The 72,089-nt window shown below is 40.8% G+C and overlaps 1 protein-coding gene across 8 annotated transcripts; it reads right to left on the minus strand.

The window, feature by feature from the left end:
* Positions 1 to 11,834: 11,834 nt before the first annotated feature.
* Positions 11,835 to 41,324, minus strand: GEMIN8 (gem nuclear organelle associated protein 8). 8 transcript variants are annotated; one of them, XM_057419630.1, is made up of 6 exons: positions 41,237 to 41,324; positions 40,376 to 40,427; positions 36,914 to 36,950; positions 33,744 to 34,170; positions 13,626 to 13,872; positions 11,835 to 12,061 (listed from the first exon to the last, which is right to left on the minus strand). In XM_057419630.1, exons 3-6 carry the CDS (start codon positions 36,914 to 36,916, stop codon positions 12,037 to 12,039), a joined length of 702 nt encoding a protein of 233 aa, XP_057275613.1. In that variant the 5' UTR covers positions 36,917 to 36,950; positions 40,376 to 40,427; positions 41,237 to 41,324; the 3' UTR covers positions 11,835 to 12,036. The 8 variants fall into 8 exon arrangements, with proteins under 8 accessions (XP_057275613.1, XP_057275619.1, XP_057275615.1 ...); XM_057419636.1 differs by having other exon boundaries at positions 33,744 to 34,166; positions 41,181 to 41,322; XM_057419632.1 differs by having other exon boundaries at positions 41,181 to 41,307.
* Positions 41,325 to 72,089: the final 30,765 nt, after the last annotated feature.

Below are 72,089 nucleotides of genomic sequence, written 5' to 3' on the forward strand. Positions count from 1 at the left end.
TGCTGCTTCCAAAACCCCTTCTCAGTGCTCACTGCAGAGAGCTGTTTGCAAAGTTCATCCAAGCAAAATTGTACAGATCATGGATGCTGTGTAGTCTGGGGTAAAGAGAGAAAGGAAAAGATAAAAAATGAGAAGTAATTTGATACAGTTTAGCTAGCATGCAGGTACTCCTTCTGAATTTAACATACAGGTGCAATAGATAGTGTAAGGAATAAATATTCTTCAAAATCAAAACTGTTTATTACCAAGTAGGTCATATTTCCAGGAACTGTTTCTCAATATGCAAATTCGAGCAGTGATTGCTTTAGAATAGATATAATTGTATATTCAACAGAATGCATATTTTTTCCCAATGAACCATAGTTGATTTTATCTGAAAATTAGTGATTACCATTTTGGTGTTAATTACGGAGTACTGAATACAACTCCAGTGTTCAAAGACAGACTCATCTCTGTTTCATATCCCCAAGTCACTTGTGGAATAACCAACATCACTTTGTGATTTTAAAGGTACAAAAAAGAAAAAACAAAAAAAAATCTAGAAGATATAATTGAAAATGAAGGATTAGTGTTTAGATCAGGACCTCTTACCTTACCTTACCTTACCTTACCCGAAGTACAGTATTTTGAACTTCTGTGTGTAGATACTCTGTAAGTGTCTGTGAGAGACTGGGCCTGGGTGAAGACCAAGAGAACGGTATTGGTTGTTTTTATTCTGGATATATATACTTGCTTCTGTGCCTTTCTCTCTCTGCGTGCCACACAGGTAACCTGTAGCTGGTAGAGGATCATGTAGGAGATAATACGAGGTCTGAAAGAGTGTGGATGGTCTCAGTAAGGCATTATTCAGAGCAGAAAGCTTGTGAGTGAAAGAGTAACAACTCTGAAATGGATGCCTGTTACACAATAAAAATACAAGTCAATACAACCTTTCCTTCTATGTGCAGCCCACCTCATTTCATCCTCCTAAATAGATCTGTGAAATGTGGATGAGAGATGCTGGCAACCCTCTCTCAAGTAAGGGAGAGAAAAGTCTTATGTCCTGCTATGTGAGTCACGATAAAATGATCCCTTTGAAGGCTTTCTTCCATGTGCCTAATTCTAAAACATTTATGCTCAAAAATGCACTTGAGTTTGGTCAGAGGTGATAGGCTCAGTCTAGCAGGCCTGGATATAAACATTCACTGAAGTGCTTTGCTAAGGTCCTGTTGTGGGGTAGGACTGTGGGGGCTGGAGAGGCAAACAGTGTCTTAGGAGGAGCTGACTCAAACGTATGGATTATCCAGCATTTTCGTTAGTACCAGCCAGGAGATCCTAATGTGGAATAATTTGCAAATGAAGAAACCAGACGCATACCCAGGAGCAAAACACATACCCAAGGAACATTAGCGTTTAACTTCAGAGCAACTTCTGTGGGAGTATATACGTACTCATTGCAATATCCTGAAAATAATTGCATACATATGTATGTTAGCCCCGCCCTCCAGCAATATCAATGGACTTAATCCGAGTTTTATGTTGAGTTGCAAATTAAGGGAATAGACTTTAAGAGTATTGAACACATGGCTGCCATCCAATAACTTCAGTATGGCACCCACCCAAGGAAGTGCTCCAAGGCAGGCTAATCAGGGCAGAATTCCTGGCAAAAGTGCATTTGGAGACAAGGCTTGCTCTTTTTCCAAAGTAGAAAACTCCTTTGATGGCAGCCACAGAGAGCATTTAAAAACGTTCTCAGGTGCACCCTCCCCCTTTTTAAAAAAAAAAAACAACTAAAAATCACATTCTAAAGGCTGCAAAGGAAAATTGCAGGACTCATTTTAACACTTTTCCTGATCCAGTTGGGCAGTGAAGGCTGAGTAACAGCCAGCTGATTTCATTTTACTTCTCATTTTTTCACTTCTGTCAATAGGCACCGGCCCGTAACTTATCTGTAATATAATAAAACTCCCACAGGCTCCAGCAGGGTTAAACTAAATTAGGGTTGAACTAAATTAGGTTAATTCAGCTCTGTAAACATGAATGATGCCTAGGACTTAAACTGTATCATAAAGCTGAGCTAAATTCTCTTGTAATGCTTTAGTTTTCTACTAATATACATTCCAAAATACTGGTTTGGGGTTTGTGTTGGTTTTTCTCCCCCTGCACACACTGTGTTTTATTGCTTCTGTACTGCTCTCCACACTTCGCACAGTACAGTTCTAGCAAATGGTTATACTCAAGAGCTGTGGTTTGTGGCAAAAATGTGATGTGTTGGAGAAAAGATGGGAATGACTCAGTAACTCAGTAGTGGTGTAACTTGCTGGCTTGGCATGCACAACAGTGCAGAAGAATAGTTCAAACAGGCTGTGGAGGATGTGTGTGCTGGGCTGTGGGAGCTATGGTGGCAGGTTCTTCACTGGTAGGTAATGGAAATGGGACTAAGGGGCGATGACATCCTTCATCAGCTCTGTGAGGTGTGGTTTTGGAAGGAAGATGTGGCTTCAGATGTGCTGATGTCATGGAAACACTTCACCTCCTTCTGACTTCACTGAAAGCCAAATGCATTAGACCTGCCAGAAATGCAACATTCGGGAACAAAAAAGCACAAGGCACTCTGGTCAGATGAGTGAGAGCCCTCCAGGAAAGCCCAACCAGGATGAATGCAACTGAGGAAATTGGCAAATAACTATGAGATGGCATTTGATATTGAATCATGGGTTCGGAAGATTAGTTTAACATCTCATTCCCTAGACTAACAAAAATGGTGTTCTTTCTTCTTTAAAAAAATCCAAACAGTTATTCTAAACATAAGCATTTTCCAACTATTTTCAGTCCAGATGCTGAATTTTTGCAAATCTCTTTTCTTTTCTTTTTTTTTTTTTAAGACTCTTTTTATCTGATTTTTGTTATCTTGGATATTATGTTCAGCAAGTAGAAAAATAACACAATCCCCAGAGAGGAATGTAATAAAACCTTTTATTAAAGCCATATTAAACATGGGCTACTGTCATAGGTGGATTTGGATTCTTACATTTTGTACTTTTTTTTTTTTTTTTTTAATAAAATTCAGGCCAAATTCAAGTGTTTCTCAGCTGCCAGATAGCCTAGAACATTAATTTTGGCCTCCAATAGTCTACGGAAATAACTTCTTTGAGTTTAAAAGATGAAAGGGCCACAGGCAAACCCAGCATCACATGGACCTGAAAGATAAAAATGACCTAGGACTGTTAAAGAAGCTATGGAACCTGCAGCTTGGGAAATTATTCCCAAAAGACAACAGCACTTCTAACACCCCCTGGGGTTTCCCTTTTGGAGCCCATCTTGAAAAGGATGCTGAAATGTGTGCCCGTGCCTTGAAATAGTGTGTTAGGGCTCATACATGTGAAAGCAGCAAGGGGATGATGCTGTGATGAGCTGAGCGCCCAGAGCCCTGGTGGCAGGTGATGGGCAGGAGGAACAGGAGACAGCACTTAGCAAGTGTTTTCAGAGCTGCTGCATGTCTGCAGGAGAAGAGATGCCAGAGCAAAGGCAGATGAACCCATCAGGCTGGTAATCAAGGCAACAAACCAAGCAGGAGGCAGGGAAAGGTACAGAGAGGGAGGCAAGGCACTGGAAGCAAGCCCACTGAAGGAATCAAGGAAAGTGATGAGCAAAACAGAAGACAATGGTTATATTTCAGAGAATAAAAAAAACAACAACCCAACCAAAACCCCCAAAAAGGTCTTGTTACAGCAATTTTGAAGGCACCAGGTGTTGCTCCACCTGCAGTGACATGTAGCCACATCTCTGTGGCAACTGGCTGCATGTTCTGGGCTTGTGTCCTTCCTTTCCTAAGACTTCCACAGGTTTTGGACCCTACTATTCTATTAAAAATCCCAGTGGTAAAGTTAGAAACCTGTAGCCATTAGTATAATGGGAGATCCCTAGAGAGAAAGCAAACACTGCTACATAGAGAATTTATTAGCAGCAGGAATAGAAGCCTGTATCAGCACTTTACTGGTGGATAAATCAGTGGGTTTGCTAATGATGTTTCTCTTGATTGAATTGGATTTGTAAGGGAGAAATGCAGCTGCAAACTGAATTGCTTTGTATGACAAGAGAATAATGAGTAGCCAATCCTGAAAACCCAGGGTTTCTGTGTATATGGGATAACTTAGCTTCCGTTCTTGTTATTATTTTATATGCAAATCAAATTATCAACGCCTTTATATAATTGCTTCCTGGATCAAATTTATTCTAGAGGTTTTTTGCCTGTTTGTGTGCAAGAAAAATTTCTTCCCCTCTTTTTAGCAACTAAATCCTAGTCCTGCTGGAGCCTGTGGGAGTTTTAATATATTATAGATATGAACCATTCAGAGGACATTGAAAGTGAACATAAAATACTGGAACTGCCTGTGGTTATGAGAGTGCTGTTATTTATTTGGAGATAGGGCCTATTACCTTGTGTTATTATCTGCACGTTACATGTACTGGGGTTTTGCATATTTGATATTTACTTAACATGCACATCAGGTTCTTCTAACAATAATGTTTTGGAGATGATCTGGCTAAGTGCCCTCATCAGCCTCTTGGTAGGTTGTTCTCTGGGGTTCCAGCCAGTAAACCTTTATGTGTTTTAAGCTCTAAATAGGCTACTGCTCCCCCTCCAAGGATTCACACTGAGCTGAAGCAGTGCCCACTGGAAAGTAGAAAACAAGATGCCAGCTGGCAAAGAGGGCTGAAAAGAGAGAAAAAGAGATAAAATCATTCTTAAATTGAGAAACTGCCTTAGCAACATCCTCATGTGCTGGGTGGGAAAAGATCATGGTTGCCTGATTGGTCTTTCAAATGGCCAAGCTCCTAAATCACAGCTATGCCTTGCTGTTGGAGAGATGGAGTTGACAGAGATGTACTGTTGAGACACACTATGAATTAAACAGATGGATTGTGAAGCCCAGGCTCTGTATCCAGTAATTGTTTCTCCCTCTAGGGGAAAGTCTTACAAAAGCTTCCCCTGGTGCTCAAAAGGATCATGGTGGTTTCACTGCACTGCAACTTTAGAAAGGCTTTGGTCAGTCGTTAAAACAAATAGGGATATTTACTCTGAGTGACTGGAGTCTACCCAAAGCAGGGAGAGACGAACTGGCAGTAACACCTTCCCACCACTTGCACAGCAGCGAGGAAGTTTTGTGGCTTAATTAGGAAAAGAGGAGAGAATGATCTCCCCTCAGCCACTGTCAGGTCAGGGACAACGCTGTGGGAAGTGTCTCAGCACTTTCTGCTTTCAGCACTTACGGTGCTAGAGGCACTGAACCTTTTTCTGGTCATCTAGATTAGTCCTGCTGGTTACTGAGTACATCCATGCAACATTTCGTGCCTTACATGTGGGAGGTGGACAAGAGTGTGGGGGCTGAGAGATGAGAGCAGAATCAGGCTGCAGAAGCATGTGTGTTTGGGGTGGAGGGAGGCAAGCTGGAGAGGAGCCTTTGTGAAAAAGATGAGGGAGCAAGAAGAGAGCACAGGTGGACTGAAAGTGACTGAGGCAAGAGAGACCCTGAAAACACCTCAGCTGGATCCTTGGAGATGCAAACTATGATGGACATTGCCAGGAAAATGCATCACAGCACATATCCATTTAATTCCAGGTAGCTTTGTGGGGATGGCAGCAGTGGGAAAGGCACTGTAGGCGGTTTTCGTACATTCAGAATGCATTCAGATGTTATTTCAAGCCCTGCAAAGTGAGGCTGCTAAGCCGTTCATCATTTTAAAGGTTGCTCAGCTAAGAAGTATAAAAAACCCCCTCACATTTTATTTCTGGAAACCAGGAAATTAAAAGAAAACTGAAAAATTGGAAAAACACAACTTTTTTTTAAACTTTTCCTACTAGATTATTAATATAATTTTTGCCACCCTACTAGAAAAAAGAATAAATCTGCATTGTACTTGAGATTCAGCTGTATGTTTTCTACCATTACTGTGGTTTTACATCATTTCACGCATCAAAAACCTGGCATGGAGGAAGTTAAACTAGCAAACCAAAATTGTTCAATTACTGATTTTAATACAGTATTTTAAAGTTTCAACAATATAAACTATTGTTATATTTCAGTAGGATGTGGTATCTTCTTGGACTGAAGTGAACAATTCTGTCATGCTGACAGGGACGATCGCACTTGCAGGCTATGCCTGGAATGAGAGCTTCCACAATGTAACACAAACCACTAGTGCAGTTAATTATAATCAATGTATTTACCACAAAAAAAGCTCTAGCCATAGCCATGCTGTAGAAACAGATTTCATTTTGCTAGACTTGAATAATGCAAGTAACACTATGAGACTGAAATAGCTATTGAAGGGAAGTGACTACAGTAAGACAGCTTTTTTTATCTCATTCCAAGCAAGATTTTACTGCTGTTGACAGGGAAAGTACAGGACAACTTTTTAGAGCAGGCCTGCGCAGTAAAGCACACTTATGAAGGGCAAGTAACTAATCCTAGAAGTTCTTTGTAGAAGCACTTTTGCACTCTGGAGATAAATGTTTATGCTCTGACACTGGAGCTGTAGATGACCTGAAGAGGGATCTCCGCAATGGAGCAAGCAAAGGAGGGAGCACTGAGCAGTTATACACCATTCATTTTCTCTATTTTCTTTGCTGGTAGAGAGCAGTTCTGGAGTAAGGGCTTTCTGTAGCACAATGCAGCTGTTCTTTCTGGCATGTCCCTGAAATTATCTAATCATCTGGCATTTCTGATATCACAGCCTGTTGCCATGGCACCCTGTCATGTCAAACACTCGGCATCGTGGCTTTCAGAGCAAGAGCAAGCGTCAAACGGGCAGTACAGTTTGCATGTTGAGTTCAATGGCTAACAAAAAAAAAAAAAAAAGGTAACATAATGAAGACCACAGGACTGGTATATAATGGTAAAAACAGCTACTGTGAGTGCTGCTCAGCCACAGGGCTTCTCAGAGGTGGTGCCAAGGAAGGACTCTCTGCATGCTCTGGAACACCCATGGTGGTGACACCAAAACAGGACCACAAAACAGCTACAGCACTGCTGTGACACAGCTCTCTGGCAGAGCAATACAAATGGAAACGTCATGTTATGTTCAGAAAGAATCAGTATAACAAATATTTCTTGCCTCTAGGAGAGTATGATCTGGCAATACTGGAAACCCTAAATTCATCAATGTATATATATAAGATCATTAAAAAGTCATGAATATTACTGTCTTCCCAAATGTAATAATATATAATGCCTATTAGTTTTTAATTGCTTTTGGTTTATAGTCCAGTTCAGATTTGTATTCTGTAGTCATGTAAGGATTATTTGGTTTGGAGCAGCTCATCAAACTTTTGTGTTTCAAATGCACTGCAGCATAAACTGGCTGAAGTTTTAGCTTCAACCTCATCACTTTGCATGAAAGGCGGACAATGGGATGGGAGCCTTTGGCTATTACCCAACCCTTTCATGGAATATGCTGCAGACCAGAAGTGTGCCTTTGATGAACTATTTCTTAAGTAAAAACATACTTCAAGCATGTACCTTTGTCACAACAGTAATTCCTTTCCTTCTGTCCAGGGAAAGGATATTACAGTACTGTAATTAATACAGAAAAGACCAAGATACATAATCTGTTCCTGCATTTTGATTTTTGGAGCCTTCTGACAATGGACAACTTAAAACTTGTGGGAGTCTTGATATTTTATTATGCTTTGCAAAAGAGAGGTGGGACATGCAGCCTTAACTAGCAGAAGTGGGGGTGACAGGAAATGGAATTTGTTTCAAAGCGGAGCCTAATTAGTTTCTGATGATCTGGTTGCCGGAGGTAGTAGAAACTAGACATGGTGACCCAAGAGCATTCCTATCCACTGCAAAGGATGGGAATAAGATTTAGCTATGTCAGAATCAAAATTAGTGAAATACAAGGCACAGACTTTTTCTTGCTGGATACTTGCACATGTCTAGACCAAAACGGCTAACTGAATCTTGGGCCTCTGACTCCTGCTATGGTTCCTACTGAGGCAAAGGGTATGAATCTGAATCGTGCAAGCATGCTCCTTGACACAGCATCTGCAAATCTGCAAACTCAAGGCACTTTAACATAGAAAGTAGCAATGAAAAATAAAAACCTTTAGAAGTCTTGGGTTAAACCCATCCATGGGTTTGCCCAAAATGACTGTTACCTTTTGTGTTCAGCAAGGAAAATAAACGTTTGCTTTTCTACATGTTTTGTATTAGAGAAGCTGGCTAACATGCCTGAAGAAAGAAATGTAAATGTGAATGTTTCAGACCAAAGCAGGAAAAATCCTCAAAGGCTCTGAGCACTAAAAAAAAAATGCACTTGTAAGTTCTCTTCTAGCAGCAGCAACATTGCCTTATGAATGCTTATGCCTGTGGAGTCTGCCTCCTCCAGACCTGCTCATCTGATTGCACAAGCGAGTGCTTCCTTTAATCCTTTTCACAAGTTACATTAAACAGCTTAGCAGTAGGGCTTTTCCAACTCAACTCCTTTTGACTTACAGCAATGGACTGGTCACACAGTTAAGAGCTGCTGACAGACCTTGATGGCAGGAAACTTTGGTGGAGTGAGCCACAGAGGTGATATCTGCACCTAGCAAAAAGGATGTGTGGGATAGCTGAAAGCTGAACTTCTGGACTGAGATCTTTCAATCTTCATCTTCAGCATAAGCATGTAGAAAGATTCAAAAGATCCCTATAAAGATACCAGCAGTCTAGTTAGCTTCCTATGCAATCAGAATGGCAATTGCAGCTGCCTAGGACAGTGTAAGAAAATTCCATGAATAAAGTAGTCTTCTGTAATGTAACTTAATTTTTAACAGCCCCTGATAGGCTTTTGCCTCACATCTTTATTGAATCCAGATTTTGGTATAAACTGATACTTTTATTAAAAACAAAGTCTGAAAATTAAGGAGGACCACTTTGAACTCTGTTTAGAAACGATCCCTCCCAATCCTTTCTACTTTTCTCATCCATTCCTCTCCACAAAGGTATTTCTTTGGGATGGCTGTAAAGAAGAGCCATGAGGATCGCAGTTTTATGCACTTTGGCTTTTCAAAAAGGCTTTGTAGGCAAAAGATCTCAATGTAGCTTAGGGAACCAGCAGTTGTATTGGCCTCATTAGGCTGAAAAGTATTTTCTTTTCAAAAACTATGTATGTTCTCACTTTGTTTTTCTTGCTTGCTTAGAAGAAAATGATTCATGATTAAAGGGGAAAAAACCTTCTGTGACTGTGTAATTAGTAAAATCCATGCACAGAGAATCCTGATTACACACTCAAAGTGCTCAAGATGAGCAAGGTCTTTCTCCACTTTTGGTCAAGCAAGATTTCCACGCTGCTCCTGCCCTGCCAAAATTCACACTTGAGGCTGCTGCCTGTGTGCTCACTTACTTCAAAGAACAGACCGAATCCAAGCAATTCTTTTGCTATAATAACTAGGTTGCCAAGAGAATACCCAGATAGCAATGTCACGGTCCAGCACTTACCCACCCAGAGCTCCACTGCACATGTCTCTGAGTACTAGTTCAGGAATTTCAGCTATGTAAGAATAGATGAAGGGATGGGAGGCCCTGAACACACTGGCCATAACCGACCTTCAGGAGCACCTGAGGCTCCCTCACCAGCTGCTATTCTACCCAGGAGAAAGCCCATAAGAAAGTCATTCCTTCAGCAGGATCACAGGAGACAACAGGGCAGGTTAGACAGGGTAGATGGTTGATGAAGCAGCACACAAACATAAACCCAGAATTTCGTCACAGCATGAATGTATTATTTATCAACTAGTATATTCCCCAGCAACTTACACTTTTAAGAAACCAGAAGGAAAAACAGGGCTCTGGATGTTTCCTTTTGACAGATTGTGTTTCACATTTTGGGCAATAATCTTGGCCCTTCTGTAATTCTTTCAGCCAAAATATTCAGACTAGCATACCAAAAATCATACTTAAAAATCCAAATTTAAGCAGCTGAATCACAAAGTGTCTTGCTTTTCTCAATTTCTATTCATGAAGGTGGACATTAGCTGGACTAATGCAACAAGAAATGAAGATGCCAGTATTTGAAATGTACTTCATATAATGAATGAGAAGCTTTTGCAAAGAGAAAAAGACGGAAGCGGACAAATCCCTATGGATTATCAATGTGTTTATCCTTCACAAAGTCTGTTAAGAAATTTAGGTTGCATTTTATTAAAGCTTCTTCTAAGCATGACATGTTTGCAGCTATCCATTATACAAGACTATCATCAGAAAGGATGAATACTTACCAGTAAGGCTCACCGAAAAGTTATACTCATCAAAAATTGTTTAATCTCTTCTCAGCTTGCCTGTATGCACAGGCGTACTAAAATGTCAGGGGCTTTGTGGGGAAGTAACTCTAAAAGGATGAGTGTTCTTGACAATGTCACCAAAGCAGAAGAGTAAGCAGATTTTCTTTTGGTAGGAAACACAAAGGTCGTTGCTTCATTTGTATGTTAAATTTACATTGTGCCAGTTCTGAAAGGTTTTTATTATTTTAAGAATGTTTTCAGTAGAAAAGATCTATAACCATTTTTCTCCAATCTTCAAAGCACCTTCAAGCAATCACAAACTCTTCTTCTAAAGATGAGTCTGATTTGTATATTTGCATGTACCGAATGAGGAAACCAGTTTCTGAAATTAAGACTAATTGTTTGTATGACAACTTGTACTTGCGACTTAAGGGTATAATTCCTTCTACTGGGGCTGGGAAAAGCTCATGAGAAACCTCCATCAGCAAGTGAAGAATTCCCTTTGGGCAGAACTGTAGAAGAAGATGGTGTAACTGAAAGCAAAGGTGCAATATTCTGGACAAGAATCAAGTCTGCAGCATCACAGTTGTGTTCTAGTCAAGAAGCTGACATAACATTGTATTTGGGGGAAAATAAAGCACACATGGTCCCATGATTGGGAACTGCAGCATAATACATATGTGCAAGAAAGGTGAATGTTACAGACATTCTGACTGAACAGGCATTTTTGAGTTGCAGTTGCATCGCTTCCATGATCATATGCTTTTATGTGAGATATTTCTTAGAATGTAAAATGACACAGGAGATAGGAGTAAAAGAACTGCAACACAAAACCCCCAAGTTCCATCAAACCACCAGCAAAACAGACACTTGGCCAACTACAGCAACAGCCCATCCCTTGAAATTCAGGAGCAGAACAGAGATTATCCACTAGCAACTCAAAATCTGCAGTGGTGTGTTCCTCCCTTGCAGGCCTCAGCACATAGTTCCTAAGGAACATTTAATCTAGTTCTTTCTACTTCTAATGTCATGAAGCATCGTAAACCCTCCTAGAAAGATTAAAAGAATCAAAGGCAAAGATATTTCTTGTATATTCTACGTGAAGTAGGAAAAGAATTCAATGTTTGTCTCATATGCGGTCTGTACAAATACTTTTGGAAACCAGAATTTCTGCTTCTGCTAGCTGAACCAGTTGGACAAAGAAACAACCACAGGAAGAACTAGGAATTGCGCTGAAAAGTAAGAATAGCCCAGTCTTACCCATCCTTTCTTTCTTTGGTTCTCAACTGCACAGGGAAGACACCATCATCACACTGGAAACATTTCAAACAGGAACAGAGAGATCTATGCATGTTAATCTGGGATGGGATTTTCCCCCAGAAGATGCAACAGCCCTCCCATTCATTCTGTACCACGTGTGTGTGGTATTGACTAGCATTCCTGTGAACGTCTTATCAACACTCTTCATGCTTCTCGGTATGTTAAAACTGTCCTTGCTCTATACAGCAGCTAAAAGAAAGCTTTAGCATCTGAGAACTGGAGTGCTGAAGTATGGAAGTTTCTTCATAAATAATAAAATTCAATTACAAGGTGTTACAAAGCAAATTTATTTGGTGACCAAATGGAACCCCATACAAAACACTGAATTTCTGACAAAACCCACCAAAAACAAGAGCAAAGACAAATGCAGGACTGTTCATAACCCTTTTCCCCCTCCTGTCTCACACAAGTTTTTCAGATTAATCACACCAGTAGTAAGTCTTGGAGACTGGGGCTTTTAATTTTAGTGTTCAATTTAACTCCATTATGTCACACCTAAAGTGAAGGAGGTAGAACTGAAACTAAAATGCTGCTTTGAAAAAACATAGTAACATAGTAAAAGCAAAGATACTCTAAACTACACCACAGACTTACTTTGGTGCAGCTGCCTGCTGCAGAGGGCACAGCAACTGCTGGTGTGTATTACAAACTACACATGCCATAGAGATACATCAGACATAGTGGGCATGAACTGAAGTTAGAAGTTGTGACCTGCCTCTATTGCCAGAAAGACACATGAATCTTTGTCACAAGTAGAACAGCATAAGGCTCCTTTGCCATGGCATAGAAATGCTGCTTCATACACACTATAGCCCTTCAACACAAAACAATACGTAGCAGCAGTACTTCACAGAATGTCCTTGGAAGCATCCAGGGTACTATTTTCTAAGGTAGTCACCAGCACTGAAGGGACAGTTCTGCCTTTCTTACATAGACCACTTATGTGCCTCCCTCCACCTGGTCAGCAATTAGTGGGGCAAGCACAACCGACCAAAAGTAGAGAGTGACAGAAGTGGAGCAAAACAGACTGTACAGATGGATAAGTACACACACAGAAGCACATCTAACTTGCCTATGTTTAAGCTTTGTGCATGTAATATGCAGGTGGGCATGGGAAAGCTGCACCTAAAATAAACATAGCCCTCAGGGCTACATGGCTTCCACACCTCCATAAACAGCATATAGATGTACCCTTATCTATCAAACTAATATGTCTCCTTTAAAGCTTTAATCCAATTACATACTTTTTATCTGAATGGCAAAATTCACTGTAGGCACTGGCCTCAAGAGCGCTTTGTCCTCTGAAATTTCTCTTCTGCTAAAGAGATCTCTGACAGACAGGACCACATCAGGCTTCACCCCTACTCTCCCCACCCCCTTTATTAAAACATTTTTTGATATAATATTTCTTTAGAGTTGAACTTCTGCCAGACAAGTATCAGTCTGGAACAAAAATTTCCTGCTTTTATTATAAACCTTTGAAAAAGAATTCAAATGGCTGGCCTACAGTAATTTAATATATTATATCTTGGCCAGTGGACTCCCGGTCCTCAAAAAAGCCCTCCAAGATCAGCAGACATAACACTTCAGGCTGCGCTGTGTTAAACAGGATCCAAATGCTACTATGTTAAGTGAGACTGAAAAATGGGATCACTCATTTCCTAAATGGGAAAAGCAGACAATTTGTATAGTCTTTTTTTCTTTACCTCACTGCTTTAAATTTTCATGGTTCACTGACTATAGACATTGTTATTTTTCTTGCAAGCACGGACAAGGCAGGCAGGTATCAAATGAGCGAAACTATGGCTTTGGACAGGTTTATGTTACTGTCCCTCCTATTGACAGCTTGACAATAGCTATTCACTACTTGACAACTGTATGTAGGTAGAATGGACTGTGATCGTCACCGACAGGCAAGAAAGACGCTGCCCTTGCTGGTTGCTGCCCCAAAGCCCAGCCAAACCCAAAACTTGCACTTGTTTCTCTCAGCAGCACAACCTGACAGAGGCAGCCATCCATACAGACCTGTGGCAGGTCAGAGCACAGACCAGGTACTCACAGTTTAAGGGGGATAATAGGCCAGTATTTGGGCTGCTTTTTGTCACAGCTTCTATCAAAGATAAGCTGCATGGCAGCCTCCATTGCCTGGATTTTTTCAGCTTCAGCACCATACAGCCTCTTCATTTCTGCCATTCGCCTTTCCCCAGGTCTTTCTGTGGGTGGCTGCACGGAACGCCCTGTCCTTTTGTGAAGGTCTTGATCAGCCTCCACGTACTGGTTCTCAGCTTCCAGCTGCTGTTGCCTCCCTGGACAAATAAACCACAAGAGATGTAAATTACTGGGATATCAACCAATCACTTTTTATTTAAACGTCTTAAAATGTTACATATTCAAATCCATGCTGGGTCTAAGGGCCGATATCCACACTTCTGAGGGTTCAGCCAACTCCTGCAACTTACAAAACAAACTGCATGTTATTTGTCCTGCTGTGCTCATTATGCATAATGACAAATTCCTACTAAATATTATGATAAAACCAGGCTGGAAGAACTGGGGAGAAAGGAAGAAGATCCTGGAACTTAATCCTAAAAATGTAAAAAACCTCTGAATTAGTAATAACGTAAAAATTGTCATTGCTTACTTCTTCCCCTCGTATACCTCTTAAAGAGAAAAAAACTAAAAACCCAAACCAATCCCCCCTCCAAAAATCCAAAAACCGAACAAGAGAGCTGTTTCCAAAGTAATGACTTAGCAGCTGAGATAGGGAAACAATGCGCAGGACAATGCAACTTCAGCTGAACCATAGCGAAGAGAAAATGTAATCAGTTACTACGCTATGAAAATGAACAGACTGCTCTGTCATGTAAGCGGCTGCCATTAAGTGCATCCAGTGAAACACAGCTGTAAGTGTTGTGTTTAGATAAACTATCCAATCTCATCCATTTCTCAAGACTTGCAGAGTTCACAACTGGCAGCATTACTGCTATTGCTTTGAAGACAAGCCAAAACAGCACACAAATCCCTGCATCAATTCTTTTAAAAAGGATTTCACAGTATGTTAGAGATTGGAAGGGACCTCGAAAGATCATCTAGTCCAATGATTTAAAACAGTTGAGAGTGGTGAAACATTGTCATCAAAAATCCTCTTTGGGAAGCCCAATCAGGAATCAAAGAACTTGATTTTGTGTGCCCAAAGTTACCTCTACTTCCTGGCTGGTGCTCTGATGGAACAAATAATGCTCTGTGAAGTTAAAACAGCAAAGTGCTATACAAGACTCCCCTCTTACGGGGACATTTCTACAAGATGAAGAAAATCACCTGGCAGTTGGACTCCTTTGGCTATCAGTAAAAAACGAGGGCTGTCAAAGCCTCATCACAGCAACAGTTCACTACTAATGACAGCACTTTTTTTTTTTTAACCTCCAAAGGGACAGAGTATCCACCACTCAGGATGCATTAGTCACATACAGGACATGCTTCTCAGCATTTGGTGCTATGTACCTCTTCCCTCCTTCCCCTAAGACAGAGATTTAGCTTCCACTAAACACAACATCTGCAAACCCTAACCTAAAGTTAAATATCCTGACATATCTGTGTCAAACATCTGCAGTTTATTTTTACAGTGGAAAGTACTGTACAGAGCAGCCAACTGTCTGTCAGTCTTCCTAAATGAATTACCCCTCATTCACAGAAAATAGGTATTTTAAACAGTATACTCAGAAACTTCAATTTTTGCATCTGTCTGACAGGGCCACAGAAAGCTTTTGTCCTGTCATTCCAAACACCATCCACAGTTTTGTGTTGGTAGCCAAAGGACAGACAGAAGGGCTTGAAAGGCTATTAGAATCCATTCCAGAGAGCTGCTTCACTTTTTGCTTTAAAGGCACACCCCTGAAGGGAGCTTCACTGCCAGAATTCATGAGGAAACATACATTAGAGTCTGTATGTGTTTTTGGAAGAGTCAGATTTATTTGGTGTCAGGCCATTTTAACCAGAAGGTCTAAATTAAAAGAACTAACATTGCCTAAGAAGGGCCAAGCACTATGTGGATAGGCTATGGCACCCAGGCTGTGACTACAGAGGCCCCTTGCATTCCATTGATGCAAACTTTCTGGAACACCAGACTGCCCACAACTAGGTAACATGCTTTTAAGCATGAACTTGATGCAACATACACTGAACAGTTAGAAAAAATCTGTGCTGGAAAATGACTCTCATTGTAGGTTGTGCAGCAAAATTGGCTGGGCAATGAATGGAACCCAGATTTGTTGGCTCTCCTGGGCCACAGAGATAATGCCTTGTATTTCTGTATTGCCCATGGAAATTTTTTATTCATTAGTTCCATAGCTGCATGCTAGAGACAACTGCTTCCTTGCTTGTCTGCCATAGAATGCTCTCTGACAGCTCATTGCACAACTAGTACTTAAGAAAAATTAATTTCTCTGGAGACAGATAATGAATTCTTTGGTTTGGAAATTAAATAGGTCTGTAGCAGAAGCTTTATGATGGATGAGTGGATTACAGTTTAGTGTGCGTCATCTCCAATTTGTAGCAGAGAGTAGTTCATGAACCCACAGATCTTAATGTTAGCAATCAAAATAATAATACCAATTTAAATTGCATTCTCAAAATTACCTACAAAAATCTGAAGCATAATGTTTACTTTACACTAATCAGATGTACTGCCTTTAACTTTCTAACCTGAATCTCACTATTCCATAGCTACTGCTTAAAAATTTCCAGAGTGACTCTATTGCAGAGTCTCAGACATGTAAATCAGGTCTAGAGTCCAGACAGAGGCTGAGGACAGAAATCTGCTACAGTGACCTACTATTTTTTGCACCAAAGGCTGAATTTGAGCATAGAACATGGCAGCTGCTGCTGGTAAATATAACTGTAACTGTGTGAAATATGCTGCTGTTTCAAATCAGTTATTGTTATGGTAGTATCTCTCCAGAAATCTCCACTGACCATGACAGCGCTACTTGCTGTCACAGTCAGTCAAGGGAAGAACAGCCATGGAACTAAATGGGTATGTAAACTACTGCTTTTCCAAGAGCAGTATTTCCACCCAAACACAAAGATAAGAAATAGATGACAGCAGAGAAAGTTTTGTCCTGTTGAGGTGCATGCTAAACCTTCTTTGGTGGGGCAGGGGTCGGGAAATTGAACTGCTCTTCTTTCCAGCAGCCTGCTTCTTTCTGTTACCTCAAGATTTACTTTGAAAACATACAAAGCAATAAATCTGCAGCTAAATGGGTAACTACCTCTTCATCAAGATTACAAGAAGCCTCTGACAATGTAAAAAAAAACACCAAACAAAAAAAAAAATTCTCTATAGCCCTAAACCTATAGAGTTAACTAGAATTTCTCTGAAGCAAGCACCAAACAGCCATCCATGAATTAGATAACAAGGTTTATGAAAACCCTAATTCTGAGCCTGCAGCATTACGTCCCCAGCTCATTCTCAAGTCATAGTTTCACACTCCAGATTTATAAGTCATTGTGCTGCCAAGTTATAAATGTGAAACAAATAATTTTTACACAGTTCTAAGTAGTTCCTCCTTCCACTTCACACAGTGAAGAATGTGCTTTCTTTTACAGCATGCAGCTTCAATCACTGGCAAGCTTCCCCCATCATGGAACACTATCTTGCAAATGTTCACAAGGCAGGCAGGCAGCTGCAGTGGTTGCTGGTCCCTGTGCAAAAGAAATGTATTGCGGACATTTTCCTAATTGGTCAGGTCTATTTCTTTCCAAAGATACTTTTCATCTCTTCAAGATCTTTTCAGAATTAACTTACTCCCACCAAGTCCCGTTCTGCTGGGAAGTCATCACTACCTGGCCAAAACTAGTTGAGATATCTTTTTCCAAAAACAGTAAAGCCTTTATTTCTTCATATTTAAGGAATACGTAACTCATACTGCATCCTGAACATCACCAATGATTCCAGGCCTTTTGAAAAAAATTTTGGGGTGGTTGTTTCTTCCCTTCCCCCCCCCCCCCCCCCCCCTTTTATGGACGACTTAATCTAGGATATCCTAGCTGAAAAGTAAACAAATATAGACAATTACCTTCATCCTCAGGGAGTGCCAAAAGCAGGATAAGCAGTAACTAGTATATTAGCTATTCACTGCATTTATATGTGCACAAATGCTCTCTTACACACTTTCAGAAAAACCATGACCTAAGCTCTTTAAGACATAAGCTGTTTTCCCCATAGGCCCTTAGAAAATCAGACCAGTTATTTCTCTTATTTTATAAAAAGGAAAATGTTACAAACTTTCGGTAAGTTTGACTCATTTTGCTCTTCCCTCTTTGTAATATCCTTTGAGAAGCTTAAGCAGTAACAAAAAAGATCTCCTCTCTGGAATTCATTCCTTTTGTCATTAAAATAAAAAGAAAACAAAACCACCAAAACAAGAAAAAAACCCAACCCTAAACCTAAAACCCAAATAAATTCCCTTATTTGGAGAGAAGTCTTCATGGAGAGACTTTTCAACATTAAAAGGAGATGAAACTTGGGAGGGTAATTATCTATGTTGGATTTTTATGACAGATTTATACCCAACATTGTGTGGTTTGTCATATCATTTTTAGCTCTTAGTGTTTATACATCCAACCCTCAGCTCACTGTAACCAGTGATCATACACAGCATGGCAATTTTTTTTATACAGACAACCTTCTCCACAGCTTTCTAGGTGCTCACACCCTGCAGTCTGCCATATTCTGCCCCACATGATTGTAGTTATGGCAAGAGACCAAGAGCTTGCTCCTCTTAAGCGTCAAATGGCCTTTACTGACTGTGAGCTTCTTGCTTAGTTAGCACATTATTCTTCAAGCAAATAATGCACTTTCCCCAGCCTTGATCTGCTTTTTCTTTTCCATGATTTCAGCCTGACCTATACCCCTGTTCACATATTTTGCTGCTTATTTCAATGCTGAATGATTTTCTGTTACTGCTGCATGTGCACTTTCTGAACTTTCTCATCTTGTCGTAAATGCTACCTGAACTGATCTTGGGCAGCCCCCGCTAACAGAGTTAAAAAAACTACCCATTTCTATTGATTAAAAACTCCTAGTTCTCTCTTTGAATGCCACTTCCCACAAGCCTATCTGCTGTGTTGAATGTTCTGCCCACACAAACTTCTCAATGCAAAATGCCAGCCTCTTCATCTCCCTAGAAAAGCTGTGTACCTTTACAATAAACTTACGTATGAGTTTTTCTGAGGTGATAACATCAGACCATTTTATTATGCCCATACTTGCATGAACCAGGCATACCATGGGGAAAACCAAAATCTTTGCCTAAAGGAATTACAACAAAATAAGCATTTAAAACTGGGGATTTGTAAACAGGATATTCAAGGAGTTTAATTTCTACAGAGATCAACAGAGGTCTGGATTTCCAGAGGGCTGTCATCTCAAGAATTACTCTTCATCAAGTGCAAAGCTTTGCAGAATGAGAGTTTCCATCAGTGGGAGCCTGTGAGATACAAACAATTGTGACTTACCCCCACATCTCTAAAGATAAAACATTCTGGGTCACTGAAAACATCATGGTCTGGCTTGCTGAAGGGTTACTTTGAAACATCAAATAACTTACAGAAATTATGGAAACATACTGAAAGAAGAGAGTGAAGATTATAGTGGAATGAACAGCCTCATTCTGGCTATAAGTTGGTTTGGAGAAAATAGACTTATGCTTAAACTCCTTAAATTTAAAAAAATAGTGCTTGCAAAAAAGCAAGAAAAAGATAACAGATGACACAATGTAACTTCCCCCTTCCCATTTTTAACAGGAGAAGCCCAATCTTCAAAGAAGTGGAGACAGCCAGGCCGTATCTTACCATGCCAGCAGTCCAACCTATGCACAAAACTCAAATGCTGTAGCTGGCTTGAAAACACCAATTTGGAATAAAAGTGACTTTTTGGGGGGAATAACTGCCTGCAACAATAACCTCTCAGCATCCAGAGTCACAACCACCCTGACAAAAAAAAACCAAACAAAAAATGCTGAAAATATTAAATTCACAAGTATCTAACGTTGACAAGTTTTCCATCTGCTAGTTGAGGAGGGAATGAGTTAAAAGAAATCAAATATTTCACCACATATATCTACAAGTAATGCAATATTCTCAAGAAAAAAGAAAATGTTCTGTTACAAGCTTTGAAGCAACAGCAGATGTGATTGCTTGGCAAGCTTGTGGCAGTCTGAAACCATGGTTCCATGGACATTTTTCTTGCCTCAGCTACAAAACCAGCTTATGCAGTTTCTGCTCCCCTCCTTCTTCCTCAGCTTCATGCTCCAGCTCCCTCCCAGGCCCCTCCAGGATCCTGCTACAATTGTCTAAGGGGCCACACAAGGAATCCTTAAAAAATCCCATCAACAAAAAAAACTTCCACCCCAACAAGTTATATTTAATCCTGGTACAGTTCAGTGTCTTGGCACCACACATGCTGAAGTAAAGGGGCACCACTGGAGCAGGACTGAATGGCTAGGAAGAAAAACTGCTTAATGTCACTTTGGCACAGAGACATGTTCAGTGAAACACAGTCTGACTGAAAACCTATTGGTAAAAGCAGGAAACAGTCTAAGGTGAAAGAGTGTGCTCCCCAAGAAAGACATGGTTGCAACAAGCTGTCTAAGCAGACAGCATTGCAAATCTGAAGTACTCAGTTTGATACCTTCTCTTTCACTGTAATACAGATTTTCTAATCATTTTGAAGAGGTCAGTTCTGTAGAAACAAGGGAAAGCTACTTAACAAGACTGCAGAGAAACTAGTTTTGAAATCAGAATTAATAGTAAGCCAGGAAGTAAGGTTACAACCAAGGCGTTCCACTTCCAGGTTTGCTACTGGGTGGTACGTATCACTCTCCAGTTAATTAAGCACATGCCTCACTGTAATAATCTGTGAAATGATTTTCATACTTTCCTACCTGACAGAGTTTTAAAGAATTAATTATCTCACATTATTTTGAAATCTGTGGGTTAAGCAACTGGCAGAAAGTTACACAGTAAACCAGAGAACAAAGAAACTGATTACTATTTTAGAACTAGGATTAAAACCCAAGAAAGGTTGTCTTGTGGTCTCCAAAACTAACTGCCAAAGATCCTAGATGGAAACAATACAAGCCTTCATGTCCATGTTTACACTAGCAGTAGGTTATACTGGTTACCGCCCAGCTAAACAAGAAAGCACCTTTCTTCTATTCTCTTCTAGTACCTTCCACAATGAAACCCTTAAGAAGGAACAGTCTTATCCCAACCAGAAAATGAACTGAAACAATCAAACCCCATAAACACCAAACAAACAGCTAACCCAGTGGAACCCCAAGTGAAAGCCTTCTCTAGAAATCTGAATCAGATAATGTATTATAATCAGATATATGCATGTGCATCTAGGACAGAAAACACGCAGGTGAGCCCAGAGCAACCAGGTGTCTGTATCACACCAAAGATACCAAGATGTCCAGGCTGTATGCTTGTGATGGAATTAAATGGTGAGGAAGCTGCTGATCAGCCACTGCTTAGAAATTAGTACAGGATCAGGCACTGGCAGCTGCCTCTACTAAGGATCAAGTCTGCAGCAATAAGATTAAATGCAGGCCAGCTGACTCTGCACTCCCATCCCCCAAAACAACTCCAATCTGTCACTGATGGCAACAATGCTGACGCCAGACAAAGACACCAGTGCTAGAGTAAACAGAAGGATTACTTAAATCTATATATAACTGTATCCATATATACACACACATTTGTGGAACAGTCAGAGGAGACTGAACAAGGAAATGCTCAAAATTAAAAGCGCTTCTTTAAAAAGAAACCAGCACACTGAAGAAACATGAGTTTCACAATCATTTTTTGTGTGTGCCCTGCATAGAAATTAAGCACATGCACTTGGAAGAAAGTGTTCCATGATGTAGTGTGCCGGACAGCTAATACAGAAAGTTTGATGCTTACACACACACACAGAAAATAAATATATAAAGGAAGTAGCTTGTGTTAGTCTTCCTAATCAAACCTGCATATTCAAACTTCATCCTGAAATACCTTTCTTGACTCCAGCCACAAACTACACTGCTAAACTCAAGTCTGGTTTATTGCATGAGATGAGAAAGCAGCTCAGTAGTATCTGCAGGGAAGTCTGCTACTTGACGAACAGCATTTGAAAAACAATTCCTTGTGACCATGTCACTGATTTTCTGAAAGGAAGCATACTCAGGTTATGAACTGACCTTTCAGCTAACTGGCATGTCCAGAACTTAGCATTACCTACCGCTGACATGTGGAATTAAATAAAAATCTCTGACCCAGATAAACTAATTTCAGCAAGTAAATATTTGGGTTTTCTTTCCATGCTGTTAGTAAACTACAGTGTGCTGCCTGACCAATCATTTTAAAAGAGACACCTGGAAACAGGGTCAAACTAATGGAATCAGCAAAATATATTACGTCCTGGGAAAGAAAGAGATGAGAGGTAGCTTTGTAAACTTAAGTTTACTTCTGACCTGAGCTTCTCATTGCTCATTTCAACATTCTATTAAATTAAACATGCTGAAATACATGACGATAAATGCTATGCCCAGTATTAAAATCACAACAAAAAACTTTCCCGAGCTGAGCAGCTCCAGAGAGGAGCCTTCAGCACCGGAGCGAGGGGAAACCCCCCGTCCAGGAGCCTCAGCTCCGAGCGGCGAGAGCCACCCAGGGAGCCTCGAGCCCTCGCCGGGCCTTGCCCAGGAGCCGGCAGCTCCGCTGAGGCGGGCGGGGACTCGCAGGGGGCGGAGCCAGGAGGGACGGCCCCGCCCTGAGCGGAGAAAACACGGCTTAAGGAGCGCGAGCGAGGCGGAGCGCTGCGCGGCAGTCAGGGTGTCAGGCAGTCCGGGCGGCCAGGGATCAGGTTAGGAAAGCCAAGCCGCAGAATTAAATCTAGCCAGGGATGTGAAAGAGAACAGGCAGGGATTCTATAGGCATGCAGCAAACAAAAGACAGACTAGGGATAATGTGGGCCCTCTCAGGAAGCCATCAGGAGAACCGGCTACTCTGCATTTGGAGAAGGCTGAGGTTCTTAGTGACTTCTTTGCCTCGGTCTTCACTGGCAAATGCTCTGACCAAACCACCCAAGACTTGGAAGGCAGACGCAGGGACTGTGAGAAAGAAAACCTTGGGCCCACTGTACGAGAGGGTCTGGTTCGAGACCATCGTAAGAACCTGAATGTGCAAAGTCCATGAGACCTGATGAAATCCATCCGTGGGTCCTGAAGGAGCTGGCGAATGAAGTTGCTAAGCCACTGTCTATCATATTTGAAAATTCACAGCAGTCAGGTGAAGTTCCCGACGACCGGGAAAAGGAAAATATAACCCCCATTTTTAAGAAGGGGAAAACAGATGACCTGGGGAACTAGAGACCACTCAGTCTCACCTCTGTGGCTGGCAAAATCTTGGAGCAGATTCTTCTAGAAGGCATGCTAAGGCACATGAAAAACAACAAGGTGCTTGGTGACAGCCAGCATGGCTTCACTAAGGGGAAATCCTGCCTGACCAATTCGGTGGCCTTCTATGATGGGGCTACGGAACTGATGGACAGGGGTAGAGCAGTTGATGTCATCTACATGGACTTGTGCAAAGCGTTCGACACTGTCCCACATAACATCCTTGTCTCTAAATTGGAGAGACATCAATTTGATGGATGGACCACTCGGTGGATAAAGAACTGGCTGGATGGCCACACGCAAAGAGTTGTGGTCAATGGCTCAATGTCCAGCTGGAGACCAGTAACGAGTGGTGTCCCTCAGGGATCAGTGTTGGGACCGGTCTTGTTCAACATCTCTGTTGGTGACATGGACAGTGGGATTGAGTGCGCCCTCAGCAAGTTTGCCGATGACACCAAGCTGTGTGGTTCGGTTGATATGCTGGAGGGAAGGAATGCCATCCAGAGGGACCTGGACATGCTTGTGAGGTGGGCTGATGCCAACCTCATGAAGTTTAACCATGCCAAGTGCAAGGTCCTGCACCTGGGTTGGAGCAATCCCAGGCACAGCTACAGGTTGGGCAGAGAAGAGATTCAGAGCAGCCCTGCAGAGAAGGAATTGGGGGTGTTGGTGATGAGAAAATGAACATGAGCCGGCAGCGTGTGCTTGCAGCCCAGAAAGCCAAACGTATCCTGGGCTGCATCAGAAGGAATGTGACCAGCAGGACAAAGGAGGTGTTCCTGCCCCTCTACTCTGCTCTTGTGAGACCTCACCTGGAGTATTGTGTGCAGTTCTGGTGTCCTCAACATAAAAAGGACATGGAACTGTTGGAACAAGTCCAGAGGAGGGCCACGAGGATGATCAGGGGACTGGAGCACCTCCTGTATGAGGACAGGCTGAGAAAGTTGGGGCTGTTCAGCCTGGAGAAGAGAAGACTGCGTGGAGACCTCATAGCAGCCTTCCAGTATCTGAAGGGGTCTACAAGGATGCCAGAGAAGGACTCTTCATCAGGGACTGTACTGACAGGACAAGGAGTAATGTGTTCAAACTTAAATAGGGGAAGTTTAGGTTAGATACATGGAGGAAGTTCTTTACTGTGAGATTGGTGAGGCACTGGAATGGGAAGCTGTCAATGCTAGATCCCTGGCAGTGTGCAAGGCCAGGTTGGATGGAGTCTTGGGTGACACAGTTTAGTGTGAGGTGTCCCTGCCCATGGCAGGGGGGCTGGAACTAGATGACCTTAAGGTCCTTTCCAACCCTAACTATTCTATGATTGGGAAAATATGCCTATATCTATAAGAAGCCTATCAGAAAACCTACAGATACGCATCTGTCGTACCTTCTGCAAAAGGGAAATGTTTGACACTAGAAATACTTCCAGAGTCAGTTGCTGGAGTCGAAGTTTGAGCACTGTCTTCTTTCCAAAAGGCAGGTGGGGTCCTGACCTGACCTTCAGAGTTAAGCTGTACTTCTTAGCAACTGGGAAGCTTCTGTTGCTTCAGTGGGGCAATTCTCACAGGAAGGAAGTGTGTAATTAACTTGAGAAAGAGAAGACTTTACATGAGGAGAGCCATCAGACTAAAAGCCCATCTAGCCTGACACTGCATTCATGACAGAGGCCAATGACTAATGCCAAGGGAAGAATGCAAAATCAGGGTATGTAAATAACTACGCATCACCAACTTTATGTACTGACAAATGGAGAGATGAGAAAAAGGCAGATACTTCTTGCACTTTTCCAAAGTCATCCAGATGCTCTGCCATCTACTACCTCAACACCTCCTCCACCAACATATCACACATGATGCAGTCTACATAGTCTGGACTCTTCTACAGATTTTCAGCTTCCTCCCCACCATACCAGTGGCCAAAAAGCCCAAAGCAATGACAAGAGATGAATCTTCAAGTGAGTCTTCCAACCCTTCTGCTTAGCAACCACATCAGAAATTGCAGACCTTCTAGATATGAAGGTGCTCTGCAAGCTTGTGCAGAGTGGGAGAACAGCGGCATTGACTTGCTAGCATATGAAGAATCATATTAAAATTGAGGCCCAGCATGATCTTTGGAGACCTACATTCCTTGGCAGAGTTTCTCCAATTACTATTAACAGAGAGCTGACTTTCAGCTCAACAACCACCACTTCAGCAATTACAAATGAAATTAAACCCACAAGATTCTTATCCAGCTAAATGTGAACAGCAGCAATCAATAGCGTAACACTCATGCTATTTATTTAGTATAAATCTAATTTCAGTACAAATATCCATTTCAGATTTATTTTCTATTTTACATTGCCTCCGTGATTTCAGTGTACTGCAGAGCAGTGTTACGACAACTTAGACATATGTCCTTGAAAATATCAGGGTGAAAGCTTTGGTGGCCAAACAAACAGGTTTGGGTACTTTGGAAGCCAATAGCAATTATAACACCAATGAACAGCTGGATCAATCTATACTGAATAATTCATATGGCTGCAGCACAACTCTTTCTTGGTGTGCTGTCACATCAACCTGATAGAAAGGGAAGTGCTATCACCCCTCTAGTGCCTTAAACCACAACACTAGTACAGGTCCAAATAAAAAGAAAATGGACACAAATTCCTAGTGCAGCACAGTGCTTTAGATTCCTTGATATGGGCTTCATAGCAGATCACATCACAAGGTAGGACAGCTGCTTAACACAGCCACTGGAAAAGACAACACTGACAATGTCCCCTTGCACCTTGGGGTTTAAGATGCTCCATCCTTTGGCTACAAATTACTGTCTCCCTTCTTCCTGGAAGGCATGGATGGAAGAGAGAGATTATTATTTTGGACATCTGTTTCTAAATTCCACCTCTGTTGCAAGCTTTTATGGATCTAGCCCCAAACGGCATGTCCAAGGCCATCATGGAAGTCCGTAAAGGGCACCCAAGTCTGAGATGGGGAGCCTAACAGCCTCTGTCTGTCTCTCTCACTCCATTTTGAGTATGCGAGGTAATTAGATTCAAAAAGACCCAGGCAGACAGAAGTCTCTGAACTCTCAGTTTCTGCCTCTGCAGCACCCACATCTCCCAAATGACAAAGGATGTGAATTCCATCTGTATGCTTCTGATAAAACTGAGGCACAGTGAGAGATGTTGAAAAGGAAATGACGCCTTTGAAGTCTTGGTATTAACAACACCCAATAAAATTAACAGGGGTAAATGTTGTGTCTCCAAGCAAATCTGTACAAGAAGTTTACTTTATAACAGATACATCTAAAATGTGTAACACTTGAGATATTTTGCTGCCCTGGTCTCTTGTAGATTCTTAGCAGATTTTGTAGATAAAGAGCACTGGTTTTTCACAATTACTCCACTGTTGAAACTTTAAACATTCTTGGTACAGAAGCAGATCCCCCAGGTAGATACAAAAAAGGTTGTTATAAAATGCTTAATTCACAGCCCACACTATCACTGTTTCCTCTTACAAGGTTGAAAGTACTATCAATGAATTAATGAATTCAAATTTATCAGCACAGAACTGAGACAAGAGCTGTCTCCTAAGTAAAATCATTCAGAGATGCAAAAATGCTCCATGTGGCACTTAGATGGAACCAGTAAACAAAGAATTTTAGGGGAAATGGGAAAGTGCATAAACAGTAAAGACAGACTGCCCAAACTGAGTGATTAGCACAGAGCAGCAGAGCAGCTTTTATGCCACTTTTCCCTAGAGCTGTGTCTGTCAGCATGGTCTCACCTGCTCTTTTCCGCAGCAGCTGCAGCTGCTTCCACAGGCTCCCCTGCGGGGACAAAGAATGGAGAGAAGACCAGAGGAGCCACTCAGAGCAGCTGCAGATGCTAACGGCATAAGTAAGCAGGCAGAGCTGCCTTCAAAAAATTACCAGCACGAGTTCTGAGTTTAAGTAGTGTCTGCATCTTCCCACATTGAACTGTTCCCATGTGAAGCAATCTTCCATAACAGCATTCTGAAAGCTGGTTTTGCTCTTACAAGACTGGGGAAGGATTCCCTGTTCTTTATGTGGCATCGCAGCCCTGGAGTCTACCTGGTAGTTCTTTGCCAAAGCCCAGGTATATCCCAGCAATGCCCTCAAACCTTGGAAACTGCATGGACACAAAACAGGCACTGGCACTCTGCTTACTTGACCTAAAACAGAGTTACTGCATGTATTGTCTTTGCAAGGAGAAAGTTTCAATAGCTAATTCATCACTGCAAGCCACTGACCTGTTTCCACAGGAACTTTCTGAGACCAGCAACTATCAAGACACAACTATCGAAAGCAGATCTAGCACATGGATAGTGAGGGACAGGGCAGCTGAGAGGGGCAATGATCTGCCTCTGTCCTGCACATCTCATTCTCATATCCTCAAGACAAGCCACAGACATCCAGTCAGAAGTAGTTTTACCACAAATTCACTAAGAGCAGCAACAATACAAGATTACCAGACTTCTCTTACTGCCTCATGAATAACTTAAGGATAACAGTTCTCTGAGAGAAAGAGTAGCTCAAATCCCATATTTGTTCAGCAAAGATGATGTTGACACAATGTGTTCTGGTCACAAGGATGACATCTAACTTAAATGTTAAGCAAAAGGTCTGGAATGAACAATTCTTCTCAGATCAAATTGTTCATTCTTTTACCACTTGAGGCTTTTGCTTATTTCCTGCTAAGCTACCCAAAACCCCTTATAAATCTGAAGAAACTGAAACTCTCAACAAGCCACCTGTGGTATGCACTATCTCCAATACAGTAACAGGAACACATTAGACAGACAAATAAAGGGTGACAATTTCCAACACAGGTTTCCAAAGCTTAATACATATTAAGACAGCATTCTTCATTTCCATCAAATGTAAGAGGAAATAGAGGGTGTTTGACATCCTGGCATTCCTCTTAAAGCAGTGCCTATGCTACAGCCGCACTGAACCATGTAAGCTTCTTTTCCTGTGCTCCTAGCTATGAACCTGCTGTAAGTCAAATACCAGAAATCCACAGCATGCTTAGGAAGGTTTGAGCCCAGTACAGCCACTTAAAGACAGGGAAGTGGCATTCCAGGCCCCAGCTCTACCCAACTGTCCAGGCTGCATCCTGGTCCACAGCATCCTCAGATGCCACCTAGAAGCTGAAAACTGAAGCATCTCTTAGCAGAAGAAAACAAGCCTGGCCTTGCACTTGCATAGTTTTAGGGTTTGTCAACACTGTCAAAGTTTCACCCAGAGGCACATAACGAATAAGAAAAATTTCACATATAATTTCCAGTTCTGTGTATTGATCCTCACACAACTCTCCTGAGCATTCAGCAGAGGATGTCCATTTCCAACTGTCTCTGGTCCAGTGAAACAAAAAGCAGAGTTTCCTCAGCAGCACCTCAAGCTTTCTAGTGTCTCTCTTCCATTAATTCCTGTAGTGGCAAGTACAGCATAATGTCCATTTGTTACAATGTGTTGGATTGATAGGAAAGACACAGGTCCACATAGCAAAACTATACATTCTCCTAAGCTCTAATTCTGTCCCTAATATGAAATCCAAGGACGTTTTCTTGACTATCACATATTCTAGGAATGGCTGAATTCTCAAATTGATACTCTTAGGAAATAGATATAAAACTATGCCCAACTGTTACTATCTACATTCAATTCAGACCCTCTATTTTTGCATGTACAGATTAGTTTTCAATATTAAAACAGTAAAAATTGTAGCACTTTTCCTTGTTTCTCTAGTAAGAAGGCATTTTATTTTATTTTTTTTCAAGCTGTTGGCTTCCAGTACCAAATAACACAGCCTCTACACTGGACACAGCGTGTGCACTTGAGAAGATTCTGCTGCTATACAATAAAAGGTTCAATCATCAAAGCAGAGACATGGTATAAAAGGAAAGCCTTTCACATTTCTCCTTCAGTTCATAGAGGAACGTGGTTCAGATGCATCTCCCAAACGCCCACACGTACTGCAGAGAACACTTTTCACAAGCATTTCTTCAGAAGCTTCAGTGATTCAACTTCTAAAGAGAATGGTAAAAGTTCATGTGACAACCAAGGCTGACAAAGCCAAGGAAGCTGAGCAGACATTTTTAACTTCACCATCCACACTGTTTTGAAAGTTTAGCGTAGGGAAGAAGAAATGAAAGAGATGCTGGTGACCAAGACTAAGGATCTGAACTACAGTTTGATGGAGAGAAAAACAGATGAAGAACAGGGAGAAGTGGAAGAAAGATGGAAACCATGGTGGCAAAAAACCTCGATCAAAGTCTGTTTTCCAAGGAAGCACACAGGCCTTAAACAAAACCAAAAGCTTCACAGATCTGTTACTGTTCAAACAAGTTTCAAAACATGGAAAATTCCAGTGCTCCCTCTTCACGGAGGAGGCAGTGACAACTGTCATCTCTCAGAGAAAAAGAAACCCGAAGGAAAAACCCTACAAATTGCAGATTTGAAACAATCATCTTCATTCACCATTTCCTTTCAATTTTTTTTAAAAGGTTTTCCATCTGGCATGAAAATTGTAAGTTGAGACAACATTATTTTGGGAAAAGCTGGAGGGTATGTGTGGGCAATATAGAGGCTTTAATGGAAAAAGCTAGTCACAGCAATAACAACTGGCAGACTATTACCCGTCAGTAATGAACTGACATGATGGTACTTTCCTTTGCTTTTGTTTTTAAATAAAGGACACTGTCTCATTGCCTGCTGACTACTACAGAATGGTTCCTAATGTACTCGAAATACTGCACTCACTCAATTACAGAAGTCACTTTCTCTTATATGCAAAAAGGGAACAAAGAAAAACTGCATAAGGACAAACTACATGTTTCAAAGGCTAAATTTAATAGTGTGATAAAATACGTGCAGTTAGATAATTTACAGATTTGCTGGGCTTGTGCATCTTCCTTTCTTGGTTTTTGTCCTTTTAACTCTTGCAAATATAAAAAGGTAACTTACAGTGTTCTGTTCTTTACACCCAGGATGTCTGGAGAATTCAGTACACTATCTAGGTCTGACAAGTATGGTAACCCAGAAATAACTTCATGCATTTCAATGGCCAGAGGGAAGATTTTTAAATGCAACTAAAAACATCCCCCAGAAGCACAGTATATTAGGATCACCAGTTACGTGAAGAACTAGAACAACAGACTAACCTGACAAGAAATGCCCCTAAAAAACAGAATCACTAAACAATTACAATAGCATATGAAGAAACAACTTCAGAGAAATGTAAACTGTCTGTAGGGGCATTACATTATAACCAAATGCACTATATATCTAGAACACAAGATAAGTTCGTACTGCATTACTATGCCTGAGTTCATACAGGCTCAGCAAAACACTCCCAGTTACTTTGGGGCATTCCAGGAACACATAACTTGACTGAAATACATGACACGAACCTAAAAACTAGTAAGAATTTGACATGAATTCAAAGACAAAAAGTAGATTGTTTTAGAAGAGGTTGGTTGTGAACAACTGTATTACTGCTGAAGTGTTAAATCATGCAGCACGGCTCATAGTTTGCCAGTTTCAAAGGCTTTACTGTACAAGTCAGCCAACCACTGCTAATGCCCACTGTGAACAGAAGTGAGGAATCTGCTAGTTCTTAAAGTTTGTCGCACTTACTGAAAAATGAAATAAACCTGGAGTTCTTCCTCTTTGGCTGGTCTGACGGGACAGCTTTGTTTGAAACCCTTCTCTTTACAATTAGCATTAATGCTTGCATGGCACCATCCAGACACAAACGTCTTTCCCACCTACATCTCAGGCCTGTGTAAATCTACCACAGTTACAGTCTGCAAGATCTTAGCCCCTGATGTCTGTGATCACCTCTAGCAGACTCCAGATCAAGCATTAGAAGTGAAGAGTCTGACATCAGCTAGGATTTGTTTCAGTCCTTTTGATTATCCTTCCACATGTTGATGAGACATGGATGAAATGTGGGAACCAGTTATATCTTACTTGGGAAATCAAGACTCTCATTATGCATATCCAAATAACTGTTTTAATGCTGCATAGCATTTCCTGATTTTGCAGGGCTTGAAAAAACACCACTCATGGAAGTCATCCTTCACAAAGATAAATTAGACCTCCACCCCTCTGTATAGCATCTCCTTCCTTATGTGACAAATTCCCCTTTCTATTTGTCCCACTCTTCTTCTTTTCCCATATGTCTCACACTTCAGTAAATTGCCAACAAATGTACCAAAGCTGCATGGTATTCATTTTAAAGGAAGAGCAAGCCAGGTGTCCTCTACCAAGTGCATGTCAAGGTGCAGGAGTCAAAGGCTGTGAACTCCACCTATAGCCTCTTATTTACGCCAGAGAAAGAAAACACGAGACAGCCCTTCCCTTAACCTTCCTTAACAGCTGACTTATACTTCAACTGATCGCTAAAGTCACTATTGGTATTCCACTCTGACATACTCAAACATTACTTTCCAGTTCATAAAGAAAATTGAAAACTCTTACCATTACAAATGTCTCTGCTGGACATGGATGCCTAAATTTCAGGTGTTATTCAGCTTTTTAGTGCCCAAGTTTCTCTATAAATCTCCTCCTAAGCTAGGGGGAGCAGCCCAGGACATACAGTTGGGGATTAAAAGGAAAAGGCAGTTACTTAAGTAACTGTGGGTTTCTTTTGTAGATGCATTATCTCCATCTTCTTGAGCACTGATACAGAATGACAGAATCATTCTTCAGCACAGTATAAAAGATATGACAGCATCATTATGAATTGCAGCTTAATGAACCCCAAATTTCATTTTGTTCAGAAACAGCATCCAAGAAAATCAATAATACTACCTCCTGAAGTAGAGTGGTACTGCCTTCAACATGTCTGCCATACCAGCTCATTTCCATGCCGTCAGGTAAACAATGATTTTCCTCTCCTCCTGCTGCTTAGGTTTCTTCTTCTGAGAAACTTCAACAGAATTAGAAAAATCTGTTTCATTCTATTTTCCTTTTCCCTTACCACACAAGAAAAAAGTTATTTCTGAACAAGATCACATCGTATTTTTTCCTACTCACAAAATTTAGCATTTAGATAGCACTGTTCACCCAAGAGCTCCACAGCACTTTAAAATTTCAATTAAATCAAGTACTTGCTTACTTTTTCATGCTTTGAGGAATTACAGCTTATTATTACTAACCTCATTTTAGCAGGGAAACTACTATCGCAACTGAGGCAAGTAGTAGCTAAAGACCAGATTCAGCTTAAATTTGCATGAAGATCTGAAACAGTGCCGCTGAAGTGACTGGAATTACGCTTACACAGAACTAGGCTGCTACATGGCACGTGGCAGAGACCTAATTATTCCAAAAGCCTCCAGGTACCACTGCGGTGGAAGGAACAAAAGTAAAATCTGTATTCTGAGTCACAAACCTTTTCCCAATTCATCTGCTCATCATAAAGAATCAAATCATATTTTTAGCAAGAGCAGCCAGTGAGGGGTCAGGAAGAGATTAAATAGCTATACCAAGGTCATCTAGTATATTTGCAATAGAGAACATCTGTGAGGCCAGATTTCCCAATTTCAAGGATACCACTTCAATCATTTGCATACCTTTAAACCCCACTAACCATAAAGACAACATAAAGCCAAAGAAAATAAAATGCATCTCCTGACACAAACAAGCATCTGAAAACATTATGTACCTCATTAAAAGAACATTTCAACAGAGAACACCAAGCTGATTCTGTGAAAGCATGATGAGAAATGGATGCACGTTGGGTACTAACACTGAGCTTCTTGAGATCAACCGTGCATCATACTGATGGGAAGTGTGAAGTTAAGCTGAGGTGTTTCAGCTCACCAGATACCCTCTGATCAAAGAATTTAAAACAACACAGTTTTTATCTCTCCCTCCCCATCACTGTGTTTATTATGCATTTTTAGAACATCTCCGTCTTCCAGAGAAAGCTCTATTAATCATTCATTCTGGGTATTTCCTACTGGAGTCACGTGGAAGTTATCTTCATCATGCTGCTTTCTTGAAACAGATAATAAATGTGCCTGCAACATTCGTATATGAAGTAATGTGTCAATAAAGTACTGCGTAATTTTTATTTCTTTTAAGGATTTCATAGAAATAAAGATGACCAATACCTCTGAGGATTAAGACCTGAGAAAATTCTTAAGTCTTTGGCTTACATTCCCTGCTTAAGGACTTGGGTCCAGATCAAGATGTAAAACAAAGAGAAACTTGTGGTATAGTACAGAATGAAGAGTACCCTAGGGATGCAGAGGGAGAAGAAAAAGGTCATGAAATTTTACTGTTGGGTTAGCCAAAGAATAACATGCAAAATGGATGCTCCATGTTATAAAATACAATGAGGTTTTACTCTAGGGTTCAAAGAGGTAGTAAAGCACTTCCTTTGGGTTCCCTTCTCAAACATGCAGCATGTTAACTAGATTTAACCATAAAAATTCTGGAGTTTTTCCTTCAGCACTGAAGAAGAATATATTATGAACAAACGTGTTATTCTCCTCTTTGCAGTCATGATTTTCTCTCCCTTGTACTAAAAAACCTTGAAACATTTTCTGAGACTTATTTGTAATGCATGATACTTAACTGCACCCATCAGCTTTCCCTACTTCATTTTCTTTGGCTTGCTCCATTGCAGTACCTGTTTCTGTGAATTCTTACAAAACCTGTAGGTGCTGAAACCATCCATCATTCAGTGTTATGGCCACCAAGAACCAGAAAACACAGAACAAGCATTGACTTACGCAGTTCTTCTCGGTGTGCCTCTGTCTGTGCAAAAAACTGGCGAAGCTCCTCCGTGATCTCCATGTTACTCAAGTCATATTCTATCTCCCCTTCAGACTCAGAGTTCTCCTCCATTTCAGAATCCCCGTCAGTATCCTCCCTCTCTTGGTGGGCATCTGCATATTGCTGAGCTCCCCTCTGGTACACAGCTGTGCCACTTGGCCTAGAGCTGGAAGAATAGCTTTGGGTATGTGGGAGGTCATTCCCATCCCAATCTGAGTAGTGACCAGTTGGAAAGGCTGCAGGAAGATGCCATGGTACGTGATAAAAGGACTCCATGGCTTTCCTGTAGGCTCGCTGGTGTCTACGCATCCAGCGCATGGCTAAGTCATAGTGCTTCCAGTATTTTGCGTACACTTGCCGAGAATACCATGGCTCAGCGTCTTCCTGTGGCCAAAACATGGGGGAGAGGGAAAAAACACCAAAAAGAAAGAAAACAAACAGTAATTGAGGGCAGGAAACACTGTAAACGCAAGCACAAAGCCTGCCTTTTAATCAATAATCATCCTTTGCCTACGGTAAACCACACAGGTCTAAAAGAGGACAAGTATTAACACAGTACAACTGCACTACACTTTATTACTATTACAAGAGACTGGTTTTGCATCAACACAACTACCAGTGAAGAATCAGCAACAGAAATTTGTAGTCTCCAAAAGGTATTTTTCAAGTATTTGTGCTACTACAGTGGGAATTGGCTCTTTTTAGAGGATATGCTGTGTGGACATAGTCCACAATTCCTTAGCTGCTTATGTGAGTTGTAAGAACCGAACCATTCCAAGGTGTATGTATTACAACCTACACCTGATTTCCAAATCCGCAGACAGAAAACACAAGAGATTAAAATTCCTCCATATTAAACAAAGGCATTCATTTTATCCAGTAACATATTTCCTCCATCTGCCTGCCAAAATATGTTTCTCAGAAAAGGTCAAATGGCAATTCAGCCAAGCTCATATATCCATCATAGCCTTGATCAAAAACAAGACTGTATTTAGCCAAATGCAAGCTGCCAGTAAATCTCCCTTTTGTACTCATCAGCAACCAACATATGAAAAGGGGTAATAAAGTACCACTGATAAAGTACATGGAAAATGGTTCTATAGAAAGAAGCATACTGTAACACACCTTCTCCTGTCTTCCAGTTAATTTCAGTTTTCCTGAAAAAAAGTTTCATGCTGTTCAGATTTCACCAGCGACTACAAAGCCCCCCAGTCCCTCTAGCATTAAGCCCCCTTTGTACAGGCCATTTCATCTCCACCCTCATCCTACTTTCAAAATGAGGGGATAATAAGGTATCCTGAAAGAAAGCCATAAAGTAAACTAGAGGCTAGAACAAGTATAATAAATTTCTTTTTTTCTTTCCCTCACCTCTTAATTTCCTTAGAAAATCTTTTATCTGGGCCAAACCAGAATGTCTGTACTTTAAATTGAAAGAATTTTAATTAAGCCATGCTTTGGCAAACACTCAAAACTAAGGCGAGATTTAGCTGACGTTTTCAGAGACGAATGTGATGTTTACAATCCTTTATTAGCTTAGTTGGGGTTTTTGTTTGTTTTTTTTTTTTTAAAAGGCGCACAAGACAAAAATCTTTCTTTAAGTGTGTTTTCTTGATCTGTAGTGGCACCATTCTGCCGCCTTTAAGGAATAATTTTCTGGGAGAAAATAATTCGAAAACAAAACAGAAAAAACATCCCTAAGAAATACCTTCCATTTAATGCCAACAATTTCGAGAGGTTAATTTCATTTCCTTACATTTATTTTCAATTTCTGGTTCTCAAGCAATAACGTAAATGTTAGAGAATTTGGAATAATAATTGTAACTTTCATGTTTCCCCTCTTTCTGCAAAATTTAGCTTGTTATCCCATAAGAGATCTATAAATACAATCGCTTTTTAAGGTCATTGGGAAGCACTTTCAGAAACAAAATTCCTCCAGCTAACAGAGTCCATAAAGAAAATGCATGACAACAAACTTGCATTCTTTAGGTTATTTCTGATCAAACACTGCACTCTGTTTGTGAAGGGCTGTGGGACTCAGCTATGTGATTTAAAAGTCTAGACAAATGATCTTTCCTGAAAAGCAACAATTCATGGGGGTGAATCTTTATTCTGATTCTCCTCTTGGTTTAACATTGCACTGCTATGAGACCATGCATTTCAGAATATTTATTCTTAACATGAGTGGGTGCAAGAAAAGCATCTGTCTTCCATATGGAATGTCTTCATTCTTAATCAGCCAGCCACCTAAAAGCTAGGAAGAACAACGTTTTATTTACTGTTCTTGCTTTTCTTAAGAATGCCACACTGACTCCTCACCCTTCAGCAGTCAGACAGCCTCCTGTTGTCAAATCTGATACATTTGCAGGTTACTTTCAGAACATTCTATTTTTCCCAGTACTTAAAAAAACAGGTTTTGAAACATCAAGAAGCTTGACAAAAGCAAGTAGCTCCTACATTCTATGTATTTCCAAAGAAGAAAACATATTCTTTAAAATATCAAAAATTATCCCCAGTTCTTCAAAAATGTTTCTAAAAAGGGCCTTCATCACTTTACTGAAAGCTCTGGAATCCAGCTGGCTAATTTGTCTAGATGACTAGCTTCAGTTGTTAATTTAAGGGAAAAGAAGACAAAAAGCCAGTTCATGTAGACAGAACTGTGATGCTGGTGCCTGTCCAACTACTTTTTGTGGCTTTTTTGTTGCAAGTGACCCTTGAAATCCCTTTTACATTTGAATTTTAAAAATACATCTGTTAAAAAAATTACAGAAATGTTTTATATCGGGGTGGAAAAGGGAAAGGAACACTTTAAAGTTTAACTTAGTTCTGTGTCTGTGCTTTTTCAGCTGCAGAATAAATGGAAATAAGAGATTTCCTCAAGGAAACAAAAGCTATAAATCTAAGGCAAATGATCAGAGTCCTCTGTTATTTTCCTGTTATGTCTCTGGAGTCTTCCCAGGAGTAGACAAATCATCCACTGTTACATTCTGAATTCTATTTCTAGAGCAGTTTAGCTACTTTCACATCTAATTTTTACATGTCTGCACTGGCAGTTCAGTAAGTGTTTATATGCATTTTGTATATAAGAAGTGACTAAGTTCTTACATAGAAACACATAAAGACCACTTACCATCACTTGTGGAGTTTGTTCTGGTGATCAAGGTGAACTAGAGAAGAGAACAGTAACTTTTAAATTCATGAGAATGTATGTATTAAAATGGTCACAAGCACTGAATATATTTTTGTTAAACTTGGATACTATGGCCTACAGCTATTAAATATCCCTTTTCTGTTGCGACTCATTGAAGTGTCTTATTTATAGTTTTTGACTAGCTTCAGTAAAAATCCCAATCTTAAAATTCCCCACTAAAATAAGAAGGTGAAAAGGGAACCTTCTACACTACGCAGCCCAAAATGCTGTGACTGAACGCTTCCCTCCACCCCCACCCCTCCCCCCGCACCCTTTTCTATTGTCTCATGCACTTTATACTTTTACAACCTTTATCTTCCAAATGCTGAACAAAAATAATAAACTTTAACAAAACGCACTGTTCTCACTTTTTAGTGGTGTCTGCTCAGGGACATATATAAAGGAAGCAATTACTATAAAATGATTAAAACAGGCTGAAACCAGGACATCATCTTGACTCTATTCAAATCTGTGGTGCACTTATAACCACCTACAATACCTTCTTTATCTCTCTTCTTGGTAAGGGAAGAGATGGAAAACAAGCTATCTATAACTACCAGGCAGGATTTATAATTACGATCATTTTCAGTGTGATTTACCAAGAGGAATCACTGAAAATCTGAATTCCCTCCCTACCTGACAATTATTAAGATGTTAGCTGCTTCATGCACATATTTCTCCTGACACTCTCAGTCTTGATTTGAACTTTATGTCAGGTGAGTGACAGTGAAAAGTAACAGGAACTCAGTACACTAAACTTCCACTGATAAGACACAGTAAAATGCAATTCCCAGCAACACTGGAATATAGCCAAGACAGCACTTACAACTGTTGCAGATTTATACCAGTTTAAAACTAAGATCTTTCAAAATGCATATGAATTTAGTATATACATCAGCTGTGTTCTGTCTGAACTGATTAAACAACAACAGTTTGTCTCTAAGACAAGCCATGCTGCACGAAAGGAGAATAAGGATGAGCCACATTCAAAGAAAATGCAAATCATGCTGCTACTTCAAAAGCAAACTATTATCCTTTGCAAAGCCTACACTATGCTCAAACCTACAAACCCTCAGTCACATCAACCTATCTACAAGAAAACCTACATACGTGAGCAGTCCCCTTACAATCAATGGGATGACTCATGAAAGCTAAGGATTGTAGAATCAGACGTTAGGCAACCAAAGTATGCGAGTTCATTGTATTCTCTCCTGCCTGCTTGGAGGAAGAAGAAAACCTAGTGCTGAGGTCACTGTAAAACACTGTGGTGACTTGTAACACTTGAAACACGCATGTACATAAAGGACTCTTGTGATACCCTTCTCTGCTCATTTCAAACATCTCATTTCCCACGCTAGCCCTCTTTAAAACTTCACTCCCATGACACACACAACTTTTGTCCCTTCCCTATATACATCTGGATACTGTCAAGGTTGTCATAATATATTTTTCCTCATACTTAATAACCTAAGTCCATGGTAACTGATTCTTCCATTTTCCACTTTAGAAAAAGTATGTGTATTTCATTTTCCAGTTCACTCACAATTCCTACCTGACAAAAGATTCTTTGAACCAGCTTCTGCATAAACAGATATTAGGGCTGAAGCTTAACATGCAGACACTTTTTAAGTGGTGAATTTTGATACTTTATTATTAATACATATTTTCTAAAGGAGAAGGAGAGGAAAAACTCTGGCAAAATTATCCAACTACATTAATTTACCAAATATGAAAAACCTGTTTTGTCACACACAGAAACATTAATAATTTTAATAAATTATTTATGAAACATTAGACTACAAACATAAAGCAGAGCATAACAATGTTGCAAGCTGGGACACTAAATTTTCAGCTGAATTACTCTTCCAAAACAAACTACATAAAATGTGAAACATGACAAGAAGCACAAAATGTGTTGATAACTCTACTTCTATAATTTATACTTTAAAAAAATCAAATATGGATGCAACTGAACATTTGAAACTCTCTAGCAAATGTAGACTTTAAAATGAGTAAGAGATTTGTTTGCCTATGCTGATCATTAATGATGAAAAAGTTATTTTTAAAATAAATTTTATTACTTCCTTTTCTCAGTTTTAAAATATTTCCTCACCGATAATTAAATACAGATGTACTCCCTTAAATCAAAGCACATCTGTCCTCTTACCAACCTGAGGCAAGTAAGCATTAGTGAAAATAAATAAATCTGATCAAAGCAATGACAGCACTTAATCCCAAAGTGAGTCAAAGGAAGTTGAGACAATGTCTGTCATATTGTGAAACACAATCACGAATCATTGTTTTTTATAACTTGGCAATGTAACTCATATTCTGGGAGCAAAGCCCTCTTGTGGTGTGTTAGATATAGTGCTGCCACATGGCTGCCATATTGGAGGAAACAGGTACAGCCAGAAACACCAATGCAGCATCAAGGAGGGTTTGGCTATTCAGAACACCAATGTGAACAAGATGAACCTGTTGCACTGCAGTACGATAAAAATATAAGATGTTATTAAACAAAGGTGAAACTTCAATAAATTCAACAGATTTCAACAAAAAAAAATATAAATCTTTCCTTGAAAGGCAAAATACATTTGAATCAGAAATGCCCAAAAGAACAGACAGCTGACCACATCCTTTCTCCCTGCTTCTTCAGCCTGTGAGAAGTGCCTTCCTCAGTCAGGCCACAGATGTCCCTAACTCAGCAACCAGTTTCTGGCAAAGAGATTAGAGATATTCAGTAAAATGTAACACTAGAGCACACATACAGGAATTACTTTTCCTGGTACATTTGCCCCTATTTCAGCAAGTGACAGCTGACATACTTTTTTCAGCTCCAAACTGGTTCTGGAATTCAAAGCCAGGCTGCCATTTTTCTCAATCTATGAATACTAAGTATTTCCACAACATCCCATCAGAATAAATTTCACAATTTAAGGTGTTAAACACCAATTTGTGCGTGTATTTTTAAACTCACCCTACTACATACTCTTTAAAAATATCTGAAGGATTCAGCAAGAAAATCATGCTATGTAACAACACCTAAAGTGTACAACTTCCTAAAAACACCTATTTCATTCTATACTTCTAATGCTTACTCTTGGTGCAGAATCACCACCAGAAAAGGGAAATGTCTGGAAAGTGTTTTGACACTCTGTGCTTCAGATTAATACTGTGCATTGCTGGCATACAACTTTAATACCAAAGTGCCCTACTTAGTCAAACAGATAAGCCTGTGATTGAGACAGTCAGCAGTACAAGTTATTTCCCTAAATTCCTAACACTATGCACTGCATTCTTGTTTGTGAATGGCTCGAAATACAAGACCTGTCCAGCACTTAGGATACAGGTACAGCTGGTCATCATCTGAACAGGACAATTAGTTGACCTATGAAGACCTACCTATCACTATGATGTCTTCACAGCAGTGTCTTTACACCAGTAGTAGCAATTCCTGTGAATGGAAACTACACATAAGACAAAATTACATTCATTGCAGGGACAATCCACGTTTAATCACTAGACCTGTGACTAAAGCATGCAGACCAAACTTTACCATATGCATTACGGCTCTTTTGACCTGAGCAGAGCGGAAACAGCATAATCCTCTGACTGCTCCCAAAAAGAGTTTTTTTTTTCTCTGAGATCCAGGACACAAACCCAAAAGCTAACTGAGCCAAAAGTCACAGGTCAAAAGCAGAGTGCTGAGAGCTGCACAGTTATTAGTAGCCTCAATTAGCTTATGTTTCATATATGGCTTGGCAGTTTACCCATAAACGAGGGAGAGGATGAAACTTCTACTCTATTGCTTGTGAAAGCAAAATTCCTTTCCTCGTCTCACAGATGCCATACAGACTGGTCAGTGACTTTACAGATCACAAAACCCATAAGCAGCTCCTGTGTCTGCCAAATAGGGCAAACAAATCAAAAGGCTGACAGGAAAACAAACCCTTAAGACAAGCTCACGCCGGCGCATCCCTCACGCTCCAGCTCTACCCCCCGCCTCAGGCCGGAGGCCAGCATTTTGCAGAGAAGACGAAAAGCCGCGAGCCCGTACAACCGAGCTGCCAGCCACACGCACCACCTCTCCGGCCCGCCAAGCTCGAACGCAAAACTTCCTCCTGAGCTGTTCTCTTCCCGCTCACACCACCGCTCACACCACCGCTCGCCCCGGTTTGCCCCTTCCCTCAACCGTCCCGCCGCGGACCAGCGAGGCGGGAGGCCTGATCCGCAGCCTACGCAGGGGCACCACCGTCCACGCACCCAGACGGGCTGCCTGCGGCTCCGGTGAGCAAGGAGAGCCGAGCAGAAACCGAGCGAAAACTCCTCCGGTACTTCCTCCTTCCCTTCCTTCCGGCGAGGGAGAGCACGGCGGGCAAAGCTTCCTCCCGCCGCTTCCGCCCGCCCATCCATCTCCTGTCCCGCGGCGCCATCTTGTGGGGCTACGGGGAGGTACCGGTAGGGCCCGGCTCTGGCTCTCAGTCACCTCAAGAGTCTTCTCCGGGAAGGGGCTGCCCCATTGTAGGCACCTGCCCCTCACAGGGGCAGTGATGCGAACTCCTGTAATCCCGTCTGCTGCCTCCTACTTCCTCCAGCCCTAGGGTGTATGCAATACGCCACAAACTGAATTGTAAGTCAAAACGTCTGTGGGATGCGGTGATGATTGTGCTGTTGATGACTGTGACTCTTGTCCTCTGATTATTGTTGTTTTCCTAAACTAGTGTGCTAAACACATAAACATATTGGCTTTCACAAATCATAGGTGTGGTTATGCGGGTATAACTGCACCAGTTTACAATAACAAAGCTCGCTAAAGACACAAGATCAGACAACAAATTAAACAACGGGCCAGAACTCTTGAGCAAAACGGAGTCACATAGCAAAAGAATTTGTAAAGGTAAAAGAAGGGGGGGGGGGCTTAATATAAGAAAAGCTAGTGCCTGAAAAAAATAAGAGTATGTTTATGTTGTAAGTCTGTGGAATGTAGTGGCTGCACTAAACATGAGTTAATTGTTTCACACTAGTCTTCTGAAGTAGTTTTAAAGAACAATGTTTGTGTTGTAAGTCTGTGGTGAGATAACAGGATTTAGTGGCCCCACTAAACATGAATGAGTTATTTCACACCATCCTTCTACTTATCAGTTAATTTAGAGACAGAGCCTCCCATACATCTGCTAGCTTGGGATACTCCTTGTCTGCCTATCCTGCAATAAATTTTGCAGGCAGGTCACTCTGTTTTAAATCTTTGCTAGTTATCAGAAGAATTACAGATACAGCTAGTTTCAGCTAGTTGTGCGATTACTGGGGCGTCTGACTGTGCCGAAGGTACACTGTGAGAAGTTTTTATCAGTGGTGTCCCATAATGCAGCATGTCCCTCTTGAACTCCTTTCTTGCGTTGCTGTGTTCCTTGTGGCTTTTGGTGTTGCTCTAGTGGCTGAACATTAGTCTTGAGCCAGGCTGAAAACAGGTGATGTTTCCCGGAAAGAGAATGAAATGTTAGACTAGAACAGCTATTAGAGCAGGAAAATTCTCTCATAAGAAACAGCATTTGCAGCTGTTGGGTCTAGACAGAGGGCATTTGTCAGATACTCAGATTCATTAATTAGCCAACTAATTTAATTAACTTATGCTTTAAGAAGCAAGGACTGTAATGAATGGAGGTTTGTAAAAAATGTAGATTTTAAACCTTCAGCACACTTTACTGCTTATATAAGCTGAAAACGGCATTCTGGCCATCAGATCTGGAAAGGTGGTAGTTTTAAGTACAGGGAGGCAATGATAGGAAGTTGGAAACTAGGCAGAAATCTTACTCTTGTACCACTGTTCCGGAAGTACGTATCTGTCACACTCAGATGTGTGGCTCTGTTAAACTAGTGCAAATTTGTATGTAGGCCATTATTTTTCAAAGATTGTGTTACTGTAGTATTGCTCTACCGATTTAAGCATAATCAAAAATAAGTCACCTTTACAACTGTAGACTAAAGTGCTAGGGCATTGAAGTTATTGACTTTGCTTGTCCTTTGTTAAGACAAAATCATATTTAATCATATTTTAATTTAATTATTTGTAGTAGATTTTCAACCATGATGCAGATTCTGTTTTTGGATTAAACCAAATCTGACTTAAGTCCAGTTCTGAATCTACATTTCTGAAACTTTATAGGAAAAGGTTGACAGCCCTTTCTGGGGGGTATGTGTGTTTGTGGGCAGAAAACTATATGTAAGACTTCTTTTACTTAGCTGTCCTTTCTGAGGAGGAAAGTGGACAGGCTACCAAAGGCAGAGTAGGGGGAAGAGGTAGAAACGTCTTAAAGATGATTTTACTGCCAAAGAAAATATGAAGTGGAGCTGGACTTCTGACCAAATGTCATCACTCCTATCTAAAGTTAGATGTAGTTAATATCTGTCTTCTGCAGTACCTGTGGCCTCATTGTATCTGGATACAAGATAAAGAATTAAAAATTAGCAGCATCTCTGAAGGCTTTTCCTGCTGGATAAGGGGGTAGTGTTCCTTTTGCTGTCTTTCTGCTCTTGCTTACAGTGTGACAGTGATCTCTGCATCTAAGCTAGTCACTCTTCAGATCCCATTATAGCCACGGGCAAAGCACAGTAATACTTACGGGTGTATTTGTCTGATGTGTATTTGTTAACTACTTTGGGGTGAAGTGAATCACACCCCAGAAATGCTAGTTTCTTCCACTGATTTTCGAGGGAGCCTGAGGCAATTCTCGGTAGGTGCTCTTATTGCAGGTGTGTATATTTATCCAGATAAATCCCACTGAGGAAGAAAACAGTAAAAGTGCAAAAAATTGAGAAGGAAAATGTGGCAGCAGACTATAAAATGTAAAAGCCCACCTCAGCCAATAGATGGCAGCACTGGAAATGGTAATGCTGAACCTCTGCCTGAAACAGTGATGCTAGGGTGTATAAACTGGTTGCTTTGGAGGAATAAAAAATCTGCCAAATAGCCCTGACTCGTGTACCTCTGGCTTGATGAAATATGCTGTCTTCTCTTAGCTTTCAGGTGGCACAAGGTCTCCTTTTTTCAAGAGAGCTAACAAAGGGACCTTGGACCCTCCAGTTTTCCAGAGTCTGAAAAGCAGAGAACTGAGCAGTCAGCCTATTCTTAAATTTCTGTTTCTCAAGGCTCAGCACTGGATCATTTGTCATAGCTGCCTATGATGGTTTAGAACAAAATTTGGAGAGTGCGGCAGAGAGGAACTTGATTAAATTCAACAAGGGCAAGTGCAGAGTCTTGCATCTGGGGAAGAACAACCCCATGTACCAGTACAGGTTGGGGGCTGACCTGCTGGACAGTAGTGAAGGGGAAAGGGACCTGGGGGTCCTGATGGATAGGAGGATGACCATGAGGCAGCAATGTGCCCTTGTGGCCAAGAAGGCCAATGGCATCCTGGGGTGCATTAGAAAGGGGGTGGTTAGTAGGTCAAGAGAGGTTCTCCTCCCCCTCTACTCTGCCTTGGTGAGGCTGCATCTGGAATATTGTGTCCAGTTCTGGGCCCCACATTTCAAGAAGGACAGGGAATTGCTTGAAAGAGTCCAGCGCAGAGCTACAAAGATGATTAAGGGAATGGAACATGTCTCTTATGAGGAGAGGCTGAGGGACCTGGGACTCTTTAGCTTGGAGAAGAGGAGACTGAGGGGTGACCTCATCAATGTTTATAAATATGTAAAGGGTGAGTGTCAGGATGATGGAGCTAGGTTTTTTTCAGTGATGTCCAGTGATAGGACAAGGGGCAATGGGTGTAAACTGGAGCATAGGAGGTTCCATGTGAACATCAGGAAAAATTTCTTTACTATGAGAGTGACAGAGCACTGGAACAGGTTGCCCAGGGGGGTTGTGGAGTCTCCTACGTTGGAGATATTCAAGGCCCGCCTGGACAAGTTCCTGTGTGATGTACTCTAGGTTACCCTGCTCTTGCAGGAGGGTTGGACTAGATGATCTTTTGAGGTCCCTTCCAACCCTTAGGATTCTGTGATTCTGTTATGTGGTACTTTAATGCAGTATACACAAGCAATAAAACTTTATAATGATACATTTTCATCTTGTCTTTGAATTTTATTGTTGGTCTTCAGTAATTTCATTTATTTTATGTGCCTTTGTTAATTTTGTAATTATTCTACAGCAACAGCATTTAAATTTTTTAATTAGGAAATACATATATGCTGTTTCTCTTGTGCAGAAAAAAAAAAAAGAGAAAGGAATTGTTTCACATTTGTTGTTGGTTATTTTTAATCCAGAAAACTCATTAATAATGTCAGGTGTGCTTTAAATGTAGACAGCAGGTAGTGTGTGAAGAGGCCACAGCAGAAATGAAGACTACAAAGATACCAGAAGATGCAGGCCATGTTTTGATTCCTTTATCCAAGGAGAGACTCAGTGCCTTGAGCACATCAGGGAGGTGCTATGTAGCCAAATGGCTGTGACCACAGCAGTGTGGGATGGGGCTGAGCCTCCTGGTAAATCATAGAATCACAGGATCGTTAGGGTTGGAAAGGAATCCTGTGCTTGTTCTGTCTAAGCTGCATAGCTTCCACCCTGTTAGCAATTCTCCTGGCTTAAGTGCTACTGACACTAAGTGTCTATTTGATATGAGCTCCTCACGCCTGAATGTGGTCCCAAGAAAGTGTGTTGAATCAAACTGCATGTAGGTTAAACCAGCACTGTACCTGGATTTCTTGTTCTCTTTCCTGTTCTGTATTTTTGTAATATTACTAAGCCTCAAAAGATTCCCAAATGCATATGGGATACATACATAGATAAATTGAAACACACACACTCCATTCCATGCACCCAGTTATTAGAATTTAGTCTACAAAACACATGATATCCAAGTTAATGCCCCAAAGTAATGTTCAATCCACTCAGTTATAGGTTAGTGTTGTAAGACTTTGCAAATGATTTATGACGAATAATAACTAACTAACAATCAGCAATTTAATACAGGGTCAGGGTTTTTTTGTTTGTTTGGGGATTTTTTTCATTTTGCTTTTTTTTTTTTTTCTTCTGCTTTGACAAGCACAATATATTAGGGATACAGCTGCCTTCCTAGAAGAATTTTTAGGTTTTTATTGTTTTTATTTGCACACTGAATTTCTTCATTGGTCTTTGAAGTGTTGTGAACTACTTAATAGGTATGGGCCCACAGATTCCACCAACATGAATAGGCATTGACGTGTGGAAAGGGTTTGTGCAGATCCCGTAGCTTGGGATCAGATTTGTTCATTATTGTGCATATGTTAACTTCTGTATAATCTTAAAAATCAGCCTTCAATTGACCAGAGGTTAGCCACGGAGCTGCTGAATAACACTTTGAATTCAGTTAAAACCACTTGGCTATGTACTTTGTCAGGCCTTGTAGCTGTTTGATTTATTATCATTGCCCTCCATCATCTTTCTTCTTTTCTTCCTTTCTTCTGTTACTGCTTGTACCTTCCTGTTGTGTCCGCAGCTATTAATGCTGTCTTGTCTGTGAGCCATAGCTAGCTCTCACTTTGAGTTCTTATTGCAGACTGCCTCACTGATGGTGTTGCCATGACCTTTTGAATTTCCACAATTATAAATGGCTGTGTTCAGTATAGTGGGTAATAATAATTCTACACATAGCTGCACCTAAATCCAGAGAGAGACCACAGCATGCTGACTGATCTTCCTGCTACAAGAGGGCTTTGAGGAGGCAAAAGGCTTTCTCTGTGTTATCTGTATCCTCTGCTATAAAAGGCTTTATTCACAGATACTTGAAACTGAGACTAGAAGTGCACTGAGAAGCCATGCAGAATATAGATTAGGTGTGTGCTCATGTTGACCTGCCCCAGAAAAGGGGAGGCTGCTTGATCCTGCAAATGTAGTGCTCAGTTTCCATGGGACTGAGAACAGCAAGGTGCCTATTACACTGTTGCAAGAGCTACAGAAAGCTCTGGACAAGGACAAGAGATGTCAACGGCTCTTGAGTTAGGTGCGCAGATGGATTGCAACCCAGCAAAATCAGTAACAGAAGCTTCTTAGAGCAGCCAAGTGTTTAGATGACCCACCAGCTATGGGGCCAGCGCAACCCTGAGAGGCACAGCTTTGATGGAAGAGCCACATCTGAACTGCTTCTAAATCTGCTGTAGCTGAGGAGCTACAAGTGGCTCTTTAGTGTCAGGGTTCTTGAGATTTTCCAGGGTAGTTCCTTATTGGTCAAAATTAATTCAAACTTAAAACGGACTCAGGATTTAACTAATAGGGGGGAGAGGGAAAAAAAGACAGATGATGTAGAAGACATAAATACATAACTTTTAGGTACTTAATCCACTAGGGGGGATCCAAAGTTGAAAGCTATGTCTGAGGTTTTCTTTTAAACCCAGGGAGGCAGTTGGGTGTCCCAGAGAGTTACTTGAAAAGCCTTTGTACTTGTCCTGGTGTTTATTCTACCATCTTTAAGCTTCCAGCTGAAGTGCCTCTACCTGCCTTATAGCGAGTGAAGACCTGCGACTCCAAGAGACAGAGGTTCTACTTAGCATCTGAGCTAAGCTCTCTGGAAATGGCTGCCTCTGTTGACCTTAAACCAAACCTTATCTTAAGCTTAGGTATTTCTGCTGCATATTTAAAGGTAGGTGAGAAGAATGTTGAGAAACCATAGTGCGAAAACATTTTTATCTGCTGCTGTTCTCTCAAAACCCACACCTCTTTTAGGTGGCAATAAAAAAGTCATGATGAATGTGCCCCTTCATATTGTAAAATAGCTTGCTGAGTACATCACTTCCTTAGAAAATGAGACACCTGGGTTTAATTCCCTTCTATGCCTCAGATGCTTAATACTTACCCCAGGGGAACAAATAAGCCACTTACCTCTTGCTGACCTTGAAACCTGGCCTCCAGTTTATAGGCCAACATCAATATCTTGTTTTTCATTCCAGCTTTTGTATGTGTTCACAGACGTTATTTGGCAAGCCATTCCGCTGGATTTGCCATAGGTATTGCAGTGCTCCAGATACAAATATTTTGGCCAACTTAAAGAAAAAATACCACCAGGCTAAGCGACTTGAAATTTAGGGGAATAAATAGCATATTTGTGGCAGCAAGAATGAATAATCATGGAAAAAAAAATCAGGTTAATAAATTTTAAATATTTTGAGCATCAACAGTGTGTTTTATTTTACTTGCCTAGTCATGAATTGGACCCATTTTCTCTGTACAGTTACCTCCTGGGTTGACATTTTTCATAGAAAAATTTGGTAATGCTCTCAGTGTAGTTTGTTCTTGTGCAGAAGTACCTGCGGATCCATCACAGTGGGGTCTCCCTGGGAATGGGCGCATAAGAATGAAACAGCTTTCCTCAAGAAAATCTATGTGAGGGCTGAGGGAGGTTAGTTATGTTGACCTTGCCTTCAGTGTATTCTTACCTCTTGCCATGAGGTCTTACTGTTGGTGATCTGGGGGAAGCTGATTTCTCCTTCTGGGTAGGAAAGGTGAAATCTGAGTCTTGGAAATGTCAGTATGTGTTCATAAGAAGCATGGTAAATGCACAGCAAGGCCTCTGCTATTGAGAAAGGTAGGATCCACTGTTTATGGGGGTACAACTGGTTTGCTTATATATAGGAAAACCCAAGCACCTTGAACTTATGAGATTTGATCGACACACAATATGCTTCTTCTCCAGCAGCCCTATCTAGTTCTAGAGTTGGATGAGAAGGTGCTATTCAGCTGGGTTATGACAGACAACAAAATCTAAGGAGCCTCCTCGCATACAGTAGTCCAGAAGCTCCAGACAAATGGATATATCCCTCAGATTTCCTCTACCAAGAATTCTCACATCAGAAAAAGGAGCTTGTTCAGGACAGCCTAGTTACAAGCAAGCCCAAAGGAGTGGCCTACGTGTAACATGCAGATAGTAATGATTCAGGAGACAAATTCCCACTGAGCATTAAATCCTGAAAGCTTCACTTCTTTTTCTCTCCTCAGTCCTGGGTTCAAACTGAATAAAAGTTGAATAAGAATCTCAGAATATGGCAAACGTTGATATAGAATAGTGTCAGAAACTTTCAAAATATTTTTTGAAAGTCTAAATAAAATGTATTTGTAGAGAAAATGGTTTTGTAACATTGAAAGCAAATGTATTTTCCTTTGAGAATTCATTAATTGCTGCTTCTGGTTCTCATTATCTGGGCTGCATTTTACTGAGATGTTCTGGCCTGAAGTCCCAGGTAAATTCTGAGAATCCTGAAGTTTTCAAGAATGTGAACTTTGAATCAAACTTTTTAAAAAAGCAGGGTATACCTCATGCTGCTGGGTTGGCTCCTGGTGATCCTGTGTACCTTTAAGCTTTCTGCCACTTGAGTAATTCTGGTATAGTTTTCTTGTTCTCTTCTATAAACTTCTTATGTGAAACCTGGGCATCTTTCTCAGAAACAGAGCTTTAATGCCTAGAAGCCTGAACTAGCTAGATGCAATGGTGATCCCTTGGTGTCCTTCACATGCAGTTGCTCACTCTTTCTCAGAACTCTGACTGAGGATGCAGAAAAAAGCATCCAGAAAATGTTAATTCTTTACTTTACCTTGCACAAGAAATCAGAACCAAAGTGTCTTCACATATACCTGTGCTCCAGTTTTCTTCTTGCTCTGGAACTGTTCTTGGGCTTGGAATACTCACAATCCTTCTCCTGCAGCAATGGTACTCCTCTCCTTCCAGAGTCTCTGCTCTGGCATGTAGCTAGCTTTCTGCCTCCTCTCCTGGACAGACCTCTGCTTCTCTACTCAGACCAAATTTCTCTCTGTCAATTAAAACTTTAATTGGCCTCCTCAAATGATCCAAGCCCCCTCTCAATACTCCTTTGCTTGGTTGATTCTCTCTTGAAATCTAGGTTTAGGAAAGCAGTTGACCAGTGTGATAGTGAACATTTTATCCTATGAAATTTCCATGTGAACAGAGGATGACAAAAACTTAATGACTAAAAGAGTTCAACCAGTCTGTAGCGTAGACTGGAGATGGGAAGACAGCCTGAAGTGGGCTGGAAGTTTTTTCTGGGATTTTACAGGCTCTTTTCTGTCATTCTCCCTCCTGAAGTCTCAGTGGGCTTTTTCATCATGAGACTGGGAATGAAATATATTTACTGCAGCTGACATGCTCAGGGCTGTCTTGCTGTGGCCTGAGATGTGCATGTGAAGTCACTTAGGAGACCTGATGCATGTACACAGTCCCACCACATGGCCAGAAGTGATGTGTGTGATGAAGCACATAGTGACCATGGTAGACGAAGGATCTTGTTAATAGTCCTATTATGCTGCATTTGTGGTTATATGAGTGAGAAAGTTAGTAACGAATAGTTGATGAACATCTCTGTAACAGGTTATGTGACGCTGGCAGAAGGTGGCATCACTGCGCAGCTCTTAGCCCGAAATCACCATCATTGGGAATTTCAGTTCAAAATAAAAATGATGAGATAAAACAGCCTATAGAGAGGAAAGACAAACTCTGTGTATGAAGTGAAATTGCATTTTTCACAAATTAAACACCGACAATTCATAATATCAAGCTGTTTTTAAATTGCGTATACAGAGATTCGACAAATCATTGCATAACCGTTTACAGCCAGTTATGTTGAAGTAATAGGCACAAACTTTGAAATTCCTAATTCTTTTATCCCTGAAGAAATTGAATATTTAGTTTATTGTGGACATCATCCTTCAGACATTTTTTTTTTTTTGCAGAGAAGTCAATGACGAGCTGGTGACTTGACCGTCTATCAGTCATAGTGGAATGTATTGGGCCAATGTTCAGTAGGGACCCTACAAAGACGCAAAAAAGGGTACAAGTGCATGTACTGGCTTAGCAAATATTCAATGATAAATTGAGGTGGCATTAATTCCCAAATAATTAATTATGAATTGTTCATCTGTTCTCTGTTGATTTAAAAGTTATTTGCCAGTTTTATCTTCTTAATTTGGTATTTTATGATTTACAAGTGGAACATCTCTCTGTTAAAAGAGAGCTTGATATTTCCAGAGAGACTCCTATAGAATGAGTAATGAAGTACTTTTTATTAAAGTACAGTGAAAATTAAAATCTCACTACCAGTATTTCATGGAGGGTTTATCTTACAAGGAAATGCATATGGGGTTGAACCAGTGTGAGAAGAAATCTTCAGGAGTAGAGATGGTAATCTGCCTCTACAAAATGAAAGAAATGCTGGTGTGATAAATAAAACTCACTTTCAAAAGCAAATTCAATATTTACCCATTCAATTTCTCAGGCTTGTCTATACATACCATATCACCAGACAAAAAATATATTACATTATTTCTGTTATTTCTTATTATACTTACTGTACATTGTACCCAGAGACACTGGACAAGCTGTGATATATACTGTACAGACACGAGATACACAAACCAACTAATCTGCTAGCATAGAACTGAATATGAATGCTATCCTATTGTGGGAAAGGGGACAGAGATTGTTATTTATATTGTAAGTAGTTGGAAGGTGTTCAAATGCTGCTGTAATGGATAAAATATGACATAAGTGGATAGATCCAGAGGTGATTCCAGAGATTTATTCCTGAGAACTTAATTCCACTCTACACATCAGCATTCTGTGATACACTTAACAAAAAAAAAATAAAAATAAAACCAAATGCTTGTGCATTTGCGTTGTTATTTTACAGGTTTATGAGGGCACCATACAACTCCTTAGTCTAGATTTTTTTGTTATAATCAGAGTACTATTCCTAGGTAGTAAAAATTAATTTATGAGAATATGAATGCTGAAAATCCCTCTCAAAATCCTTCTGTCTGGCTTAGCTTTTGCAGAATTACCAAGGCTTATTTTATTACTATCGGTTTAATGTTTTAGGCATCTTTGCAGTACTGGGTTAGTCTTCAGGTAAGCTAGCCACCTTTGCAGCTGCAATTACTCTGAGCTCATGTCATTTACCTCCATGGAAACACTCTTACTGCTTTATAAGGTGTATGGGTAAGCCAACAGTGAGGATTAGGCAGGAGACAGCAAGAGGAGAGGCATGTTTGCTTGGAAGCATGAGCATTAGCGGAGGAAAAGGCGGCAGTATGACAGCGTATTTGTAGAGCAGCAGTAAGAGATGGCAACTATTGGTGCATGTGGCACTGAGATCCATGCTGTGTGCCAAGGTCTGAGTTATTTAAGTATGGGGTGATCTTCAGAACAGTTTGTTCTACCACACACAGTTGCTTGTTAGACATAAATATTTTTTGATGCACAGTCTAGTGCCAGCGCTGTCTGTTGTTAACAGAATACAGTCTGTACTACGTGCTTCCATTCACTTTGTATCCAAGAGTTTCAGTGGTTGTGTAGCCTAAGGGTGCCTTTGATCATTTTGTTGGCTAGAAGAAAAACTTCCACCTTGACACACTTTTACACTATTACCAAGGTTGGGTGCAGCTGCAGTGAAGATGGGGTAGTGGCAGTTGTACAACGTGCACTATGCTGAGCAGTGATAATGTGTAAAGCTGCTGCTTCTCTCTGGTCGTCAATCCAGCCTGAAGATGGGCACTTACTGCTTTCCGAACTCTCTTTTCCGCTTTCAGTAGGACCTTCACCATTGTTTCTGGAAACAGAGGGATGTGAAAGTGACCAGGGGAAACTCATGTCTTCTTGTGTGAGGTTGTTCCAGGTAAGACAGTGCTTCTGCTAGAGCATCTCCTGTGGTCAGGACCTGGCATCCCTGAAGGTGAGCTTCAAAGGCAGAAGACTTCTAGGGTGCTGCTCAAACTTCTCCATACACCCATTCTGTCCAGAGTCTTTACTGCAGTAAGCCTTCCTAAGTGAAAAAGTGCTGTACAGTCTATGTTAACATCTTCACACAATTCCTTAAACTTCAGAAAGTATCACAGAGGAATTCAGAGAAAGTAAACAATCAAAATAGTTGTGGTGGAGGAGCCAAAATCAAAAATGAAAAGTATGCAAGTCCCAGAAAAATACTGGTAAACCAGAAAAATGTAATGCAAAGCTTTGTGCCATAAGGGTCTAAGAAATTAATTTCTTTGCCTGTCATTCATTTCCTCTCATTTATCTTGTTACTCTTCTCATTGCTCTAGAATTTACAGAAATCTGTAATTTGGTATTTTTCATTTTGAAGTAGAGAGCTCTGCCTTTTCTTGGCATCTAAATACTATTCAAAATTCATTGTGTTAGATTCTCTGGACATTGCTTGTAGGACGTTATATTTTTCAAACTCTCAGGACACGTAACCTTCAGATATTTTAGTTTAGATTAATTTTGGCTCATTTTTATCTTCCTATAAGACATTTAACTGAGATCACAATGTCTTCATTATCTTTTAGTAACTATAGAAGTCTGTCCTTAGTGCATTAATGCAAGTTATAGAACTTGACACATATATAAAGATTATCAACTAATGAGATATAGTTTTCATGTGTATACATGTTCCATCAACCTTCATTAAACCAGAAAAATAGAAGGACCACAGTTCTAGCTGGGCTGTGCTGGTGCACAGCCAGAAGTGTTTCTTTTTATATTTTTATTGTCTGCCACTTCAGGAATTTTGATGGCAGAGCTTGGAAGATAATAAAGTATATTAAATTATAAAACATTTAAAAATCATTGTGAATACTTTAAATAAAATACTTATATTTAAAGCATTCAAGTCAGGTGAGAGTGGGCAACCTCAGCAGTGCAAGGCCAAGGCAAGGGTGGTGAGGGGCAGTGCAGGTGTAGGGTGGTGGCAGGGGTGCACAGTTGGGGGCTGTTGGTGTCATTGGTGGGGCATGAGAAATGGAAGCAGAAAGGGATAAACCCCAGTGATACCTAGGAAATAGTGATTTTGGGTATGATCTGGGGGCATGTGAAGGGATCTGGCTAACATGTGGGGAGATACGAAGGTCTGGGCTAGGCAAAATGCCAGAAATTCCTCCAGGAAGCTGCAGTCTTGACTGGGATGCAAAGAGCATGGATGGACAGGGCTGGCATGGCTTGAGCTGCAAGGATTTGTTTGGAAACAACGATGTAATAGTTCCTACTTTTAGGAAGGCTGGGAGAAAGCCTGCAACTTGGAGGGGCAGCAGCATAGGGGTGAGTAAATATAACCACGTTTATAAAGGGGATGGGAGTAGGAGGATAGACATGCTAATGCAAGAAAATGGAACTCTGATATAAATGTTAGATAACTTTGGAAACATAGTTGTCAGTTAAAGCTGTTGCTGTTGCTATAGCTGTAGAAATAATAGCGTTTTAGTTTTCTTTAAATCTTTTCTTGTTACACATTTTGACAACTGAACTTGTGCAGTAGCTTAATTTCTTTAAACTAGTCATCTTGCCACTATCTCTGTTCTTTTCAAAGTGTGACAAAAGCATCAAGTCCTTATGTGGGCTATTATAGGTCAAAGACAAAACATCTGTCAACTCACATTGACAGGAGAAAATTTCCATCTCTGATGGTAATTCACACAAATTATTGTATGACCCTGCAATAAGAATGGTTATAAAATATGCCAGCTGTTCACAGCTGTTTCCTTGACCACGAACAACAGAGCTTTCATAATCATGCTCCGTAACATAGCAAATAAGCTGAACTACAAGAAATAACGACCATCCAAGAAGAACAGCTGTAAATTTTTTTTCTTTTCCAGAGCCTTATTACATTTAACCTGCTGTTCAAGTGCTTGAAAACCATGTGATTTACAGCTGTTGTTTAAGTATCCTTAACCTGAGCCTCCTCTAAGTTCATTAGTGTACGTTTTCATGTCAAATTTGGTGTCTCTCACAAATAGACAAAAACCCCAAGATGTTTCTGCACCAAGCCAGCTGGTGGAAAAATTTCACACAATATTTGTGGGAACAGCTTCCATTCTGGGTAACAGGAGAAAGATGTTTATGCAATAGTCATTTGATTTTCTCCGTATTCTGTCTTCTGGTTTCTAAAGAGTTTGTCTGCAGCAGAGATATTACTGGGGCAGAACTGATGGAGTCTGGCTGTTTCAAAGCATAAAACCACTATGAATTTCACTCACAAAAGTTTTATTTTTTTCCAGTAAAGGCATTCAAAATAAGATAGTGTGATTCCTCTTTGTGAATAAAAGGAAACCCATTCAAATTAGAGTTTTTAGATAATTATGGTGCCTGGCAAGGACATGCTGTTTCTTTTTTTTTTTTTTCTTTACTTCATTTTATATTTCAGTCAGGTATAATCAGGCACTGCAGCAAACACTTGCAAGGTAATCATCTCTAGAGCAATAAGACAAAGTAGAAATCACCCCCATCAGAATACTGTGTAACACAACCTGTTTTACTGGCATTACCTATAGCAGTATCTGTAGCTCATTTAGATGTACAAGTGGAAAGCTGAGCAACATCAGAAATCAAATGTTGGAAAACCTAGGTTATTTCCAAATGCTGCAGTGCAGTGTAATTGCTCTGACTATGCTGTGTCAAGGTTCAAACTTAAGCAGGGAAAGTTTAGGTTGGATCTAAGGAAGAAATTCTTTCCTGTTAGGATGGTGAGGCACTGGAATGGGTTGCCCAGGGAGGTTGTGAATGCTCCATCCCTGGCAGTGTTCAAGACCAGGTTGAATAAAGCCCTGGGTGATATGGTTTAGTGGGAGGTGTCCCTGCCCATGGCAGGGGGGTTGAAACTAGATGGTCTTAAGGTCCTTTCCAACCCTAACTATTCTATGATTCTAAGGTCTGGTTGTTACTTTTGTTTAAAATGGGTGATTCTTTAAAAAAAGTCTTCATTTTCTCCAGATAAGCACATCATCGGTTCTGAAGAGCTCCAGTTTTCCACCCAAGAGGGCGATTTTCGTAATAAATATTTGATTTACTTTGGCAAACATCAACGTTTAAATGGTAATCCCACTGCATCTATAAAAAGCGCAGAAACTCAGGGCTTGTTCTTCTCCTATGTCCCCTCCTGGACCTATCCTACTTTTTTTCACTATTCTTGCCTTGCTTCTCTTAGTAATAATTTCTAGCTCCTCACAAAATTAGGCTTATTTTACAGATGTTTCTCTCTTCTCTTTAAAGAGGGAGGACAGGCCACGGTCAGCACAATATACAGCATCCTGCTGAGCAAACTGTCTTGACTGCAAACTGTCCCCTGCAGCACAGAGGCACTTGAGAGCAGAGATGTTGATGAAAACAGCACAGCTGAATACTTACTTGGAAGTGGGAACATTGCAGACAGGCAAGATCAGAGTCTGGATGGGAATAAGGTTAATGTTCTCAAAAGTATCCATCCTGACCCTTTTGAATCTTGTCATTTACACGTGAGAAGAGTGTAAAATACTGAGGAGCTGACTTTCTTCTTACTATTATCAGAAAATCAGAATGAGACTTTTATTACTTTACCTTGTTAGATAAATCATTTTGCTGTAGACAAGTTTTTTGTATGCTTTCTGGTGATAATTACAGTAAGAAGGAGATGATGGGAAACTTTGCCTGAAACATTTTTCTTCCTTTCTTTCTCCCCCTTCTATTTATTTAACACCTTTCTACAAACACTGACAATGGCGTGGTGAATTTTCAACAGCCAAAGAAAGGCTTTTTTAGCATGGGAAATGTCAATAAAACAGTATTTATGTGGCAAGATAACATATACCTGGTCAATAAGCACTCAGCCAAGGGTCCTGAATGCATATGGAAGAGAGGTATGTAAAGACACTAAAAGTTTAAAAAATCATAAAAGATTATCTGAAGGCTGCAAAGCACAATTTTTTGAAAGCCAAGGATTATTTTCTCCCTTGCTCTCCACAACAACTTTAAAAGTAGTATTAACCTTAATAAAATATTTCTCTAAAAATGTAATTTGAGAGAGAATGTGAAGAGCAGTCTTTTCCCACTGTGAATTTATTTTAATAGTGTTTTGTTTCTCCCATGAGTATTGAAGTGAGTGATTCTCATTCTTGGTGTTGGATTTGATTTTGTCTACTCCCTAAAGAGGGAGTTCAAATTTATCTTAATAACATTTTGACTTGAGGACCTCATATGGTGTCCAAAGTACTTTGTGTTGTCAAGAGCATATCTGAAATCCAAGTAAACCAAATGAAATAAAGATGATGATGCAAATAATCCCATGACACATTCAGCTGAGTTTTTTTCTGGTTCTGATTTCATTTAATGTAAAAGCTCTGACCATTGTCCCAGGACTCAGCAGTTTGGCCACTACAACAAGTGCTAATATCCTGCACATTCAAGCAGTGGTTTGGGGCAGAAATTCCCTCCCTCCTTCTCTCTCCCTTTAGGAGCAGAAATGAGGCCAGTCACAACTCTTATGACTAGATGTCCTGCTTTCAGCAGTAGCAGTCATTTTTTTCCTTCTTAGTAGCTGGTACAGTGCTGTGTTTTTGACTTTCAGGCTGGGAACAGCGCAGGTTAACACCGATGTTTCTAGTTGTTGCTCAGTAATGTTTACTCTGACCAAGGACTTTCTGAGTCTCATGCTCTGCCAGGGAGGAGGGGAAGCTGGGAGGAAGCAGAGACAGGACACATGACCCAAACGACAGACCTGACTGGAGTGTGTGTAATCGTATTTGTGATAAGCATTTATTGTTTTGGATTAATAGTCACTCGTCACAATGCTGATTTATTGGCTTTCAAAGTTGTTGCCTTTGAGCTCACAGTTTCAGCATGTCATACCTTACTTACAGCTGGTATTTGCTGTGTTAGTGTTTGTTGGCTGGGAGCCTTGGGCTAAGGTTCTTGTTTCATTGTACTTTATGGTAATGACTTGTAATACGATAGACTCATTGATAATAAAACTGATCTGGCTTGCGTTCCCAATGTGGTCACCACCTCTATACCTTGGGAAGTATATAATAGAAGTGTATAGCAATTACACATCTTTTTTTCCCTCCTCGGGTGGTCAACCTATGAGGGAGACATTCCCACACACCCTAGGGACAAGTGCAGCAGCTACTCAAACTCTGACCGCAGCAGACAACACAGCTACTCCAACTCCAAGCACAGCAGCTACACCAGCCCAGTGACAAGTATAGCAGCATCGTTTGAGAGTTCTGAATGTTTTGAATGGCCTTTGGGTGCCCTTGAGACCTGCCTGCTGATAGTGATGGGGATCAGCATGTTGGCACACATACAGACCACCATTTCATCTGATATCAAGAGCTGATCCGAGTCGGGTTGGGGCCTTGTCTGGCTTTGGATGGCGATATGGGGGGAAGGGGGATTTTCTCCAAGGCTGGGCAGTCACGAGTGGCAGGGTGTGGGGGACAATATGGGCAAGTATCTAGTCCACTGGGCCCCTCCAGTGCTTTGGAAGCATCAAAGATGGAAGGCAGCTGTATGGAGTCCCCAGTGACAAATTGCAGAAACTGCTTAAGGGGACAGTGAATTATTTTGAGCCTGGTGGGCCCATGGCACTTCAGGCCATCAGAGTAGAGATGCAACATAGAGATGGACTCATGATCGAGGGGTGGACTTAGCAATGGACACTATTGCCAAGGTTATTCATGAGTGTGAACACTGCACACAGCCTCTCCTGCTCTGAACAACTGTTACAAGAGATGGAGTCTGCCATCATGGACCAAATCATAGAATCATAGAATCATAGAAACATAGAATAGTTAGGGTTGGAAAGGACCTTAAGATCATTTAGTTCCAACCCCCCTGCTATGGGCAGGGACAACTCACACTAAACCATCTCACCCAAGGCTTTGTCCAACCTGGCCTTGAACACTGCCAGGGATGGAGCATTCACAACCTCCCTGGGCAACCCATTCCAGTGCCTCACCACCCTAACAGGAAAGAATTCCTTCCTTATAACCAATCTAAACTTCCCCTGTTTAAGTTTTAACCCGTTACCCCTTGTCCTGTCACTACAGTCCCTAATGAAGAGTCCCTCCCCAGCATCCCTATAGGCCCCCTTCAGATACTGGAAGGCTGCTATGAGGTCTCCACGCAGCCTTCTCTTCTCCAGGCTGAACAGCCCCAACTTTCTCAGCCTCTCTTCATACGGGAGGTGCTCCAGTCCCCTGATCATCCTCGTGGCCCTTCTCTGGACTTGTTCCAACAAATCCATGTCCTTTTTATGTTGAGGACACCAGAACTGCACACAATACTCCAGGTGAGGTCTCACAAGAGCAGAGTAAAGGGGCAGGATCACCTCCTTCAACCTTCTTGTCACGCTCCTTTTGATGCAGCCCAGGATACGTTTGGCTTTCTGGGCTGCAAGCGCATGCTGCCGGCTCATGTTCATTTTCTCATCGACCAGCACACCCAGACCAATGGACTCAGCAGCTTTATAGGGATTGGTCCATGCACTAAGGAATCACTCTCTCTCTCTGTCTCTCTGTGTATATATATGTATATTTATGAGATAAGAGTGATGGTATATTGAAAATGTGGGATCTGAGCATGATGTGAATGGTATGGAATAAGGAATGTATACTGTCCTGGGTTCAGCAGTAGCAGTCACTTTTCTCCTTCTTAGTAGCTGGTGGAGTGCTGTGTTTTTGACTTTCAGCCTGGGAACAGCACTGATAACACCAATGTTTCTAGTTGTTGCTAAGTAATGTTTAGTCTGACCAAGGACTTTCTGAGTTTTATGCTCTGCCAAGGAGGAGGGGAAGCCGGGAAGAAGCAGAGATAGGACACCTGACCCAAACTACCTAAAGAGGTATTCCATACCACAGCACGTCATGCCCAGGATGTAGAACTGGGGACAGTTACCCAGAAGGGCATGGTCAGTGCTTGGTCGGGCTGGGTATCGGTTGGCGGGTGGTGAGCAGTTGCATTCTCTTCCCTTGTTATTTCCTTTATCAATATTATTATTGGTGGTAGCAGTAGTGGTTTTGTGTTATACCTTAGTTACTGGACTGTTCTTATTTCAGCCCATGGGAGTTAGATTCTTTCGATTCTCCTCCCCATCCCTCTGGGAGCGGGGTGGGGGGGGGAAGGGGTGAAGTGAGACAGAGACTGCGTGGTTCTGATTTATGGCTGGGCTTAAACCATGACACTGGAATAACAGAGATGGAACTTCTTGCTATATCTACATCCGTTAATTGAAACTGCCTGGGAGGGCTGCCTGGTGCTGTTATTGACACCCTGCATCCACACTGCTAAACCATCCTCCTCTTTAATACAAGCTTGCTGCATGACAACAGCCTATCCATGCTGACTTTTGAACCTTAACTGCAATTTTTTGAGTAGTGTTAGATGATATGGCCCTGAACTGTACCAGGGATCACTAACAATTTAATGGTGTAAAGAATGGAGGCTGGCAGTCTTGAGTCTGAAATGTGCCTTGGTGCTGTTTGATTTGCAAGTATAGGCATAGCTGTTGTGATTTTCAGCTCTCTACCATTAAATGCATTATCAGTATGTGCTGGATTTATTAAGACATGCTTTACTTCTCAAGTCTAAATAATCCAAAATTGGTTTTATCAGTGTTTAGTTTTATTAAACTCCCAGCATGTAAAGAGAAGAAGCTTGGACTCATTAGTATGTGCCAGGTAAAGCTGGATGTAATTTTGCAAAAAAAAACCAAAATGAAAGGCATGTGACAAGAAGCTGAGCACTAAAGAAGTGTTAAACCCTAATCTATCATTGTCCTGGGAAGACACAAACCTATTCAAGACACAATAACTTCTACATTAACACAGGATTGTGGCTGAGAATTTAAATGCTCAAAGCCAGAGGAATTCCCACAACAGTCAAATTTCAGCCCTCTGTGGTACTGAAGATTACTTTTAGCCTGAGCAATGTTTTTGTATGATAAACCCATTAAAAGGTTCAATGAGGAAAGACAGCCATGAGATGGAGGTATTGGGGGCCTTGGTGGTGACTTATAAGCAAGCAGAGATCATCGACAGAAGATACTGACACTGAGATGTGTATGTCTTGGCACAAAGTATCTATCAATAAGGAGGTGAATTGCAGGATAGGGTGATGCATGCCTCATCTAGCTGAACAGGCAAATAGGGCATAGATGAAGAGGCAAATAAGCAATATCAGAACCTAAAGCCAGAATACAGCTCACAATATTCTGTATCTTGGAGTATGAGCTGTGCATTTCAACTGACTCTGCCTCATGACCAGTTCTTCATCTGACCTCAACTGATATGTTACTTTGGACACCAGAGGTGCCAAATAAATGACGCAGGAATAAATAGTGAATGCCAATCACCTTAACGTTTGTGACTTAACGTTCAGAGGTAATTTTCTCTTTTTTACAAGCACTGTAATTTGAATTGTGTGATTTTATAAGTTGTAGCTTTCTTTCTGCACTACAGTTGCCAGTTCCTGAGGGTAAAGCCGTTTGTGCTGCTAAGCAGGGGCACAGCTGAATTTTGCATAATCTAGATTTTTCTTCATGACTTCTGGTTACTGTCCTTGATACACTGAGTTATGTTTATGGAGCCTAGAAGGCAGAGACTCTTTAAATGATTATGGCCATATCTGTAGGATATCTGTACCTGACAGCCAGACATTTATGACGTCTGAGCATTTGGGTTTTTTTACTTGTGGATGAGGCTGGGGTCAATCAGGTAGCATCCTGGGGAAAAAAATAACCTGTGGCCAAAACCTGTGAAATCCCATAAAGCATTTTTTGATGCTGCCCCGTATGTTCTAATATATTTTCTGAAAAATGCCAAACAACTTCAGAAGGAAAGAATGCTCTGTTTCACAGGAAAACAGAAATACTCAGAAGACAATTTCTGAAAAAGCTTCAGGGGTGAATGTAAGAGGGCTGACACAGGTCAGAGGTTATAAAGTCACATTTTACATACTGTTGCTGTTGAGGAAAAGGGCTGTGGGTCTTAAAGCCTTCTCTTTCTAGCACACTGATGAAATCCTGCAAAATGCTTGTGATTTCATCAAATGGATAAAATACTGCTAAAGCTTTCTTAATAGTATTAGGTGGTAATCCATGCTGTGTACTTGCTTGTGATGATATAAGCTCAGAATATCCACTGATTCCAGTTAAATTGTTCTATATTTGCCTATAGAATAAAATTTACCTTGATATTTTTGCAGGCTATTATTTGGCAGACCAGCTTGACTTTAGTGTGATGTTGTAGCTATGAATGGAATTTATTTGTACATTTTACAATTTTTTGATGTACAATGCCTGCACGTTGCACTGAATTAGAAGAGCAGTACAGGGAAAAAACAAGTAATGAAATAAAACAGTTCAATCAGAAACTAGGAAGACAGGATTGGACATGTTGCAAGAGTTATGTTTGTTCTACATTTATGCTGCATTTATTCATGCTTAAAAATGGACGAAGAGGAAGTAGAGGATCAGTTTCACTGATTGCTTTACATCATTCCAGCTGTCGATGAGATTTTCACTGCCACACTACTTTTTGTTGAACCCTATCTTTACATTTGCTCATCCCATTCTGGGGATAAAGTTTTTCTTGCAGTGGCAGGCGCTTTCAAGAATTCAGCACAGAAAGCCTGAAGAAAACTTTATTTTTTCTGAATAAGATATCAGTGAATCTATGTAACTTATGTAGAACATAGAAATGTTTATAATAAATGCGTCTGTTTGTAACACATATGACAATGTTTAAGATATGTTTTATAAATTGTACAAATGATATAAATCTATAGCATATGTATATTCATATTTTATGGTGTGTCTGTATGTATAAATATACGTTATACAATATATCAAACCAAAATTTCACTGTGTTGCCAGCAGTATATCATCTCCTAGTTTGCAACTGGAGGCTACTTCACTTAACTCAAGAATGGCTCAGGGAAATGTGTCTGCTTTGCTGCCTTGCTATGTGAGATTGTGCAAACATGGGAAAAAAGTGCAACAGGCTCAGTTCCCCACTGACCCCATGTTTGGAGCTGAAAGGCAGAAGGTTTGCTCATCCTGAGTTGGGGCAGTGTGAGGAAGGGACATGTCAACAATGCGGTGCCCAGAGGAGAGGGCTCGTCATTCTGAACTCCTGCAGACACAAACATTTAATGCAAAATTTTCAAAGAAGCACCTGCTGGGAGCACATCTCCTCTCATTTGGACAATTGTCTATTCAGCGATTTGCTAGTGCTCCCAAGGAAACTTTCAGGATTAATTCCTTGTTGCTAAGGGGCTTCCAAGCAGGAGGGGAAGTTGGCACCTTCTTTACCGCTTTGACTGTTTCTTCAGGGGCCTTCTTTCAGGCCTGGCTCTTTCTACAGGCTAAGTAGCCCTAAGCTGGGTACTCAGAATTATTTTATTATTGGTGCCTGCTGTGGCCAGACATCCAGTTTTGACATGTTCGGCACTTGTGTTAGGCAACTAAAGTAGGCGATCTGAATAGACTCCATTGTACCAGAGAACTGCAGGGAGGACAAGTGCCAAATTTAAGATTATAGTCTACAAACAGAAAGCTTATTGCTGCTCTCTAGCACAACAAGCCAATTCAAAGCCAGTCCCTTGAGCCAAAAGTGAACCAGCTTTACTTATTTCTAATTTTGAGTCCAAGCACAGAAGGCAAATAATTTGTCTTGGAGTTGCATTTGCAGATGGGAAAACAGGCGTGCTGCATCTGGATTTTTACCTTACATATTTGTTATTTTATTTATGAAAAGTCATGGAATCTGAACAACCAGTTAGTGAATTGCTTGCAAAGCTTGCTTTAAATTTTGCATGTAATTTATCTATGTATCGAAGTATGGGTTTCACCATGTTCCTTTTTCTGTTTTCATTGCTTTGATTTGTTCACTAAGAAATTCTGTTTGCCTGTTCTGTAAAATCGTGCATTTGGAAGTATTTTTTTGCATGCTTTCAGTATTAACCTTTTGCTTTCTACTTTGTTTGCTAACGATTGTCAGTGTACATTGTAAAAATAACCTGGCTTTTTCAGAAGGATCTATCCTATTTCCATCTGCACATGCTAGACTTTTTTGGGAAAGAGGACATGGATGAGGAGGGAAAGTGGACTGGAACACAGAATAATAAACCTAGTTTAACTCCTTTCCCCTTCCTCAGCAGGTTGAATCAGTTTTAGCCAGACATTGGAGAATCCTTGGGAAAGGCCTTAGACTTTGAATAAAAGTGGTGTTGGCCTTCCTCAGATCTCTTTCTCTCAATGCTGTAAAGCATCTACTATGACATATGGTGAATGGTACAATCTGAGCTCAACACTGAATTCAGTTCTGCATGTGGTAGTATTCAGTATGGAGGTGGCTGCTCCAGACTTTGTTGCCCTTTTTCCCCCATGCCTTTCAGCAGGAGCACTGCAGTCCTTTCTCTCCTGTTCAGAACTGTGCGAGCTTTCCATGTCCCGGAATCTTTGTTTTATTTCCCATGTACAAAAATGTGTCTTAATTCTTGTTCAAATGATGTAGCTGGGATTGTCTGCCCTCTCTCTTTGCAGGTCAGATGAGTTACCTCCTTTTTGGAGAGAGCAGCAGAGGCTTGAGAGCAAGATAGACCTGCAGCATGAGCTCCAGATGGAAACATAGCCATATGCTTGCAAGGGTGGGCTAGCAACAGGCTTGTCTGAAAACACCAGATGCTATAAAGAGGAGGGTGAGGATACAATGACTGTGGCTTCTAGACAGCTGAGGTTTTATTAAATAAATAATAAAAACATAATTTGAGAGTACTGGTGCAAGCCATTGTTTGCTGGTGCAGACAGTTCTCCATTTGCCTGCACATGGTGTCACTGGAACATGCTATGAGAAGGCAAGTGATATCCAAGAATAACTTTAGCAGCTTGAACTGAGGGTTTGGTGAATGAGAATCGCAACTAAATTTGGGTGCCTAAATTTGGCTGTTTGGTGTAAGGCAGGAAAACTTTAAAGGGGAAATCAGGCCTCTGATATAATCAAGAAATACTTTTCAAGTGGAAAAACAGCCTAATTTTTTAAAGGGATCAATGTAAAACCAAACCTTAGCAACTTTCTTGCTTAAGTTTCTGGACATTTTAAGTCCTTTCAGAAGCAATGTAGACATGAACTGTTGCAATATAATTTGGAGTGAAATACGTTCCACTGTGGAATCAATAGTTGGACTTTGTGTTGGTTTTAGTGCTTTCTATGCAATAATTTGAAGGGTCGAGAAGGACTGTCTTGCGGTTACTCTATTGCTCTGCTGTCTTTCTAAGTTGCGGTTGTGGGAACACAAAATTACTTGTCCAGTGTGTCACTCAATGTATAGCAAGTAGCTTGAAATGACTTCTATTGAAAAAGCAATTACCTCTCCAGCAGCACAAAAAGGCATGTAGATGTCATGGCCTTTTTTTTTTTTCCTTCTCTCTAGGAGAGCAGCTTAATGACACAAGACATGTACATAAAAAAAAGTAATAAGTCTGTTTTGCAGCCTTGTTGTATACTGGGCTTTTCACATTTCAGAACTATTACTCCTGAGGAGCTTTTGTGTATCTGTGGGTGTATGTGTGTGGGTAGGCATGAGAATCAAAGGAACATAGTGTCCTTTGCTTTAATAGTTTATTTTATGTTATTGCTTTGTGTTCTGCGGTCCCTCTAGCCAATCTGCATTTATGAACTGGAAAGAATAGGAGCCAGGGGCCTAATATTACAGTAAATTAGGTACTGAATTTCTACTCAAGTGATTTAGTTCTGAATTTAGCCTTTATTCTAACTAGTTAATGCACAGTTATCATATTGGGAGTTAGGAGGCTTGCCTCTTTCCTTAGCAATAAGAAGATTGTAGTCAAAGAGTGAAGAAGAATGCTTCCCTTTTACACTCTATTTGCTATGGGCTTTTGGGATGTTCTGAGACCTTTATATGGTGATTCAGGGGTCCAGTTGCTGGGGCTACTGAGATTTTTAATTGTGACTAAAGCAGGAACAGAATGATTCCTATCTGTAGGGAGGAAAATGCAGTGGCTGTGCTTTTCAGATTCATTTGCAGCAAGAGGCTGTTTATGTTACCAGTCTCAAAAAAAAAAATCATTAATATTTGAAAAAAATATTTTCTACCATTGCTAAAAGGAAGCTGGGTTAACAGAGGAAATGTATACAGTTCAGCTTTTCCTGTTTTACGGTTTATGAGACAGTTTGTGTTGGAAATATGATCAGATTAGATTGCTTCTTTTGTTCCTTTTTCAGCAAATATTGCAACGTGTTTATAGGCCTGAGTTTATTTAGATTGTTAAGAATATGGCTTTTTGTACAGAAAATTGTGTTCTGGTGCCATTGAGAGGGATTGGGCTGATCTTCTGAATAATTGTATTCTGTTTGTATGTAACCATTGTAAAATTAGCTGTGTGAAAAATTCACTACTTTTGATTTTTCAGTGGTATTATGCATTCAGATTCAATTTTTAACAATAAATTATCATTGATAATTCATATAAAAACTGTTACAGCTTTTTACCTTCTCACTCCCAGCCATCCTTGCTGGTAGAGATTGTGCCAACAGGAGGTTACTATTTTCAGGAATTGCAGTAACCTGTTTCTGCTGAGATGATCAATGAGCTTGATTAAATAGATAGTGTGGTTCCATGTAATTGGCAGAGGCTTCCAAGTGCACGCTCAGGAACCCTGTCCCAAACTGAAAGCTAACTGCTTAGGTGAGACCAGCCCTCTTGCCTCATGTGAATCCATGTGTCCCCACTAGCAAATCTCCAGGAGCTGTCCCAGAAAATCATCCTGGAACCCAAGAGAATGGCTTGAGCACTTGCATGTTTGGGCTTTTCCTTCTTTCCAATTGACTTACCTTGGTAAGACTTTCTGTTGCAGTGTTTATTTTCATGTTCTGAAGCCATGTTGGTTTGTATTAGGCTCAGTGAAAAATGACATCATATGCATTACATGTGAGGTAGGCAACCCAGTGGAGTTTCATGACACCTTTATGGCCATTGTTACTTTGCTCAAACACAGAAGACAACAATGAAATAGAATGGCTAGGCAGCTGATGTTGAAACTGCTGTTTGTTATACCAAAACATAGCTATCTCACTGTCAACTCATGTTTGCCTATCATCAGCTTTTGGCACCCATGCAATACCTCCTGTTAGTTTTGGGGTTTAGAGCAGGAATTACCTTGTTTCACTATGTTTGTGGTGGTTGCTGTTCTCCTGTTAAGAAAACAAACAGTTCCTAAAGGAAAAGACTGTATTGATCTGTGCAACATACTGTTTAGATTGGCATGGGATTACAAACCTATTGTCATGCCTGAAAAAGTGATGTTATGTATTTTACCAAAACTTTTACTAAAACAAACTATTTGATGAAAATCATGTTGGTTGCATCTGAAAAGGACTGGGGCTTTGCAATAGATTATTTATTCTACTGTGTATATGAGCCAAAATTGCAAAGAAGACAAGATGTATGCTGAGCTACTTTAGGAGGAATGTGGCTAACATCAAGGAAAGACATTATGCCCTCTCCTTAGCACCAATGAAGCTTTTGCTGGAAGACTGTATCTAATTTTAGGCTTCTCTGGTTCAAGATGGATGTGGACAAACTGAAGAAGGTCCAGTGAAGTGCCACTAATATGTCTGGGAGCTGGACCATGTTCTACATGAGAGGAGGCTGAGGGGGGACGTAATGGCAGCCTGCAGCTACTCGAAAGGCAGTTACAAAGATGATGGAATCAAATTCTTTTTGGTGGGGTAAAATGATAAAACAATCACGAAGTGTGGCTGTAGACATTCATGTTGAACATTAGGAAAACCTTCTTTCCAGGAGGGCAGGTGCCCAGAGAGGTCTTTTCATACATTCTTGGAGATTTTGAAGACTGGGCTGGACAAAGCCAAAGATGAACTGATTGGGTATTGATGAAAGTCCTTCTTCAAGTTGGAGGTGCATGGGATCACAATTGCTTGCCTTTAAATCAGCACTTCTGCAATTCCCTCACTTTGTATCTATATCTTCGTTTCAATTTTGACAAGAGGTCTAATTGTGGAAACCCAGAGTACTGTTAAGACCTGGCACGTCACATCCACAATGTACTATGAAGTCAGGCTGTCTGCAGGTTTAATCTTATTTTGGGACCTTTGTAGGGGGGACTCCTGGATTCCTGATAAGACATTGGCCATGTCATGCCTCTGAAGAGGCAGAAGGAGGCTGTATGATGTGCATGGTCTGCTTGTGTAGCGCAGAAGTGCAGGTTCTTCTGAAAGCACCCAGTGCATTCAGTGTCTCTTTTCAAAGAATATCAGCTGGATGATCCCCAATTAGAATTATCAGATGTGTGAAACTTCTTTTGTATGACTAGATTAAGGAGGATATTCAGCTTGGAAAATAATACTGTGGTGTGGAGAGAGGACAGAAGTCTGAGTGTCATGGAGAAGGTGAACAGAGCTTAATTGACAGTTTGCTATGTTCCAACACAAGGACTGAGAGAATATGATATAACACCAAAGAACAGAAATCAAATGGACAATGGCTGGGTGATTTGGCCTCCAGCTTGGCCTTTAAGCTGCTCCAGTGCAGCAGTGGAGGCAGAAGAAAGGATAGAGCATGGCAAAGGGATGAAGAAACTATAGTGTGTGGATAGAAGGACCAATTTATTGCTATTTGAACAGCAACATGCAGTAAAACAAGCTGTTGAGGTGTTAATTCAGTACTTGTGAAGCCAGGGACAGAAAATAGAACAAATGGCAGAACCTGAGCAATCCCTGATGCTGGATGTCTAGCAATGCTGCTGGTTTAGTGACCAGGCATCAGGTGAAACAATCCCACCCTTCTTTTGCAGATGACTGGCTCTGGAGGCTTTGCACATAGTGCTCAGAACACAGACTCCTGTGTTCATAATGTCTTTATAGCTTCTGTAGGCTTGAACGCAGATGAGAGTCATACTTTACTCTTTCCTTAGGTATCATTGATGTTGTTTCATTTTCTAGTTAATTAATCTGAGACCTGCCAACTTGTCCAGAGATGTCAGTGGCTTGAAACTAGGCCCACACTTCCCAGACAGATTGTTTAAGGCCATGTCTGTATCCAGGTGGATCCTTGGGCACCATCCCACCTGCTGTGGTATCAGGTTTGCACCAGCCCCATCCTGCTCAAACTTCTTAATCCATCTGTGGAGGTATGGCAAACCCTGAAAGGTAATTTGTAACCTGAACAACCATGACCATGCAAATGAATGGGAATGAAGAAAAAGTCCATACAAAAGTCCTTCTCCCACCATCCATTGGAGCAAGATAATGATTATGTCTGAGACAAGCTTCTAAAGACATGTACATGCCTAACATCATCCATGCTGCATGTCTCAGGTGATGGCTGGCAATGGACACTGCTGGAGGACAGAGTTTTCTAACACGAGGATTGAGTCAAAATATCCAGACTGTGTCGGATGTAAGGCCGGACCCTAGTGATGAGGGTCAGACCTCAGTAGTCACCAGGAGCTTTGAATGAGAGGTTGAGAAAGAGTAGAGGTCCATGACATATGTCATCTCCTTGGAGGCTTCACAGCAGAATGCTGTGAGGCAAATGAGGTGCTACTGTTGAATTCCTCAGGGCTGCCTATTTTCCTTCCAGACATAAACAGAGGGACAGACACAAAATAATTGCATTTCGAATCTAACATTGGGAGCTAGTCTATGCATGGCTGCCTTGCATGGGTTTCTTTTAATTTTTTATGTCACTTAAATGTTTGTGCTCATTACAATTCTTAAGACTCTTAAAGAAAAAGTATTTTTTTTTTATTCTGTGACCTACAAAAAATAATTGCTGCCTTTCCAGTCATTCTGTTTAAAAATTAATGATCAGAGTGGTCCAGTGGTGAAACTGTTCTATTAAAAATGTGCACCAAGACACACTGCTGTTCAAGAGCAAAACAAGCCACCTGTTCTGAGAACTGCTCCAATTGTAGCACGTACTGCAGCCCCTCCTGGAAGCCTGCTTGCGGTTTTAGCTGTGGTACACAAAGGTCCCAGCGGCTTCCTTCCCACTTCTTGGCGAGCCCCTGCCACCTGGAGAAGTGGGATGCAGCTTCTGTGGATCCCACTGCCTGCTTTGAGTGGGCTGTTCCCTCCCAGCAGCTGCATGCTGTGCCTGGAGCATACATTCTAAGACTGGGCTGAACTGTGCTTCTCTGTAGTGAAGGATTTATACTGTTTCATAAACCAAAAGCCAGATATCAAAGCTGTTCTCTTCAGGATTTATGCTGGAGTGAGTAAACCTCAGAAGCAGAGCAGGGCAGGAGATGCTTTGTCTCCATGCATAGAGAGCTTTGCCTCTATGGGTCCTGGCTGCTGTGCATAGGGGACCACAACCAACCCCAGTCCCTCCTCCAGTGCCCCAGTAGGCTACAGCAGCATCTTCTAGCCCTCCATGGACTTGGGACCAAGGAGAAGGTAGCTTGTTTTCCTGTACAGTCTCACAGGGGAGGGAGGCAATGGTGCTGGAAAGCAGCAGCTTTGCTACCAGCATGAGGCCTGGCTTGCTCTGATAGAATGGGTTTCCTTTGGCCCGTGGTGAAGCGCTGCATATGCTTCAGCGTGCTCCCAGCACCCCTGCTCAAAAAGGAGAGCAGTCCAAGGCCATCTGTGCTTTTTCTGTGCTATTAAGGGATCAGCAGCTGGCCATGTCAGCTGTGTTTGCTCTAATAAATTAAGCAGTGGCAGGGCACATCACTGGACTTGATTATTTATATTGTTAAATTATTGAAATGCCCCCTGGCTTGCTTTTGGCCACACACTGCTCTCCCAAATGATTCTCAGGCACAGTTCAGAAGTTAGCTTAGGCCAGGAACTGCTCCCAAGTGCAGTGTAGCTGCAGCCACCTACTTTATAGGGTAAGAGAGTTTAATAATGTGGATACAGGCTGTTCCGTGCCACTTGGCCTTAGTGTCAGGGAGCAGCTTCATGCAAGCTTCAATCAGCAATTGAGGCATAGCTTTTGGGTCCAATCCTCTTTCATGCCATCAGAGCAGAATGAACTTAAAAATCCAGTTCTGAAAAAGAAATCCATCTCATGCAAACAATTGTGGTGGTGGCTTTTTCCGTTTCTTATTTCTGTTTGTTCCTGAAATACCTGGCCTGTTCATTATGTTTGAATATTTTTTTTTTTTCTCCAGCTGGTCATATTACTATTTCTAGAAGTTTCTAAAAGTCACACAGAGGTATTAAATTTTGCTTTTACTGTTTTAGGGGACCTCATCTAGGATGGAAAAAGAAGCACTAACGTATCAAAAAGAGTTTAAGTGTTTTCTCCCATCTTTATAGAAAATCTGCAATTAATAACTCCCTGAGAAGCCTGTTTCAAACACATTATGTATCCATATACCCAAATTATATATGCGTACACACATAACATTTGATAACTTACTTTCCTTTAAAGATGAAAACTTCTTATGATCTCAATATTCTGATGAGCACCTTAATGCCCTTACAAATAGTCACAGCTTTTTTCTTGGATTTCTTTCTGCTTTTAATTTCTCAGTTAATTTTTTTTTTCCGAGTGAATTAAATGTTTCCCTGCAACAAGGACATCTTTCATAAACAATAAATTAATTTATTCTCTGAGGAATCAATCCAAATATTCAGGCTTTTCTTTCTTCGTTACTGTTTCAAGTCTAATATCACCTGTGAAAACTGAAGACTCAACACCTGCTGTTTCTTGTATTCCAATCCAGAGACTACAAAGTATGAGAAAACAGCTCTGCTTGTGTTCTTACTCCCAGCTGGAGTCACAGAGGCAGGCATTTTGGAGATGTGAATATTTTGATGGGAATTTTATCCTTATCTTAGGCTTACCTTTAGAAAATATTCAACAATGGGAGAGACTGCGTCTTCTCAAGCCACAGCAGAGCATGCCCTTGATATTCTTATGTAAGCCTCTTCTTCTGGCCTCACCCAGAAGAAAAGCTTCATATCAAAAACTCTGATGGAATCATAGTGACAAACATGAGCTCAGTTTTGGTTTGCTGCATTCCTACACAAGAAACATGGGTCTGAATATAACTGCTGGCATGAAAAAGGCCACTTGCTATTTGCCTCAACTTTTCCTGGGCTTGGTTGAGAAGGGAAAGGCTTTTAAATGTACACTCTTGCTCTTTGAGTTCACCAGCAGGTAACTGTAAGGGCTTCCAACAGCCTTCTGATTTTTCCAGGAAGAATTGTTGGTGGAACCAAATATTTCATGCAGCTTATAGGGGAAAAGCAAAGACGTGACTCTCCCTGATGGTACACTGGAGAGGGAAAAGTATGTAACACGACAAGGCAGGGTTTAAGATCTATGATTCTATGATT

The sequence above is a fragment of the Pezoporus wallicus genome, unplaced genomic scaffold (genome assembly GCF_028554395.1).
Source record: "Pezoporus wallicus isolate ANWC-B61680 ecotype Strahan unplaced genomic scaffold, APGP_CSIRO_Pwel_v1 contig_5767, whole genome shotgun sequence".
NCBI lineage: Eukaryota > Metazoa > Chordata > Aves > Psittaciformes > Psittacidae > Pezoporus > Pezoporus wallicus.

Bases quoted from the DNA above. Each gene is read 5' to 3' on its own strand.
- GEMIN8 (XM_057419630.1), bottom strand. The intron at 13,873-33,743 runs GTAAGTCAATGC...TTATTTGTCCAG, and splicing joins GGCACACCGAGAAGAACTGC to GGAGGCAACAGCAGCTGGAA. The intron at 12,062-13,625 runs GTGAGTACCTGG...CCTTCACTTTAG, and splicing joins CCTATTATCCCCCTTAAACT to GTGTGACATAATGGAGTTAA.